Source organism: Furipterus horrens, unplaced genomic scaffold, assembly GCF_987537825.1.
Source record: "Furipterus horrens unplaced genomic scaffold, mFurHor1.1.pri manual_scaffold_11, whole genome shotgun sequence".
NCBI lineage: Eukaryota > Metazoa > Chordata > Mammalia > Chiroptera > Furipteridae > Furipterus > Furipterus horrens.
Window position 1 is genome coordinate 44,334,656 of NW_028327181.1, and position 60,948 is coordinate 44,395,603.

The window sequence follows — 60,948 nt, forward strand, 5'->3', positions numbered from 1 at the left end:
TTGTTTCTTTTCTAAACCCTAGCCTCAAAGAGTCAGCAAACTCATGCCATACCTAAGATACCATCAAGCTAACTAATACTGTTTGATCCTCCTTGGAGATTCCCAGAGACTCTGCCTCATTGGACCCACCCAAGCTGCCTTTCCAAATGAATGGGTGGTCCTGGCTCATGCTTCACAACTTCTTAAATCCTCTCAAACAAGCAACAGTGGCCTCAGTGAGCCCCAGGCCTGGCACTAGCAGCAGCCAGTTTAGATTCACACCTTGGCTTCACCTGAGAATCTCTAAGCCCAGCACAAGTAGCAGCCATCTCAGATTGCTTTACAGCTCAGGCAGGGTGGCCCTGGGCAAAACACAGGTGGGGTCTGACCATAGCCTGCACCACCCTGGAAACTCCAGAACCAATGCACCCAGTGGACACAGATGGACCACATTGGAGCACCACCATGCTGCCCCCACATGGCTGATTCTTCAAGGAGGGTGGAGTTGGGTGGTCAGTGGTCACAGCCAATCCTTGCAGCTGACTGGCCTGGGTTAATCCCTCCCATTTATCTGCCAACAGCAACCAAGGCTCAACTACAAGATGAGGGTGTACTCAAACCTCACGGAGGGTGTACTCAACCCTCACGAAGGGTGTACCTCGAGTACTCAGCTTGGGTGATAGGGGCGGCAGAGGAAGTGGTGCTACTGGACCCTCTAGGACACCTACTATATTAGGCCACACTACCAAGACACAGAGTCAAAGCAGCTCTACTGCTTTATACACAGAAACAAACATAGAAATGCTGCCCAACGAAATATGCCCCAACGAAGGAAGAGATCAAAACTCCAGAGGAAGAGCTAAATGAAATGAAGATAAGCAATTAATCGGATGGAGAGTTCAAAACACTGGTTATAAGGACGCTGAAGGAACTTAGTGAGGACCTCAGCAGCATAAAAAAGATCCAGTCATAAACAAAGGATTCACTAATTGAAATAAAAAAACAATTTATAGGGAAAAAAACAGTAGAGTGCGTGAAGCTGAGAGTCAATGATTTGAAACATAAGAAAGCAAAAAACAATCAGTAAGAACAACAAGAAAAAAGAATCCACAAAAATGAGGATAGTATAAGCAGGCTCTGGGACAACTTCAAGAGGCCCAACATTTGCATCATAGGGGTGCCAGAAGGAGAAGAGAAAAAGCAAGAAGTGGGAAATCTATCTGAAAAAATAATGAAAAAAACTTCCCTAATTTGGTAAAGGAAATAGACATTCAAGTCCAGGAAGCACAGAGAACCAAATAAGATGGATGCAAAGAGGCCCACTCCAAGACACATCATAATTAATTACAATGCCAAAGGTTAAAGACAAAGAGAAAAGAAGTTAGTTAGTTACAAGGGAGTTCCCATAACACTGTTAGTTGATTTCTCAAAAGAAACTTTGCAGGCTAAAAGGGACTGGCAAGAAATATTCAAAGTTATGAAAAGCAGAGACCTACAGCCAAGATTGCTCTACCCAGCAAAGCTATCATTTAGAAGAGAAGAGCAGGTACAGAGCTTCCCAGACAAGAAAAAACTAAAGGAGTTCATCATTAACAAACCATTATTATATGAAATGTTAAAGGCACTTATTTAAGAAAAAGAAGATAAAAACTATGAATAATAAAATGGCAATAAATGCATATCTATCAACAATTGAATCTAAAAAAACAAACTAAGCAAACAAGAAGAACAGAGATAGAATCATAGATATGGAGAGTGTTTTGATGGTTGCCAGATGGGAGGGGAGTTTGGGGGATGGGTGAAGAGGTGAGGGGATTAAGAAGTACAAATAGGTGGTTACGGAATATCCATGGGGATATAAAGTACAGCATAGGAAATAGCCAAATAACCGATTTATGACCCAGGGCCAGGAACAACGGGGTGGGGATCACCTGAGGGAGTTGGGGGTACAGGGTAGAGGGGGGAAAAAGGGGAAAAGTCAGGACAACTATAATAGTATAATCAATAAAATATAATTAAAACATTAAAAATGAAACTGCCTTTTGACCCAGTCATCTCATTTCTTGGAATATATCCAAAAAAACCACAAAACACTGATTCGAAAGAACATATGCACCCCTATGTTCATTGCAGCATTATTTACAGTGGCCAAGATATGGAAGAAACCTAAGTGCGCATCAATAGATGAGTGGATAAAAAAGTAGTGATATATATATATCACTACTTTATATATATATATATAAATTCCATATATATATATATAAATTCCATATATATATATAAATTCCATATATATATATATATATATGGAATTTTACTCAGCCATAAAAAAGAATGAAATCTTACTATTTGCGACAGTATGAATGAACGTAGAGGCTATTATGTTCAGAGAAATAAGTCAAAGGCAAATATCATATGATTTCATTGATATGTGGAATCTAAAGAAAAATATAAATGGACAAACAAAACAGAAACAGACTCATAGAGACAGAAAGCAGACTGATGGTTGCCGGAGGGAGGGGCTTGGGGGACCAGGTGAAAAAGGTGAACAGGTTGAGAAGTACAGGCTGAGAGGCACAAGACAGACATGGGGATGTAAGTGCAGCACAAGGAATGTAGTCAGTGATGCTGTGATTATTGTGTGTGTTGCCAGGTGGGGATTCGAAACATCAGGGGGAACGCTTTTAAATTTTGTATTTATTGGGGTAACATTGGTTTGCAAAACCACACAGGTTTCAAGCAGAGGCAGATTTAATGGCGGGTGCACCGGGTGCCCACCCTGGGCCCCGACTTCTGAAGAGCCCCACAAAACCCCACCTTACACTTTTTTCTAATGACACCAAGTTTGGTTTCATCACTACACTGCATAAAATATGGTTAACATGTATCTTTATTTTCCCTGTCTCTCTCTCTTTTTTTTTTTTTTTTTGCAAGGTTATACATGGTTTATTATTATTACTTTAACACAGAGAGCTTGGTGGTGAGTATTTGGCCACTTATTGTTTTTGTGAATAAGAGTTCAAGTTCAGGCTCTCTTTCCAATAAAACGTAAATTCATGCTTATATGTGAATATGTAATTGTTATCAAAATTAAACTTAGCCACTAAAAGAAGATTCGCTATCTGAACTTTCTTCTGTATTTTTTTCACCTTCTCTGTCAGGCATTGGAGCATCTGGCCTCTCAAGAAGATTTGGGTCTAGTCCTTCTGATATCATTTTGTTTCTTATTGCCATCACTGGAACACCCACTTGAACCATTTTGAGATATCTGGCATATCTTGGATCCTTGGCTACAGTTAAGATATTTTCTGCTGTTACTTCACTTTCCTGTGGTCCAGAGTCTTGTAAACTGTTCTGCTGTGATTGCTCTGAAGTGGTTTCAGGATGGGATTCATTTGTGATACTAGAGACACTTACGGGAGATACTTCAAATGTGACATCATCTAGGCCTGGGATAGATGACAACTTTGCGTCTAAAATATTGAGAGTTGTTTCAATCTGTTGTATACGAAGAGAAAGGCCTGCCAGTTTCTCCTCACAAACTGTAGAAAAGCGGGTGAGGAACTGTACAGTGTGCACCACAAACTGGTTTAGAAATGCCATCGTTCTTTTCTGTTGAATAGCTGGCACCTTGGTCAGGTCTATGCCTGACCCCATGAGATGAAGCCCGTCCTCATCCATCTCCTCAGCAGGCAGGGGACCCAGGGATCACCCACAAACCCACCCGCCAATGTTGCCCATCCAACTCTGTTCTCTCTTTTTTTTAAGAGGCCCAATATTTTCTTCTGTGCCCAGGGCCTCAACTGACCTTAATCCGCCTCTGTCAAGTGTACAACTCAATAAGACGTCATCTGCACACAGCAAAGTCTCTTTCTGTCTCATTTCCTCTGCTTTGCCCCCCTCCTCCTACGCCACCCCCCCTTTCCCTCTGGCTGTCCTCACACTGTTCTCTGTGTCTATGTGGCATGTATCCATATCTATTTCTATATCTTTATCTATATCTGTATTTATCTATATCTTTGTTGGCTAATTCCTTCACTTTCTTTCATTCAGCCCTGCCTGCCCCCTCTCCTCTGACAGCCTGTTCCATGTGTCCACGCCTCTGTTTCTATTTTACGTGCCAGTTTATTTTGTTCATTAGATTCCACATGTAAGTGAGATCATGTGGTATCTATCTTTCTCTGGTTTATTTCACTTAGCATAATACATCTCCAGGTTCAACCATGCTGTCACAAAAGGTACAATTTCCTTATTTGGGGGGCGGGTGCATAGTATTCCATTGCGTAAATGTACCATGGTTTGTTTGTTTTTTTAATCCACTCATCTACTGATGGGCACTTGGGTTGTTTCCAGATCTTGGCTATTGGAAATAACACTGCAATGAACATAGGGGTACATGTATTCTTTCAAATCAGTGTTTCAGGATCCCAGAAGTATCCCAAGGCAGTTCCATTTTTAATTTTTTGAGGTAACTCTACATTGTTTTCCACAGTGGCTGCACCAAGCTGCATTCCCACCAACATTGCACGACGGTTCCCTTTTTTCTACATCCACACCAGCACTTGTTTGTTTGTTTTTAAAGATTTTATTTTTTTATATTTTTAGAGAAAATGTAAGGGGGAAAAAAGGGAGGGAGAGAAACACTGATGTGTGAGAGAAACATCAGTTGGTAACACAGGCATGTGCCATGACCAGGAGTCTAACTGGCGACTCTTTGATTGGCAGCCCCAGCGCTTAATTCACTGAGCCACACCAGCCAGGCTGTTTGTTGATTCTTTAATAAATATTGTATTCATCCATTTTTAGAGAGAAGGGAAGGGAGGGAGAAAAAGAGGGAGAGAAACATCAATGTGAGAGAGAAACATTGATCGGCTGCCTCCTGTTGGTACCCCACTGGGGAACCGAACCTACAGCCCAGGCATGTGCCCTGACCGGGATTCGAACCAGTGACCTTTCACTCTGAAGGTTGATGCTCAATCAACTGAGCCACATCAGTCAGGGTTGTTTGTTGATTTATTGATGAAAGCCATAGTGGCAGGTGTGGGGTGACATCTCTTTGTGCTTTTAATTTGCATCTCTCTGATGATTAGTGACACTGAGCATCCTTTCATGTATCAATGGGCCCTCTGTATGTCCTCCTTGGAGAATAGTCTATTCAGGTCCTTTGCCCATTTTTAATTGAGTTGTTTGTTTTCCTGGTGTCTAGTTGTATACATCCTTTATATTTTTTGGAAAATCAACCCCTTATTAAATATATCATTGGCAAATGTGTTCTCCCATACAGTGGCTTCCATTTTCATTTTGGTGATGGTTTCTTTAGTTGTGCAGGAGCTTTTTAGTTTGATGTGGTCCTGTTTGCTTATTTTTTCCTTTGCTTCCCTTGCCCAAGGAGATATATCACAAAAAATATTGCTACAAGAGATGTCTGAGATTTTACTGCTTATGGTTTTTTTCCTAGGATTTTTATAGTTTCACAACTTACATTTAAGTCTTTTCTTAAATCTATTTTGAGTTTACTCTTGTGTATAATGTAAATTGGTGGTCTAGTTTCTTTTTCTTTTTTTTTTTTGCATATACCTGTTCAATTTTCTCAACACTATTTATTGAAGAGACTGTCTTTACTCCATTGTATGCTCTTGCCCCCTTAGTCAAATATTAATTGACCATAGAGACCTGGGTTTATTTCTGGGCTCTCTATTCTGTTCTGTTGATCTATATGTCTGTCTTTGCGCCAGTATCATGCTGTTTCGATTATAATAGTCTTATAGTATTGTTTGATATCAGGTGTTGTGATACCTCCAACTTTGTTTATCTTTCTCAAGGTTGTTGAGACTATTTGGGGTCTCTTTTGGTTGCATATAAATTCTTGGAATGTTTGTTGTAGATCTGTAAAATATGTCATTGGTATTTTAATAGGAATTGTGTTGAATTCATAGATTACTTTGGGTAGTATGGATAGTTTAATGATGTTAATTCTTCCAGTGCATGAAGACAGATTATGCTCCCATTTATTTGTATCTTCCTCTATTTCTTTCTTCAATGTCCTATAATTTTTCAAGTATATGTTTTTTACCCCCTGGGTTAAATTTATTCCTAGGTACCTTATTTTTGTTGTTGTAATAGTAAGTGGAATTGTTTTCTTAATTTCTCTTCCTGATAGTTCATTATTGGTGTATAAAAATACAACCAATCCTGCTACTTTGCTGAATTCATTTACTAGATCTAGTAAGTTTCTGGCGGAGTCTTTAGGGTTTTCTATGTACAATATCATGTCACCTGCAAATCATGACAGTTTTACTTCCTCCTTTACAATTTGGATGCCTTTTATATCTTCTTGTCTGATCACTGTGGTTAGGACTTCCAGTGATGTGTTGGATGAGAGAAGTGAAAGCGGACATCCCTGCCTTATTCCTGGTCTTAAGGGAAACACTTTCAGTTTTTTCCCATTGAGTGTATGATGTCGGCTATAGGTTTGTCATATATGGCCTTTATTATGTTGAGCTATGCTCCCTCTATTCCCACTTTGCTGAGAATTTTTATCATAAATGGTGCTGGATTTTATCAAATGCTTTTTTTGCATCTATTGATACGATCATGTAACTTTTATCCTTCATTTTTTTAATGTGATGTATGTTTATTAATTTGAGAATATTGTACCAACCTTGCATCCCTAGAATAAATCCCACTTGATCATGGTGTATGATGTTTTTAATGTATTGCTGGATCTGGTTTGCTAATATTTTGTTAAGGATTTTAGCATCTATGTTCATCAGGGACATTGGCCTACCGTTTTCTTTCTTTGTTGTGTCTTTATCTGGTTTTGGAGTCAGAATAATGCTGGCCTCATAAAGAGACCTTGGAAGTCTTCCCTCACTTTGAATTTTTGGAATAGTTTAAGAAGGAGAGATGTCAATTCTTCCTGCATGATTGGTAAAATTCACCTGTGAAGCCATCTGCTCCAGAACTTTTGTTTGCTGGGAGTTTCTTGATTACTGCTTCAATTTTCTTAATTGTAATTGGTCTATTTGGGTATTCTGATTCTTCCTAATTTAGTTTTGGAAGACTGTATGTTTCTAGGAATTTATCCATTCTTCCCAGCTTGTCCAATTTGTTGGCAGGTAGTTGTTCATAGTAATTTCTTACAATCCTTTGTATTTCTTTGGTGTCAGTCATTACTTCTCTCTCCTCTTTCATTTCTGATTGTATTTATTTGGTCCGCTCTCTTTTTTCCTGATGGGTCTGGTTAAAGGTTCATCAATCTTGTTTATCTTTTCACAGAACCTGCTCTTGGTTTCATTGTTTTTCAGTCTCCATGTCATTTATTCCCACTCTGGTCTTTAATATTTCCTTCTTTCTACTTACTCTGGGCTTTGTTTGTTGGTCTTTTTCTAGTTCTTTTAGGTGTAGGATTAGGTGGTTTATTTGAGATTTTTCTTGCTTCTTGAGGTTGGCCTGTAATGCTAAGAACTTCCCTCTCAGGACTGCTTTCACTGTGTTCCAGAGATTTGGGGTCGTCGTGTGTTACTTTTCATTTGTTTCCAGGTAGTTTTTGATTTCTTCCTTGGTCTCATCGTTAACCTGTTCTTTGTTTAATAACATGCTATTTAGCTTCCATGTGTTTGAATGTTTTCCAGTTTTTTTTCAGTTGTAGTTGACTTCTAGTTTCATAGCCTTGTGATCTGAAAAGATGCCTGATATAATTTCAATCTTGAATTTGTTAAGACATTTTGTGAAGGGGGAACACTCTGTAAAGTATGCGATTGTCTAGTCACTATGCTGTATACCTGAAGTTAATACAAAATAACATTGAATGTAAACTGTCACTAAAAAATAAAAATTTTTTAAATTAAAAAAAATAATTAAAAAATGCAGTTGATCAGGCCATACCCAGAAATTTTAAAAAATCTTTTCAAGTGATTCTAATGTGCAGTCTGCTTTACTGAGGTGGACTCGTCCATATCTACTGTGCAGATCTCCGACTTCCTGCACTAGTATAATACATAAAGCCTACATTTTCCAGTATGTTCTGTCACTTGGATCTTGACTCTCTCCCCACGCACACTGCATTTTTTCTTGGAGGCTTGCCTTCCACAAAGCAATACACACACGCTATAGTCACCCTTCCACTTCCTGCCCCGGACTCCCTTGGTGAGCGTGTCCTTGAATGAAGATAGAAGAAATACAGGCTGGAGGCGCTGCTCACACAACTTAGGTGACCTCACACGGGGAGCTGGCGCCCAGATTCGGGTTGTTACAAGCTCTGGGTCTCTGAGTAATGAGGTCTCCCCCTCCTCCTTTTCTAGACTGTTTTAAAATGTGGGTTTTGTTATTATTCAGGTATGGCAAAGCCAACAGAGCAGGGACAACTGCTATTGAAAAGACAGCTTCTTGCTCAAAGTTCCCAAGAGGAAGGGGCACTCCCTGCCATTGGGGGCCACATGCAGAAACCCCAGGTCAGTAAGAGGGGAGTGTGGGCCTGAGTGTGCTTCCAGCAAAGGGACCAGTGAGGAGGGTAGGCAGGTTTGAGATGGACCAGCTTGACTACTTGCAGCTGCTCTGGGGCACAGGGCTGCTGCAGTTGTCAGGTAGCTGGCTCTGGGGCGGCCTGGGCAGGGGGATGATGGCCTGACTCAGAGCTCAGAGAGGAGGTGTTGGGACGTGAGTGCCCTGATGGCTGGTTGGCGTAGGATCGGTGCAGCGCTGTCTGGATCTCTAGGAATTGGCTAGTCCTGGGAGGGGCAGTCCCTTCAGGGCCAGCAAGGCCTTCAAGATGTCAAAGTGTAAAAAATACAGAATAAAAAGATAAGATTAACACCGACTACCTCTCTCTTAAAAAAAATAATTTCCTAGAGACTTATTGGGTTGGTCAAAAGTCCATTTAGTTTTATTATGTAAAATAAAAGACACATTTTTCATTTTCGCCAATAACCTATTGGCTTGGATATTTTGAGTGTGTTGTCTATGTACCACATGGTATAACATTGATTGCTCTCAGTTAATGTCTCAATTTGATCTCCATCATCTTCAACTGGCCTACCTGACCCTGGAGCATCATCACCCAGTGAGAAATCTCCAGCACGAAGCTTCACAAACCAGTTTTGACAAGTTCAATCAGTCACAGCACCTTCTCCATACGCAGCACAAATCTTTTTTTTTTTCCATCTCAGTTGTGTTTCTACCTTTCTTGAAATAACAAAGGACAATATGCCGAAAATGTCACATATTTTCTTCCATCTTCAATGTTAAAATGGCTACGCAAAAACTCACAGTTTTGATGTTTTCTCTGAGGTGCACGCTGATATGATAGCTGCCACAATACAATCTAACAAAATTATTCAGAATGAACTTGAAGCCAACTAAGTGCTACTAGAGCCATTGCTCAGAAAATCAAATGAACTTATTGGCCAACCCAACAGAAACAAACTAAGTATACACTGTTTATGACCAGTTGGTAGCAGTGGTCAGGCAATGAAACTCCAGCAAATGATTATGGCATCTTGGGGAGATTATTCTGGTAATTGGGTTGCAGAGAAGGTAAAGAGATTTCAGCATGGAAATTTCAAGTTCAGCAGAAGAGGGTCACATGGACATTGCCCTATGTCCACCCATGACCACAGTGCATGGTAACTGTGAGGGTTAATTGAGGTGACTTGCTCAGTGCACAGGCCATTCCTAGGAGCATGGGAGGACAGACTGGGTGGTGAGAGTGCGCACCATACAGAAAGCAGGCCACAGCCCCCTGCCCTCAGGAAGGCCATTTTGGATTCTAAGGCTAGAGTCACTTTTGTCTAATCTCACAGCACATTTTCTCATGTTGAAATCCAGAAATCAGCAGGCCTGGGGGTGCAAAGCTCAGGGAAGCCAAAGGGAAACTCACTGGCTTTGTGCTGGTGATGTGTAACCAAGTATACAGAGAGAAAAGAATTAACAAATAACCAGGTTAACAGAGATTCAGACTCTAGCAGCACCTGGCAGGACCCTGGGTAATCAGTTACCTGAGGGCTGGGCCCAAGCACCAGGCCCTCCCAGCAGTGGAGCTGACCTAGTGCTGCAGGGCCTGCAGCTGAAGACAGCATGCTTTGGGGCTGGCTCTGAGCTGGTGGGGAGCCAGAGGCAGCCTTGTGGTTGCTGGACCACTGAATTTGCCTAGGCCAGTGGCTTCTGGCCCGGTTCCTGCTTTTTTATCTCATGGTTACTGAGCCCTACCCAGCACATCAAATGCTTCATGGCGCAGTGAGGCTGCCAGGCATGGGGAACCAGCTACCCAGGAAGGCTCCCTCTTTTTGGCTGGAAACCTCCAAGGTGTGTTGGGAGCTTTGCAATGACTCTCTGTTCCCCCTTTCCCCTCACCCCACCTCCTACTGCTGCAGATGGAGATGGAATCCATGTTCTTGGTGGTCACGAACAAAGAATTGGACTGACCACACAGATATCGTAAAGCAAAACAAGTGGGAAATTTATTAAGGAGAGTACACTTCCCAAGACATGGGAGTGGGCCATCCCTGGCCAGGGAATGGCCCTCTTCTCCTGAACAACTACAGACTATAGGATTTCTTTTTAAGCTTTTATTCATTTATTTTTAGAGAGAAGAGAAGGAAGGGAGAAAAAGATGGAGAGAAATATTGATTTGTTATCTCTCGCACATCCTCAACTGGAGACCTGGCCCACATCCCAGGCATGTGCCCTGACTGGGAAACTTTGGGTTCACAGGCCAGCACTCAGTCCACTGAGCTACACCGGCTGGGGGCATACAGTTTTATGGCTTTTGTTTTCACTGTTTCTAACTACTTTTCTACATATTTATTAAGAATACACAGTGAACATCACAGAAAAACCTAGTTTTCATGAAACCGCTATCTCTGCTTCTGTATACTCCAGTCATTCCATTGTTAACTTTAACACACAGAGAATCATTAGAATGCTATGACAGCAATAGCTATGCTCTAAATGAAGGAGTCATTAGAGAAAATGTATATGTTTTGTACAATGTTAACTTTACTGTTTCTTTTTTGTTTTTTCTATTAACGTTGTCCCACTTTTTCTCCCATTGACCTCCCCCCCACCCCCCACCCCCTCTTCCACAGTCAGTCCCCACTCCGTTGTCCATGTCCATGGGTCATTCATACTAGTTCCTTGGCTAGACCCTTCCCCTTCTTTCCCCCCTTCTCTCCCTCCCCGCTCCCCCCTGTCATTGTTAGTCTGTTCCTTGTTCACATGCCTCTGGTTCTATTTTGCTAATTTGTTTGTGTTGTTCATTAGTCTCCTGTATTAGGTGAGATCATATGGTAGTTGTCTTTCTCTGCCTGTCTTATTTCGCTAAGCATAATTCTCTTAAGTTCTATTCATGTTGTTGCAAATGTAGGAGTTCCTTCGTTCTTTCTGCTGCATAGTATTCTGTTGTGTAAATGTACCACAGTTTTTTGATCCACTCATCTACTGATGGGCAGTTAGGCTGTTTCCAGCACTTGGCTATTGTAAACAGTGCTGCTGTGAACATAGGGGTGCATAAGTTCTTTTAAATTGGGGTTTCAGGATTCTTCAGGTATAATCCTAGCAATGGAATTGCTGGATCAAAAAACAGTTCCATTTTTAGTTTTTTCAGGAAATTCCCTACTCTTCTCCACAGTGGCTGCACCAGTCTCCATTCCCACCAACTGTGCACTAGGGTTCCCTTTTCTCTACATCCTCGCCGGCACTTGTTATTTGTTGATTTGTTGATGATGGCCATTATGACTGGTGTAAGGTGGTATCTCATTGTGGTTTTTATTTGCATCTCTCTGATGGCTAGTGATGTTGAGCATTCTTTCATATGCCTATGGACCCTCTGTGTATCCTCCTTGGAGAGGTATTTGTTCAGGTTCTTTGCCCATTTCTTAATTGGATTGTCTGTCTTCTTGGTGTTGAGTTGTATAAGTTCTTTATATATTTTGAAGATCAATCCCTTGTCTGAGGTATCATTGGCAAATATGTTTTCCCATATGGTTGGTTCCCTTTTCATCTTGCTGATGTTTCCTTGTGCTGAGCAGAAACTCATTAGTTTTATGTAGTCCCATTTGTTTATTCTTTCCTTTATTTCCCTTGCCCTAGGAGATATATCGGTGAAAATATTGCTATGTGGGACATCTGAAATGTTCCTGCCTATGTTTTCCTCTAGGACTTTTATGGTGTGACTGCTTATATTTAAGTCTTTGATCCATCTTGAGTTTATTCTGGTATATGCTGTAAGTCAGTGGTCTAGTTTCTTTCTTTCTTTCTTTCTTTCTTTTTTTTTTTTTTTGCACGTCCCTGTTCAGTTCTCCCAGCACCATTTGTTGAAGAGGTTATTTTCACTCCATTTTATGTTCCTTCTCCCTTTGTCAAATATTAGTTGTCCATATGATATAGGGTTTTTACTTAAGCTTCTACACATACAATTTCCCACAATCCTCCTTGATTGCCCACTCAGGGAGGAAACCACAATGCTAGTTAGGATCAGGTGTCACAAGGTGATTCTCGGAAATCAGGATGCTGACTGATGACAGCCACAGTGTCTCAGGGTTTCCTATTCTATCTCTTGCCTCAACTGAGAGACGTGGTTCTCAAAAATTCTTTTTTTGGGGGGTTGCTGTTGGGGATCAGCCTTCTGTATCTACTACATGCTGAAATGGGACAGTAGACCTGAAACTCTTGCCCTATATTACCTAGTGGTTGGAGAGGAACACCCGGGACCAGCGTGGGGGGTGTTGACATCGCATTCCTTAGGGATTTGTTGAAAACCTTAGAGTTTCATCCTCCTCACAGGCACTGTTTGGGTGTAGAAAGATACGAGGACCAGAGAGTAGAACTAAAATGATGACTTTCTGTAAGTAATTCATTTGGCCCAAGGTACTACTAGGAATATTCTTCACCCACTGTGTTATGGTTGGTGATGGCAAACCCAACAATTGCTAGAAGAACTGCCCCAGAGCAAATCCTGGGTAATTTGGAAAAGGGAGTTATTGACCCAAGAAAGAGTAGTAAGAGTGCAGATTGTTAGCAAGGAGAGATTTCATATTGACTTATATTTAAGGTTTTTTTCTCCTTGATCAGGAATTTGAGGTCTTCTAAGGGTTCACAGGCATAGCTGGAGTCCAGATTCTTCTGCTGGTCTAGGGGAGGATCTGCTGGTTTTACTCTAGAAATATGGACCCAACTATCTGCCCCTAGCAGCTTCACAGCCGGGGGGTGGGGTGGTGGTGGTACTTAGGTCAACCTGGTAGTGTCCCTTCCATTTAGAGTTAAGTTGATCAGTAGGCAATCCGTCTTTCCAAGTTTTGAAAAGTACCCAATCCCTTGGAGATACAGTGGCCTGTAATTCTCCTTTGGGAGCAGCTAAGACCTTATTTCCATATTCCTATAGTACTTTTTGTACCCATCCTCAGTTTATTATATACTTAACTGCTTGGTGGGTCTCTGTATCAAATATCAGATCTAGTTAAGAAAGGCCTACCATATAGCATCTCAAATGGACTGAGTCTAGTATTGACATGAAGGGAGCCCCTGATTCTCATGAGTGTTATAGGTAGTAATTTACCCCAACTTTCAGAAGTTTTTTGACAGAGCTTTGCCAATGCCCTTTACAAGGTCTGATCTGCCTGCTCTACCTTCCCAGAGTCCAGCTGAGTTCTCCAAGTGGAGTAAAGGTAACCTTTTATGCCCAGGGCCTCAGAGATTGATTGAATAATCTTAGATGTAAAGGATGCCTTGTTATCACTTATAGGGAGCGTGGGAGACGAAATAGGGTATTATCTCCTTTAGGAGGGTTTTTGCTACTTCTGTGGCTTTCTCCGTCCTTGTCAGAAAAGCCTCAGTCCAACCAGTAAAGGTATCGATCAGGACTGGTAAAGATTTATATCTTCTACAGGGAGGCATTTTGGCAAAGTCAATCTGCCAATCTTCTCTGAGTAGGCTGTAACGGCGGGAGAAGGGGTGGTGTTTCTCCCGGGGCTGCTGTTGTCACAAAGGCTGCAGGCCTGGCCAATATTCCTTATAGTGGTTGTCAGTTCTTTGCCTGCAAATAATTTGTTAATCATTGTTGTGGAATCCCTTCCTTTGTGGAAGGTGTTATGCAAAGCCTTTAAAATTTCCCACTGGGAGGGCTGGGGAAGGAAGAGTTTCTGGCCCATGGATATCCAAGGTCCTTCTGGATGCCTTCTTGCCCCAGATACCTCCCCAGATGTACAGTTGGGCTTCATATCTGAGCCATTCACTGAGGGGAACACGGCCAGTCGTTCGGCAGCCCCCAGTGCTCCCTTCTTTGCCTCTTGGTCTGCGCTTCTACTTCCCTGGCGGATAGGGGACATATCCTCCTGGTGACCTTTGCAATGCATGACTGCCACTTGCTCAGGGAGTGTAACTGCTTCTAACAGATCTAGGATTTCTGGTCCATGTTTAATGGGGAAATTCCTGACAGTGATTTCTCTCCATATGGCAGCGTGAGCGTGCAGAACAAGGAAGGCATTTTTGGAGTCTCCATAGATATGAACCCTTTTTCCTTGTCCTAGGATGAGAGCTCAGGTCAGGGCCATAATTTCAGCCTTTGGGCCGAGGTCAAGGGTGGAAGGGGCCGTGTCTCCATGGCGCCATATAAACGCACTGCTGCATATCGCTGCCCGTTCTGTACGAAGCTGCTCCCATCAGTGAACCACTCCTCTCTGGGTTTTCTCGGGGCTGGTCTAGCGCGTCAGTCCTGCTGGGATAGGTGAGATTAATGATCTCTGAACAAGGACGGGTCAAGCCTGGAGGTGATTCTGTAGGCATTAAGGAGCTAGATCTAAGGTATTACATGTGTTACAGTTACTTCAGGATTGTCCAGGAGATGGGCCTGATATCTGGTCAATCTATTTCCTGTTAGCCAGAGGAGCCCTTTCATTTCCAATACTCCTTGTGCCTGATTGGAGTTAAGACCTCTGACTTCCACCCGAGAGTTAACTTAGCAGCTTCCTTGGTCGACATGGCTGTGGCTGCAACTGCTCTTAGACACGGAAGCCGCCCAGTGCTACACTGTCTAGCTTTTGAGAGAGACACGCAACCGGTCAAGGTTCATTTTCTGGTCGCTGGACTAAGACCCCTAAGGCTATTCCCTGCTTCTCTGCTGTGTATAAAGAGAAAGGTTTGCTTAAGTTAGGTGTGCCTAAGGCCGGGGCCTCGACTGGGGCCTGCTTGATATTATTAAAGGCCTGGTCATGTTCTTTTCCCCACATAATATGTTTGGTGTCTGGTCCTTTAGTAGCTTCACATAAAGGTTTTGCAATTAGTTCAAAGCTTGGGATTCAAATTTTGTAAAATCCAGCCATTCCTAAGAAAGGAAAGAGTTATTGTTTGGTAGTGGATGGTGTTAGCTCAGTGATTGCTTTTATTCTTTTTTGGTGGCAGCTGTCTAAATCTTGTGGTTAGGATACATACTAAATAGTTTACTTTCTGTCTGGTAATTTGGGCCTTTTTCTCAGAGATTCAATATCCCCAGTCCCCAAGGAACTTCAGTTTGGAAAGTGTTACAGTCTGAGGCTTCCTTCGAGGGGCTGCAGACTAGAATATCATCACATATTGTAAGTCAGCTCCCGCTTAGAACTGATTCCCTTAGACCTTTCTCTAATGCTCTTCAGAACAGATGAGGGCTCTCTCTAAAGCCTTGTGGTAGGACTGTCCAGGTTTATTGCGGATGGGTCATTGTTTTGGGATCGGTCCACTCAAATGCAAACAGGTGTTGGGAATCTGGGTGGACAGGGATGCAAAAGAAGGCACCTTCGAAGTCTAAGACTGTATACCACTGGGGGTAGCCTGGTACTTGGGTGAGGACGGCGTAGGGGGTTGGCCGCAACAGGATGGAGGGGGTACAACGGTCTTGTCAACTCGTCTTAAGTCCTGCACCAATCTGTGCTCCCCTGTTGGTTTAAGAACAGGGAGGGTTGGAGTTTTGCAGGGGGATTGACAGGGTACTAGCAGCCCGTGTGTTACAACTTTCTGCAGGATGGGCTGCAGAGCCTCCAGGGCCCCCCGTTTGCTAGGATACTGTTTCCTATGGGGATGGGCTGTCCCAGGCTTTAAGGGAATTTGAACTGGTTGGGCAGTCGGCTTTTCCAGGAACTCCAGAGTCCCAAACTAGGGGACCTGCTTTCATAAAACTTGTTCTAGGATGGCATTTTCTAATTTCCTTTTATTGACTAACATAATTTTAAATATCTGAACTGGGACCTCCTGAAACCTCAAAATGGCCCATAATCTGGCCAAGAGGTCTGGCCCTACCAACGGTAAAGGACATTGAGGAATCATTAGGAAAGAATGTTGAAAAATTGGCTTTCAAATTGACAGGTGACAGGAGTGTGTAAAAACAAGTCTGAGATTTTCCTTCAACCCCCATAATATTAATTGAATTAGAGGAGGGAGGTCCAGTGCAAGAGTCAAGGACAGAGTAAGAGGCCCCAGTATCAAGGAGAAAAGTCATTTTCTTACCTGCCACATCTGGGTTACTGCGGGTTCCTCTGTAGAGATTGAAACGCTGGTGTAGGCTGGAGTCAACCTGTTCCCCAGGTACCCTCTGTCCTCAGGTGCCACCATGGCCACAGATGATGACCCCTTTCCGCTCCTGGAAATGGGGGCAGTCTACCTTCGAGGGCCAGGGATCAGGGTTTGCACCTTTGCACATGGGACATGGCCCTGGGGGTGACCTAGGGCAATCCCTTGCCCAGTGTCTAGGGCGTTTGCCCTTAAAGCCTGTTCGATCTTTTTGCCCTTGGCACTTCCGTGGCTGTCCTGGGTTACTTTGAGGTGGCTGGCTGCTCACGGATAGCGCCGTAGTTTGGCTGGCTGTCCCTCCCTCCCTTTCTCACGCTGGCTCTGCTCTTTCTTTTCCTCCAAGTCACAATTGTTAAAGACTGAGAAGGCAGTATCAATCAGCTGGGCCATGGAGTTCGTGGGTCCATTTGTAATTTCTGAAGCTTTCTACAAATATCAGGAGCTGACTGGCTGATAAAGTATCATCTTATTAATAGTTGGCCCTCCAGAGAGGATATTTCTGGAATGCCTCCACCCATCGGTTACAGAGGAGAGCAGGGTTCTCCTCCTTTCCCTGTGTTACTTCTCTGATTTTATCATAGTTCACTGGCTTTTTGATACAATTTTTTATTCCAGCCAATAAGTAGTATATCATAGTGTTTTTATTTCTGTTCTCTCCTGCTGTATTGTAGTTCTATTTGGGGTTCTGATCTGGGACTGTTTGAGCTGCCAGTACTACATTATTGGGGTTTTGAGCATGTAATTTGTCTGTAGGTATGTGGGCCTCTTCCCAAATTTGTTGCTTCTCTTCTGGAGAGCAACACGTGGTCAGGAGTACATAAAGCTCTCTCCAGGGCATATCAATGCAAAGGTTAAGGTCTGAAGTTACTAGTGAAGCATGAGGGGTCCTCGGAGAGGTTTCCTAGTCTTTCTTCGCACTGCTGCAGGCCAGTTATTGAAAAGGCTACATGTACTCAAATAGGGCCTTCTGTTCCCACTGCTTCCTTCTGGGGCAGGGTATGAGTATGCCCTACCGGACTGGGTTTCTGGTAGTAGGATGGAGGAGAGGTTAATTCCTCTGAGGGGGGAGCAGAGACTTCAGGACTCTGGAGCCTACTTGGTTCCCCCTGAGAGACAGGTGGGGTCATCTAGATGTCAATGTTGACCCTTAGAGGGGCTGCCTCCCGTAGCCCAGAACGAAGGGCTGGATTGTGATACAGTGTCATGAAGGCTTGAAGGTAGGGAACCTCTGACCATTTGCCTAACCTTTTACAAAACAGGTCTAACTGTAGCATGGCGTAATTGTTGCTCCCATTTTCAGGCCAAACTTCCCCATCTCCTAGTTCATACTGAGGCACAGCAAAAGGAAATTAGCTTCTCTTTCTTGAGATTTTTCAGGGTCAAAATTTCCCCAGTTTCTAAGAATGCACCCCAATGGGAACCTGAGAGATCTGAAGGTGTACGACCCATGTTGTCCGCGGTGTAACCGGGGAAAAGAAAGAGAGTGGAACTCCCTGGCTCCCTGGAGGTGTCCCCCTTTGTTTGCCTAGAGAGCTTAGTGGGTACAGGGTGTCCCCTGTTATCCCACTGTTCTAAGCTACCAGTCATCTCTGGCAAAGTAAGAGAGCTTGAGTGTACTGGCTGGCAGAAAACAAACTGGAGTTGCCACGGACTAATTGTAGCTTTCCTGATATTTAATTCAGAGGCTTTGGCTAAACTGGACTTAGCCTGGCTCATGAAGAACCCGGGTAAGCTGGACACCGCTGGACACCTGCAAGGGGTTATAGGGAGGGGACCGTACCAGTCATTTGAAACAATTCCTGAGACCAAAAGGAAAACTGCTGTTCAAGTACCAGAGGGGAAACTGATTAACCTGCACTAGTTTCCTCTGCTCCTCATTATTGATTAACTCGACCTAGTTTCCTCTGCTTCTTGTTTATGAGCTCTAACTCATAGGGGGCAGGAGCGTTCTAGTTTATCAATTTTACAAACCTAACCTGGGTTGGGAAGGCCTCCAAAAGGAGTTAAAAGGACTCACCAACATTGACCTCATACGTTTGGGTTGCAGAAGAGACGGACAGGAAAGAGGAGCAAATCGAGAGACCAAAGTTCAATGGGTGAAGCAAGTCTTGGGAGGAATGTGGTCGGCTTGCGAATGAAACTGATAGTACGTAGCAAAGAAGGGAGGTGTACACGGCAACCCTTTCTGAGTGGAAGGCCATGGGGAAGGGCCGCTGCTGTCTTACAGTGCGCCTCCGTGCATGGGTGCTGTGCCTGGTGGGGAACTAACCTCTAACCCCAGTCCATGACCACATAATCCTCACACAGGAGTCTTTTAAGCCGTGCACGCACAAAAGTGGCAAACTTTCTTCAAGGAGCCGGGGTGTCCCAAGGCATAAAGGAGACAGAGGGAAAGGAAGTCTCCTCCAACCACTGGGAAGGGTGAAAAGTGTTCTTACCCATCTGGTGTTTCCCCAGAAGCCCTCCTGGCTGGCTCACCAAATTGCTGCAGATGGAGATGGGGTCCAGGCTCGTGATGGCTGTGAGCAAAGAATTGAACGGACCACACAAACAGATAACCAAAGCAAGTGAGAGAAAGTTACTGGCATCATAATTGATAAATCCTCTGAGAAACAGGAGAAAGCCTAAAACAAGGAACACCCACCAGAGCCAATACTGACCATCAAAATATCCAGGGAAATAAGTGAAAAACCTGACAATCAGGACCCACTTAATTAAAGAGAGACCAAATCCTGAAATGGCCCTATACCTTCCTGTAGCTGAGGTGGTCAGGCAAAGGGACAGAAAAAACCCAATCCAGTTAAAGAGGAATGCCATAATCGTTGTATTTACAGTTTTAACATAGCAAACCAAGGAGAATAACCACTTGGCAGAAAGCACATCATTACAGTATGTTAGAGATGGGGACTCCAATCATACAGAAAGTGTCAAGAATTACATTTTACCAATTAAAGAGTATGTGCAGAAATGCAGACATAATGAAAGTTACACTAAAATATTTAATTCCAGAGTAAACACATATTTTACATATTCCAAAGTCAAAATCATCCTGACTCACGAAATCCTCATTTCTTCCAGGAAACAGAGGGGTAGTAGCTTCAGTCTAGGTTCTCCTGGCTTCATCATACCAAGATAAGAGAGCAGGCCAGGGAATGGTTCTCTTCTCTTGAACAGTCATAGGCTTATAGGGTTTTTACTTAACCTTCTACACATGCGATTGCCCACACTCCTCCTTGATTGCCCTCCCAGGGAGGAAACCACAATGCTAATTATGATCAGGTGTCACAGGGCGATTCTGGAAATCAGGATGCTGACGAATGACAGCCACAGTGTGTCAGAGTTTCCTATTCTGTCTTCTGCCTCACCACTCTTCCCAGGACTTTGAAGCTTTGGGTCCTTCTTTCCTGTGAGGGTCCTGAGCTCCCTTGCCAGCAGGGCAGGAGACTTTTTCTGGACAGGAGACAAGAGAACGGAAGTGGGATGAAAGTGGGGAACGTGAGGTGTCTGTGCTGGACCACAGAAGCTGCAGAATCTCTGCCACATCTCCCTCCAGGAAGGGAACTGACTCCTCTTTGTGAAGTCTGGGCCAGCCTGCATTCAGCTCTGGCCCACGGAACAAGGCAGAAGTGATCTCTGCCCCTTTCTAGGTGGGGTCCTGCCATGGACGCAGCTTCAGCCTGCGCTCCTGCAATGGCTCCCCTCAAACCTCCCCACGCTAGGAGAGGCCCGCACTGCCCAGAGACACAAGTGCACATGGGACAGTCTCAGCGGAGCCTGGCCGACAGGAGGCCAGACTTCTGATGCCCTCGCCGCCCGCCCCACCAAGTGGGAGCAGTGAGCTCCATGTGACAGACACCCCCAAGGCTCAGGCTCCCGGATAGAAGGAAGACTTTTCAGTCACTCTTTCAGAAGAGGAAGCCAACCCAGCTGAGAACCGGCCAAAGGTGAGAAGGACAAGGAAGGGCACTGGAGGGGCGATACCATGAATGCCAGCAATGACCTCCTACCTGAAGCGCTGCAGCTTTTCACCTGTAGCCCTTCTTTTTTGTGTCATATACCAGGAATAATCTCAGTGGTGATAAAATGTCTTCTCTTTTTTCTTCATCGGTTGTAGATTTACTATTTAGTGCACAGGTGGTAGGATGCTCCAGTGGGAGGTTTGGCAGAATGAAGGAGAGACATCACCCGGGTCACCCAGATGCCCCTACCAGGGGAACACTTTGGAATTCTGTGTAAATAAAGCAGCTGTATGTGACTGCGGGAAGGGCATCATGCGAGCCACTGCGGAGAGGGCTGGAAAGAGCACCTTCTGTTTGCCTTTGTCCTGACTCGCTCCCTCCACATAGCTTGGGGGCTATGCCGGAGCATCTGGCTACCCCTCACTGCAGGGTGTATGGGGAGACTGGAGCCCAGCCCTCCCCTGGCCAGCTGTCCTGCCCACAATTCCTGCAGGCCCCTCACTCATTGCCCCTGGCTCAGCTAGTACTTCAAAGCCTGATCCAGGGTCAAGTGAAGAGGAGGGGAGGGGGTAGCAGTTATGGCTTCCCATAGCTTTGCCCTGTCCTGCTTGTCCTTGGGGGGTTGCAGTCCAACCCTACATAGAAGAGATGAGAGGGGAGACCAGGTGGGCCAGACAGGAACCTGGTGGGAGGCCCAATGACAGCTGCACTGAGCAAAATAGACAGCTGATTGCCCATGAGGGTCACCTAGCTCTCAGGGTGCTTCCCAAAGGGGTGGTGGGCAGAGGGAGGGCTGGGGGGGGGCTCCTCCCAGGGATCCTAGGTCCTGGTCCCAGCCCAGCCCACTCTCAGGCTCCTGTCCCCTCCCACCTCACCCTTCCCAAGGCAGGGTTCTTGAGGCAGCCCCCCGACAGAACATGGCATCTGCTGCCAGTTCTCTGAGTCTCCATTTCTACGTCTGTGAAATGGGGCCCATCTGGGCATGATTGTGCCAAGGTGTATGACTCCCAGTGTCCCAGCTGCCCCCCAGGCCCAGCACCTTCTGTGCTGCCCCCACCCCTCCCCTCCTGGGGCTGTACTGCTGACCCTTGGGGAGAGCAGGTACAAGGCACCCACCAGCATCATCCTGGGTGACTCCCACGTGTCCAGGGCTCTGTCCTGGTCTTCCCTGAGGCTGGGGCCAGCGGGCTGCCCAGGGAGCCAGGTGGATCCTACAGGTCAGTCTCCGAGGCAGACCCTGCACCCCACCTCTGCATGTAACTCATTAGCCAGGCTGCAGGGCAACTCACCTGCCTGCCGGGCCAGGGCTGCCCGCGGGAGTGCTCCGGCGTGCAGGTGCCCGCCAGCGGCAGATGGGAATGGACAGTCTCCGGGACACGCTTCCCCTGGACCAAGGGGGCCGAGGCCCTGCCCTCTGCAGGCTGGTCCCCGTTGGCTTCAGGGCTGAGGCGTGGAAGCTCTTTGTCCTGTCTGGACCCCTGGTAAGGAGGCAGAGGTGAGGGGCTGTGAGGGCGGGTGCCAACTGCTGTCCAGGCGCCACTGGAGGTGTGCGGGGGTGGCTCACAGTCTTTCCCCAGAAACCTCCCCTGTTGACTGTGTTCAGGCTGCCCCTGGGGCTGCTGCCCAGAGCAGGTGACAGCAGGACAACTGTCCCTGGACAGTGCGGGGGTTGGGGGAGTAGCCGTGGTGTGTGGTCATGCTCAGCAGGGATATGTGTGTCCTCTGGAAGCCCACAGGAAGACTGGGTTGAAAGATCTCATGATCACAAGTGAATTCCATTGAGTCAGGAGCCTATGGATCCCCACAAAGGGGCATTTTCAGGAGAAGAAGGGGCACTCTTGCCCTTTTCATTGCCAAAGAAAAATATTTTTAGATACATTTTTTTCTGACCACAAAGGCTAATAGATATGTGCTCCCTGTAAAAGATTCAGACAAAACAGAAAGTTTTAAGAAGAAAGAAATTCATCTCTAATCACCACCTGGACAGAGCCATTGCTCAGATTCTGATGGGTTTTATCCCTCCTCTTTTTTGTCTATGTGGCTTGGCCACATGATTCCAGTAACGACATCAGTAGCAGGACTGAACGCCTGCGCTGAGCTCTCTGTCCCTGGCAGTGTGCAGGTGTCCCCCCTGCATTCCTGCACGTTTGGACAGGGAGCAGTCGCCTGGGTCAGCATGGCCGCTGCCGGCGCAGGAGGAGCAGCATTCGGGGCTCCTGGTCTCCCAGCCCCAGCTGCTGTGTCAGCCTCAGCCTCAGCCTCAGCCACACTCTTGAGCAACTTGCCTGGTGCCTTTGAGTGTTTTTTGCAGAGCCCTGGTGTGAGTGCGGGGCCGGGCTGTGACGCGGGGCCACAGGCTGAGGCTGGGCTGCGCCCTCCAGGTCCTGTTCCAGATGCTGTCCTTCATGATCTATGTCGTGAGCTCCGTGTTCTGTGGGCACCTAGGCAAAGTGGAGCTGGCGTCAGTGACCCTGTCAGTGGCTGTGAGTACAGGCAGGACTGTGCAGGGACCCCCGCTCTCGGGCTTCTCCCCTGGGCTGACAGGAGGGCTGACAGCTGCATTCCCAGCTGGGACCTGAGGCTCTCTCAAGATGAGACACAGGGTGTGCGGGCAGGACCCCACCAGAAGGGGGTGTCTGGCTCAGCTGCCCCTCAGAGCTGCTGCTGGGTGGCCTTGCCCTCAATGCACGGTCCCCTCCTTGGGCTCCACCTGACGACCCTGTGTTTCCTCCTGTGTGGCTTCAGTTTGTCAATGTCTGCGGAATTTCTGTAGGATTCGGCTTTTCCTCAGCATGTGACACCTTGATGTCCCAGGTAGGTGAGCGTCCTGGAGCTGGACACGGCCAGGGCGGATCCCCCAACTGCTGCAGGAATTGTGGGGGTGGGGACCCTTCAAAGGCCCCTCAGTGCTCCCCAGAGCTGGGACCCTTTCAAACACACCCTGCGGGCAGCTGTCTTCTCCTCCCACCCAGCCCCTGAGGGCCAAGTGCAGTCGGGACCCTCCCCTTTGAAAGGGTCTGGACCCCCAGGCAAGAGGGTCCGGGAGGGGGTGGAGACAGTTCCCTGCCCTGGTCTGTCAAATTCTGAGGTGGGCAGCTGGGACCCTCTGCCTTCGGGGACCCAGAGTTCTTGGATTACAGTGGGCCTGGGGACCTGGGTTGACCCTGGCTGCCACTTCCCCTCAGGGTGACTTGGCCAATGCTCTGGAGCCTCACTTGCCTCCACTGTGATGTGGGGAAATTACGCTTACCATACATACTAGGTGCCTTTGGAGAACCGGCGCAATGGTGGACAGAGGCCGGTACTCAGTAAATAGCTGCTGTCCGGTGAGCCGGCTGAGGCCCTGCAGAGGCTGCCAAACGCCCGCCCCAGAGGGCTCGCACGGAGAGTGCCCGCTACCCCAGGGGCCTTCCCGGGGCCCTGGCGCCGCCAGCCTGTGGCCACGCTGCCCGAGCTCCCCCCCCCCCTGCCCCGGGGTGGGGGGCAGAGGAGGGGCTGAGCAGGGGCTGCTGTTTTGCAGAGCTTCGGCAGCCCCAACAAGAAGCACATGGGGGTCATCCTGCAGAGGGGCACGCTCATCCTGCTTCTCTGCTGCTTCCCCTGCTGGGCGCTCTTCCTCAACACCCAGCAGCTCCTGCTGCTCCTGGGGCAGGACCCTGACGTGTCCAGGTACCGCTGGACCCCTGCTGGGAGGCCAGAGAAGAAACCCCGCGCGCTCTGGGTCACAAGCAGTCGCAAGCTCAGCGGCTCGGGAGGGTGCCCGGTTAGGCGGAGGTTCCTCCGCGCGGGATGGTGCTCCAGCTGCGCTGGGCAGTGGGCGGCCGGGCGGCCAGGGTTAATTCAAGAGCAGAGAAAGATGAGGATTGGCATGTCATTTGCGTTTGTGTCCCAGCACTAGTTGGAACTTCACAGATGCTTTCGAAGAAATAAAATGTGCACTACCCCATATTCCAAAAAGGAGAAAGAGGACTGAACCAATTTCTGATGAATTACAGTTTATTACTCACTTTAGAAAAGTCCCTCCGAGGAATGCCTCGTTCATTGTATATTATGTGCACTTCATTCGGTTACTTCTTCCACCCCCTACAAACCGCGTACCACTCCAAATTTAAGTTCCGGAATCGCGAGGCCCCTGCGGCTGGGTCCTCGGCTTCCTCCTCCTGGCACCTTCCGCACTACTTCCCGAAGGTCCCCGTGTCTGCGCGGAGATAGGCGGGGCTGGGAACGCCTCCCCTCCACCCGGGGTCCCCAGGACGCCCCGCCGGGCAGGGCCAAGCGGTCAGCTTCTGCTCCTCCTGCAGGCTAACCCAGGAATACGTGCTGATCGCCATGCCCGCACTCCCGGTAAGTGCGCGGGCTGCCGAGCCCGGCAGAGGGGGCCCCTGCGCGCTCCCAGATGCTGGCTCCCGGCCTTTGCCCCCTGCCCGCTGGGGAGGCCCCTTGGGCCCGCAGTGACGCGCCACGGTGCAGCGAGGGTGGCTGAAGGCGTAGGAGAGAAGTTCCCCTTCCAGCCGGTGCAGACTGAACTTTTAAAAAGGAACAGAACGTACTTTCCTGATTAGAAAACCATTTATCGAAGAAATTGTAGAAAGCCTAGGGAAGAAAAATTTCAAATCACCTATAATCCTACCACCCAGAGAAAGCATAGGTTCTCTATGCAGGATTATTTCTATTCACGAGTCTGAGGATTCAAGCACACACCCCTACACAGAGTTTGAAATGAGGCCACTGTGTGTATATTGCATTATAATCAGCTTTTTTCCTTTCGAATATGTCATTAGTCTCTTGATATGATTAAATAGCCTCTCGCAACACCCATTTCAAAGGCTATATAGTATCCAGTAGTGCCACAATTTATTAACCAATCTCTATATGTTAGGTATTCAGATTGTTTCTAGTAGTTGCTATTATAAATAAGATTCGATAAGCATTCTTATAGAACAGCTTGGTGAACATCTGTAATGATTTCCTTCAGATGCATTATTGGAATGAGAGTTCTTCTGTCAGGGCTTTTGATACCAATTTGCAGCAGTTTTACTTCCACTAACAACTCCCTCATCTGCAGAGTATTAACTTTTTTCCAATTAGAAGTTGTTTTAACATGTATTTTATTGCCAATGAAGTTGAAAATTTTTCATGTATTTATTGATCAATTGTTTTTCTTCTGTGAATGGTTTATATCCTTTGCTTATTTTACTGTTAATCTTTTTCTAATTATAATAACTTGTTACATGATAACCTAACCCTTTGTCATATATATTGCAAACACTTTTCAGTTTGTCACTTGCCTTTTAATTTTTTTATATATTTGACTTAAAGAATTTTTAATGTATATGTAACATCTATAAATCTTATTCTTTATAATATCTGTCTTTGGTGAGCTTAAAAACATTTAACCCATATCAAGATTAGCTAACGTTTGCTATATTCTCTCTGAATCCTTTTCTGGTTTCCATTTTTATATCTAAGACTTTAATCTCTTTAATGAACTTTTTCTAAGACTGATTATTGACTATCCCCTTCTTTCTTTTCTCCATGAGTTTTTGGAGTACTAAATAAGCTGTGTGTCCATTTGGGGCAGTTCCTGAGATTTCTGGCCTGACCCAGTGGTCTGTATATCTACTCTGGAATCCGCTGCTCTACTATTAGATTTGTTGAAGCTTAGTGGCACATTACTGACTCCCTGGCAGTCCTGAATCAGACATGGCCTTGCCAGCTGGAAATGTCTTCTATCTCTGGAACAGCAGCACCCCTTCATCCTCCATGGCACCAGGGGGCAAAGTTCTGGAGGAGAGAGCTGGGAAGGGAATGGGTCATGTGACTTCAGAGTGCTACAGCATGCCCAGGTCTGACAGGGTGTGCCCCAGCTGCATCCACACTGAAAGGCCTGTGCCCTGACCTCTTTGGGGCCTGGCCAGTTCCATAGAAGCCGCATCCAAGTCTTCCCTGGGAGCCGCGTTTGGGCTCTTCGTACTGAGATGCTGGTACCCTGTACAACAGGGCCATTGTGCCAAGGCAGGGAAAACACCCTAAAAAGTTATCACTGTGGCAACTCCTTTATCAAATAAAGCAAGTCCCTCCCACAAAATACACAATGCTTACCTAACATTTGGAATGCTTAAATATGCCAAGAACTGTTTTGTGAGCACTTTGCATGTCTATATGTGTATGTATATGTATATATAAATATGAAGTATACACACATTACTATACTCATTACGAATGAGGAAACCGGCGAGAGAGGTTATGTAATTTTCCTGGAATCACAGCTCCTAAGGGCAGAGCTGGTGTTTAAGCTCAGGCAGTACATTGTAGCTCCATGCTCTGAATCACTGTGCCACCTGAAATCTAAGTAGAGGGCTAAGGGAAGGGTGGGGCAGGTAGGTAGAGGCCCAGACCAGGCTTTGCCCGAGGACAGAAGGAGCGGGTACAGTGTCCCTGAAACATACACACACATGCACAGACATGCATGCCCCTGTGCTCCACAGACAGGGAAGGCCCTGCCCCCTCCACTCCCTGCAGATTCTTGTCTCTAGCAACCAGAGCCAGGCCCTGGGGTGGTCACAGCCCATGGATTCGGGCTCTGGTATGTCCTGTGCACAGGCTCCTGGCAGCCTTCCTAAGCTGATGGAAGGCCTGGGTTGGCAGCCAGAAACCCTGCCAGGCACTCTGCCTCCTGCGCAGGCCCCCGAAGTGCGGCTCTCCAGAGCCGGTGCTCCCTGCCTGCCTCCCTCCCCGCGGGCCCATCGGGGGCCCTGAGGGGCCTCTATCCCACAGGTAGGGCCAAGGCACACATCCAGGTAAAGCCTGCCCATGGGTCTCAGATATACTTTGATGAAGTGATTGCCCCCAAACTCAGATATCTAAGAAATACCTGTTAATGTTCATCTGGTTGTTTTTTGGTAGTTGTTATTTGTGTGTGTATATATTTTATTTTATTTTATTTTATACAGATGATTTTTCTTTGCAACCTGCTGGCAAAATATTTACAAAATCAGGTACAGGTCCCTGGCTGGAGGAGTGGCTGGTACACTGCCCTATTCCAGTGGGGAGGGGCGCCTGGGGCTTTCTCCCTCTCTGCCACCTGTGACCCTGCCGTGCCAGGGGACTGGTCTCTGGTACAGAGGCCCATGAGGAGCTGCATGTCCCCCAGATGGGCCCGCATCCCCTTGGTCCTGCCCACACCACAGTGAGGCCAGTCTTCACTTATTTCAGGGAATCGTCTGGCCCCAAGTCCTCAGCAGCATCGTGGGCAACTGCATCAACGTCCTGGCCAACTACGTCCTGGTTTCTGTGCTGAGCCTGGGCATCAGGTGAGGCTGGTGGGCTCCGGGGGCCTGGCAGGGGAGCACCACCCACTAAGTGCCCCACCCCTCATGACGAAGACAGCAGAGGCTACTCACACCATCCAGAAGTGGGGTGTCCTGAGGAATTTGATGGGGACTCCCTGCCAAAGAGAAAGGAGAGGAGCCCCTCCCCAACCGTGCCCCTGCCTTCTAGGAGAGGCTGACAGTAGTTCCTGGCTGGAGAGGGTAGGAATCATGCCCGCAGCCCTGGTGGCTCCTGGGCGAGGCCATCCCGGGCACGGGGTGCTGAGCGAGCTGGGCCTGTGCCCCTCTGTCCCATGCTGGCTCCACAGGGAGCACCCTCCCCATGGACAGAGTTGGCCCAGCGCCAGCCCTGCCCTCTCGGCTTCCCTAGGGGCTCTGCTTACGCCAGCACCATCGCGCATTTTGTGCAGACCTCCTTCCTGTTCCTCTACATCGTGCTGAAAAAGCTGCATGTGGCCACGTGGGCAGGTGGGGAGGCCGCTCTGCTTTGGGGGGATGAGCAGGCAAGCATCAGGTGGGCCACAGCAGGGGCACAGGGTGCTCTTGGGGCAGGTACAAGGCTCAGCGGGAGCCCGGTTGCAGGAGCCCCATCCCTGGCCTGCCTCTATTTGCCTGCAGGGCCCCCTTCCCTTTGTTCCACCCTGCAGAACTCCCACCCCCAAGTCCTGGGGCCCCCTCATGCCACATGTCACAGTGCAGAGCCCTGCTGGGGACAGGCCCAGGGAACTTTCCACTGGCTTCTTGGTGTCAGGATGGCAATTAGACTCACAGTAAGAACACAGGTAAAATCTGAGGTGTCAGCTGTGGGCTGAGTGTCCGACGTTCCTGACCTCAGTTAACCTTCACAACCGCTTATTGCTCCATCTTACTTACATGGAGGAAATTGAGACCGAGAGAGGTTAAGCAATTTGCCCACAATACCCAAGTCGGTACATGGTGGCAGCTGGACTGCATGCCTGTGTTCTCCGAGGCTTCAGGCCCCGAGCGTCCTGCCTCCAGAAGCCTAACTCTGTGGCTGTGGGCCCTGCTTCCAGGCACTGCGGGAGCAGCTCTGGGGCCCCCAGGCCTCGTTCAGGGCACAGGAGTCCTGCATGGCGGTACCGTCCCATTTGTGCAGACCCCCTGCCTTGCTCATCCTCTGCACCCCGAGCTCGTGCCACCCTCCCAACAAGCCTCCCAGGGAGGCAGGGCAGAGATGAGAACTCAAGTGTTCTGATGAGGGAACAGCCCAGAGGGGGCAGGGTCCTTTCCCAGGGTCCGGTGGTGTCCCAGCCCTGGGGCAGCCCTGCCGCTCCTGAGGCCCTGTCCCTGGCTGCTCGGTTGCGCTGGCCAGGGGAGCTGGTGCTGTCCCCACGCCCTCCGCCGCTGCCCCACCCCCCACTGGCCCAGCTGGTGTGCCCTCTGTGAAGTGCCAAGTGCCTGCACCTTCTGAGCTGAGCCCGGAGTGGGCAGAGCCGGAGGCCATCAGGGGCTCCCAGCAGAGGGCGGGCACACAGCGGGGCTGCTCAGCTCTCCAGGCTTCTGCTCCTAGGCTGGTCTGTCCAGTGCCTGCAGGACTGGGGCCCCTTCTTCCGCCTGGCTGTCCCCAGCATGCTCATGCTGTGCATCGAGTGGTGGGCCTACGAGATCGGGAGCTTCCTCATGGGTATGTGGACAAGCAGGCCAAGGGACCAAGTAGGTGGCTCCCCCAGGTCAGAAGCCCCCTCCTGGGACCCCACCCCGGCCAGGCTAGCTCAGTTGCTCCCTTGCCTCCCCATCCATCTCTGAGCCCCAGGCAGAGGCGGTTGAGTCAACCAAGGAGGGGAGGTGTAATGAGCGGGTGTGGGAGCATGCGGGGGCAGGGCAGGTGTGGGCACTCCGCACCCCGTCCACTCAGCCTGAGAGTCAGAGGCCGTGCCGGAGTCGCCCCGGAGACCTTCTCATCCAAACCCTGCCCCCCAACCCCCACTCCTTTAAAGATAGGAAAACCAAACCCCAAGAACAAGAGAGACTGTCCAGAGTCCCACAGTGGCAGAGCAGAGGCCCGAACTGGGGTTCCTGGTCCTAGCCCAGCTGTCTTTCCACACCATGGTTGTGTGAAAGACAAACCATACCAGGAAACAGCCCGCAGGGAATTCCATAACTGGGCAGGACTTTCCCGGAAGGCTGAGGCCAACCAGGACCATTTTTGTTCGGGATCTGCCCGTAGAAGTCTCTTACCCTCGGCCTCCCGGTGGAGGGAGGAGGGCGTTCTGTCAGCCCCGGTCCCTCAGCTGGCCCCGGGCCGGGACTCCCGCTGCTCTCTCCCACAGGCCTGCTCAGCGTGCTGGACCTCTCGGCACAGGCCATCATCTACGAGGTGGCCACAGTCATCTACATGGTGAGGCTCTGGGTGGGTGTGCTGCACCTGCATGTGGCCCACACCCACCCGGCCCTGGGGGCCTGGGAGGAGGGGCTGTCACTCCTCAGGGACCCTCCCCGATGTCCCAGCCCTGCAGGCCCAGGCAACCCAAAGCCTCTCCCCCGTGGGTAACACTGAATTCACAGGATGCCAGAATTTCTTTTGAGTTAATTAACACCATTTAATGGAGAGATTTCACATCATAATCTGGATTTTGCATTTTCTTGGAAAATGGAACAGTCTACCTAGTGGTGGGCCCTTGTCCCTGCACCCCCTCTGGAGAGAGCTGGGAGACAGAGTACCCTGGTGGGGGGCCTCGCTCTCCTCCAGCACAGTCCCCGGAGCCTCCTTGCCCCACAGCAGCATGGGCTGTCCTGTGTCACTCACATACAAACCTGCTATGCTTCTGGGGTGCACAGTCTGTGACCCCAGGTTTAAGCACAGGATTCGCAAAAACTGATTTTTATAGTTGGTTTTCATTGATTTCTTTTTTTTATAGGAAGCTTTCCTGGCATACGTAGGGCTGTATTTGCCCTTTAAAAGTTCATTTACTCATGAGTTTTTGGGAGCACAGTGATTTTGACTGCAAGGCCAGTCTGTCTGTGACATTTGATGGAGTGGATGGGGGACTGGCTGGCTCACGTGGGGTATCCCCACCCCATCTCCCATCCTCAGATGTCACTGCCTATTTCCGGCAACCACAAATGCCCTCTGGTCTCATGCTGCCCTCCTGGGGCCCACCCTACAGTCCTGCTCTCCGCCTCGGGCCTGGGTCAGAGGCTGTAGGGCAGCGCCACCACCAGCCCCTGCCTCTTCCAGCTCAGCAGCCCCCCACCCCCACCCCGGTCCCAGGAACAGAGGGTGGCTCCACCCATAGCACCTCTTTATCTTGATCCCAGATTCCAATGGGGCTCAGCCTCTCAGTCTGTGTCCGAGTAGGGACGTCCCTGGGAGCTTCAGACACTGTGCAAGCTAAGCGATCGGCCATCTCCGGCATGCTCTGCACAGGTGAGTGGAGTCCTCTCTCGGGGGAGACAGGGCTTGGAAAGCTGGAAAGTCAAGGGCCTGGGCCAGGGGAGGGCCTGGCATGTTGCAGGCAGGTCTAGCCCTGGGAGTGGACAGGTTTACCTTCTGAACCTGCTGCACCTGCCCTCTGGCCCGGAGCAGCCCCTGCTGGTACGCTGATGGTGCCTCAGCCCCGACCCCCTGAGCAGCAAACATCTCTCTTGCTGGCTCTGCCCCTTGTCCACCCCTTTGCAGCTGGGGCTCTTGGCCCTTCCAGGAACAGCTCGCCCCCACTCCCCTTAGTGTGACCGTACGAAGGCTCTTCCTCCCCAAGCTCTGCCCACCCGCTGCCCAGGGCCCCCTGCAAACTTGCCCTGCCAGCACCCCTAGGAGCTTGGGACCTGCGCATCCCACCCTCAGAAGGAACCTTCTCGTGTCCCCCACCAAGGCTCTGCCTCCCCAGGCCGGCAGGTGCAGATCAGCCCCTCCATGGAGAGCAGCGGTTCTTGGGCTTCAAGTGCCCTGCAGTCCCCTGCAGGCCGGAGCAGAAACACACAGACCTCCTGGCCTCACCAGGCGCAGGTTCTGTCTCCATAGGTTGGAGATGGGGGTTGAGATTCTGCATTTCTAACCTGTTACCAAGGAGTCCTGATGCTGCTGGTCCAGGAAACCCCACGTTGAGAACCACGGGAGGAAAGGCATTTTAATGTTTTTAAAAATCCTCACCCAAGGGTATATTTTTCATTGCTTTTAGAGAGCAGGGAAGCGGGAGGGGAGAGAGAGCTAAACATCGATGTGAGAGAGAAACACTGATTGGTTGCCTTCTCGACCGAACCCCGACCAGGGTAGTCATCTGCGCCCTGACCCGGGATTGAACCCACGATCTTTTGGTCTATGGGACGACACCCCAACCAACCGAGCCACACCAGCCAGGACAGGAAAGGCATTGTATATGCAGTCCTTTCTACAGGATGGCAAAAGAATGTCATAGTCACATGAATTGCTCGGATGCGGGGACGTTGGGCTTGTGGGTGTGCAGGGCGGGGCTGACTTGCGCTGACCTGAGCGGGGACCCCCACTGCCCCCTCCCCTGGGGGTTGTGTTTAGCCAAACACTTTCTTTTCTCTTTCAGTTGGCACCTCGCTGGTTATCACCACCCTGTTGAGCATCCTGAGAAATAAATTGGGCTATATTTTTACCAATGATGAGTAGGTAATCGGTTTTCTTCACTGACTTCTGGGAGATGGCAGAGTGGCTTGCCACCAGGCCTCAGAGATGTCACATGTCTGGCTGAGCCCTGGCATTGTCCTCGCAGAGAGGAAGCCAGTGCTGTGCTTGCACCCCAGGCCACGGTCCCCACCATGACGAGGTCCAGAGACAGGTGCTGACGGAAGGGCAGTCAACCCCGAGGGCTTCCTGGAGTGGAGGCAGACCCACAGACATGCAGAAGCTTGGGGCTAGGGGTGCTGGGCTTGCATGGGGCAACGCCCTCTACTCCCAACACCTGGGGAGGGGGTGTGACAGAGGGCATAGAACTGGGTCTCTGAGAGTACAGTCATGGCTCAGCGCTCCAGATGAATGCTCTTTCCTGTTTCATCCTCAGAGAAGCGATCGCCCTGGTGAGCAAGGTCTTGCCCATTTACATCGTCTTTCAGCTCTTCGAGGGCACCTGTGTGAGTACCACCCCTGCGCCTGCCCTTCCCGGGGCCTCGCGGGGCTGTGGGCACAGCGCGTCTGTCCATGGAGAGGGCTAATGGCGGTAAAGGCACAAAGCGTTCGCTCCTATCCGCTCTGTGTGTATCCACAGTAGTAGTTCCCCTTGCCTTCAGCAATTCCAACAAGCCAAGCAATGAATGCAGATTAGCAGAGCGCTGAAAAGTGGCACCAGTGTGAACTCACAAATCCTTTCTCGTCCTTGTTCCTTGTGAGCGGGGATGCAGGCACTGACTGGCGCCCCTGCCCGGCCAGGAGCACCACAGCAACCCTCCCCTGCAGCCAGTGCAGAGGGACATTTCTGAGGGGCAGTGAGTCAACCCAGAATACAGAGCAACTTGGATTTTCTGCCCCTTTGACACGAAAGGACAGGTCCCATTTAGTGCAAATTTGAATTACATGAATATTTAAAAGCATGGCATAAAAAAGAAAATGCTGAAGTCTCATTTTATAAGCAGGGTTTGAAATCCCGTGCCTTTGCCTTTGCACCTCGAGTTGGGTGAGTTCTTAGGAAAGCATCGCTTCCACAGCGCGCAGCAGCCCTGCAGAGGACGTGTGTGCTGCGTGAGCAACCCGAGCACGTGCGCTCAGCAAATAACCCACCGAGAGACACTGTTTGTGGCAGGTTTTCCCACAGGACTCTGGGCATACTGGCCAGCTCTCCACATATCCTAGAATTTACCTTCGAATCCAGCCAGGCCGTCCGTAAGCATACCTGGAACTCACGCTCATAGCCTCAGCAGAACTGCTTCTGCTGGGCTGCGCTTTGTCATCACGCCCATAGTTTTCATGAGGGACATAAAACAAATGATCTTACGGAACCTAGTATTGCTTTTGTCAGGATATTGTTAAGAACACTATTCATATTTTTTCTCCTGTTGTGGGGTTCCGGGGGCCTGAGGGTCCAGGACCCACTATGGGCTCTTGGCTTCGTGCAGGAAAGAGTTCAAACTATAGCCAGCAGTTTAAAGTGGAAGTGAGTTTGTCACTGAAGCAGTGAGACAGAGAGTGGCCACTCCACAGACAGAGCTGCCCCACCCCTGCCTTTAGCAGAATTTGCTTCATTTATAAAGGTTCATTTAATTGTGTGTGTGGGCGGGGGGCTGTAGAGTGAGAAATACGCAGGATATTCCTGGGAAAGGGGTGGAGATTTCTCACAGGGGTTCTGTAGGCCAATTTGTGTCCTTCTATGTAGACTTTCCATTTCTGATCATGCCAGCTGCCAGGTGTGTTGATTAGTATGCTAATATATTACGACGAGCGTATGATGAGGCTGCGGTGACCATTAGGTGAAATTAGTTGCCATGTTGGATCAACCAGGTCTCTGCCGGTTTTAAGCCATAAATTTGACGAAGAGGACTGATCTTCCTTCTTGACAGTTCCTGTAGCTTTTATCGAGTGCAGCTGTTTTGCCACATGCCTATCTCAGCTGCACCATTTTACATTCCCACCAGCTGTACACGAGGTTGTTACTTTCTCTGCTTCTTTGCCAACTCTTGGCATTGTTTGTCTTTAAAGAAGTTAATAGATTTTATTTTTAAGAGCAGTTTTAGGTTCATAGAAAAATATTGCAAAAAATAAAAAAAATAGAGTTCCCATTGTTAAATAACAAAATTCGGCCCTGGCTAGTGTGGCTCAGTGGATTGAATGCCAGCCTATGAAGTGTCACTGGTTCAATTCCCAGTCAGGGCACATGCCTGGGTGTGGGCCAGGTCCCCAGTTGGGGGCGTGCGAGAGGCAACTGATGGATGTTTCTCTCACACGTCAATGTTTCTCTCCCTCTCTTTCTCCCTTCCCTGATCTCTAAAAATAAATAATTTTTAAAAGTTCAACTGAGTAAATTTGAAATCTCATTGGCTTTATTAAGTGATTCATGAAGGCAGCGTCCCACCCAGCTACGAGAAGGGTGCTCTGAGGGGCTGGATGGAATGGAAGGTTTTGTAGGAAGAGGGTGAGGCAAGAACTAGTATAAAAAAAATTAAGGATTATTTCTGGGCCCCAGGCATCTTTTCTTTGGGGGGAAGCGAGGGGCAGGGTTGTTATTATGTAGGCGACCACTTCTTTCTATGGGGGACGAAGAGGCCCATGTGACAGATGACCTTCCTCTTGCTCGATCAGAAAGTTCCAGACTGGTGGATTAAGATTATGTTTCTGGGAGAGGCTGAGACTGCCATTAGATCGGGTATTAAATCTAGGCTTGCTCGCGTGGGCTTTTAGCACAAGGGATGCCATTTCAGGCCTGTAGTTTTCTTTTTAGGACCATAAACCGCCTCCCTCCCCTCATTTTCTCTACTATGGATAGCTTGTATTATTAGTGTGGCATGTTTCTTAAGCTGATGAAAGTATATTGATACATTATTATTAACTGAAGCCCACAGTTCACATTAGGGTTCAGCTCTCGGTGTTGTACATTCTATTGGTTTTGACAACTATATAATGAAATGTATCCACCATTTCAGTACTGGAATCATTTCATTACATACAAATCCTCTATGTACTACATACTCATTTCTCCCCTTCTCCCCGTGTGCCCCCTCCGTGAGGCCCTGGGAGCCACCGATCTTTTTACTATCTCCATAGTTTTGCCATCTCAAGTTGTCTCATAGCTGAAATTATACTGAATGTAGCCTTTTCAGGTTGGCTACATTCACTTAGTGTATGCATTTCAAGTTCCTCCATGCCTGTTCTCAGCTACTTTGTGTGGCACTGGGCAAGTGGCTTGACGCTTGGCCATGTCCTGGAAGACGGGGGACAAGAGCAGCCTGCTCCTGTGAGAATCCTGTGGGCCGCGCGATGGCACCTGCTCAGGAAAGGGCCTGTTGCGTGAGACAGCCGTCCATCTGTCCGCCTCACCCTTGCTCTCCCCTCTGCCTCCCTCCCAGTGCGTCTCCGGTGGAGTCCTGAGGGGAACCGGCCGGCAAACCTTTGGAGCCCTGGCTAATGCGATCGCCTACTACATCATCGGCCTCCCACTCGGCATCGTTCTGACCTTTGTGGTGGGAATGGGGATCATGGGTATGTGGTGTGAGGGAAAGTCAGGGGAGCCCGGGTGGGCACTGGACACTCTCCCCATTGTCACTTGTCTCTGCAGGCCTCTGGCTGGGCATGCTAGCCTGTGTCCTGCTGGCAGCTGCTGCCTTTGTTGTCTATACTGCCCGGATGGACTGGAAGCTAGCTGCAGAGGAGGTAAGTCAGCAGCCCCTGGCCTTGAGACACTCCCTGGCCAAGCAGGGGCCGTGCCTCCTCCCCAGAAATGCCCAGAGCACGTTGGGCATCAGCAGCAGTGATGGGTGTGGTCCCAGCCCCACATCTACTCCCATCTCTGGAATTGGCCCCCAGACAGGGCCAGTGCAGGCAGCACACTCTCCAGCAGCAAACACACACCCAAACCGCCCTTAGCCAGCCACAGCTGCCGAACGCCAGACTAAAGCAGAGAGCTCAGCCAGATGGCCCGCACCCATGTGCGCCCGCCCGCCGGAGAGTGTGCAGTGCTCTGGGAGAGGTAATAAATTACTTCGTCTGCCCCCCTCGGACACAGAAGAGGCCGGGCTCAACCCGGAGGCAGCACACAGAAGGGTGTGTTTTCTCAAAGACCCCTATTCCTGCAGGGTACAGTTTTGCCCTCATGCGGGGAGCAAGTCATCTTGGCATGTAACGTAATGGTAGATACAGATTTATAACAGCACCACTTTAAAGCCCCCCCCCACGAGTATATGAGCACGTTCTGCTGTAGCTTGCAATGTCTTAAAGGCAGGCCACGGGTGAGGCCTATTGCATCACAGCCTCCAGTCAGGGAGCTTCTGGGGTGTCATCTGAAACCACCCCTGGTAGGCGGAAGGCAGGGAGAGACCAGGGAAAGAAGGAGGCCACTTCAGATGGGTAGGTGGCAGGTTTAACCAGCAAGGGACTTACATATGAGGCTTGTCTGAGGTGGCAGCTAGACAAGATTCTGCACCCACCCGCCAGAATCTTAGAAGTTTATACAGAGGCCCTAACCGGGGTCAGTCAGGGGCGGCGCACATCCTCTCACCAGCAGGTGGCCCTGCTCTCGGGGCTGCGTCCCTGGGCAACTTGGCGCGCAGGGAAGGCAAGCAGGGCGCGCACTCCCAGCGTGGCGGCGGGGCGGGGCGGGGCGCGGGGGACGGGGGCAGTGCGAGCCTCCAGTCTCAGGTTCAGCGCCTGGGGCGAACTGGCAGGCACACCTTCTTGATGCCCTTCCCCGCGAGGCCCGCGGAGGACGGGCGGGCCGGCAGGCTGACCCAGGCGGCTCTCTCCTTCAGGCCCAGAAGCGCGTGGGGCTGCCGCAGCGGGGCGCGGCGGGCGCGGCCCCCCAGCCCGGGCCTGACGCAGCGGTTGCAGCTTCAGGTAATGCTGCCGGGGGCTCCTACGTACATGCGGGGGGCAAGCTGCGCCTGGCTGCCCCGTGCGTCTTGAGTGATTGGGAACCAAGCAAGCCCCATCCTCGCAACATGGAAATGACGGAAAGCCCTAGGGAGAGGGCGCTAATATCCTTCACCCCCTCTGCCCTGGGAGGCAGCGAGCCGTAGCCCCGCTGCGCAGATGAGGAAGCGAGGCTGAGCGTAGGTCTCTTCCTCACGGGCCTCGACGGGCAAAGGCGAGAGATCAGATCGGAGCGTGGGCCAGGCCGGCGGTAGTGTGTTATCGCCACCTAACTCCAGCTCAGGGCAGAAGGCCACCTCCTGCCTCAGCGGCTGGTCTGGGCAGGTCGGCCTGGCTGTACTAACTGGAGCCGGAGGCACCTCCCCTGTCTGCCCATCTGACCCATCAGACAGAGACCTCTGCTCTATATCCAGTATCTCTGATGAAACAAGGGCCCCAGCTCAAAGCACAGGTGCTGGGGCCTCAGGACTTGCACCGAGTGTCGGGCTGACCAGCTCGCAGCCCACAGCCCTTACTATCCCAGGGCCCTCGGCTCATCCGGGCACCTCGGCCAGTGCAAGACTCTGGGCACGGCACGCCGACTGAACACTTAGTGTGCATTCTGAAGTCATACGTGAGTTATATTTGATGTGTCACATGTCCTGATAGGCTGGGACAGGAACACGCCTCATCTGATCTCTTAGCAGTAACTATTTGTACATCAAATTCAGTTTCAGATGCTTTCCCACTGAATCCCCTCCTCTGATCCTGCTGCAGAATAGGTCAAGGCACGCGTTTTTGTCAGGTGCAGAGCTCAACTAACCAGTTCTAGAGCAGAACAAATGCAGGCAGGCAGGCAGTCACCCTCGGCCTCCTGACTCCAAGGCTCTCCCCTGCCTCCAGGTTGCTGCATTTGCTCCGCTTTGTCTCTGCAGTGGCTACGGGCAGCAACCCTGGCATAGCCCTGACCCTGTACTCACGGCCCGAGTGCCCTGTGGACCTCTTCAGGGCTCCAGAAGCAGCCCACACCCTTCCCGCTCCTTCCAGCAGACTGTCGGGGAGACAGCTGGCCCTCCGCCGAGGGGCTGTTCTGGGGGTGGCGATGGCCACACTGAGCGTGGGGCTCACCCTCAAGGTCCTGACCCCCAGGCACTAGCAAAGCAGCTTGGAGATGGAGAGGAAGCCAGGAGTGGCTGCCCCTGGGCACCCGCACAGGCCCACCCTCCCAAAACACCAGTGGGACCCAGTGCACATGGACACTTTGGACCTGTCCCCAGAAAAGGACCTCCGGACGGTGCCTCCTGTGACGGAGGGATCTGAGTTGCGCAGACTGACAGTTGTGGTTAAATGGCTTTCTCTTCTCTGCCCTGGATTTCTCTTAGAAGACATCAGCTGAGTGAAGAGGGAGGATCCAGGGATCGCCACTAGCAGAGGGTAATGTGAACAGCTTCAAATAGGACAGTCTAAATCAAAGCAAAGACCACAGCATTAAAGAGTATGTACTTCCTGGCCACAGTCTTCTGCCCACGTCTGTTCCCAAAGCCTTTATGAAGCTCTGGAAAAAGGGGCTAGTAGGCCAAGAGCCCCATCTGTTGCTGGCCCCCCGTGACTCCTGGGAGACGCCCCCAGGGCAGGGAGGCTGTCCAGGGACCCTTCCTCACCTGTCCTCTGGCCCCATCATTCCATTGGCCTTTTCCCTTATCACAGACCCTGAGAAACACTTGTTCTTACAGTAACATCATACAAACAAGGGCAGCAAAACCCAGGTCATCCTGCCACGGAGCCTCAGGATGAATTCAGTGTTGATCCGAATTCTATAATTCTTTTTTCTGAGGCCTGGTGAACACTTCCGGGCTCTTTGCTGTGTCAGGCTGCACACCACCATTGAGAGTGGAGGGCAGTCTGGCCTCTGCTGCCTTAGTGCCTTGGCATCCATCAGTAGCTATAAACACACTGGCAAACAAAACAGCCTTACGGATCAAGGCCAGTAGGAAAAAGGATGCAGAGTATAACTCCACCCTGAAGCATCAACATGCTATGAATTCAGCTTCATGGTGTTTTCAGTGCCCACATGGACACCCCACGCCTTCTGCTCAGCCCATCCCCACGTCTGTGACACACGGCACCAGCGGCCTTGACAGACCCCAGCATGCAGGACTGGCGGCAGGACCCCCTCCATGTTAAATCTCGTGGGGTTAGTGTCCTCTGAATGCGCTTGTTTTAGATCAGCAAGTGGGGGTGGCAGAAGATCCTGACTCCAGTTCTAGGCCGTTTTCCCTAACTTGCTAAGCAACTGGGACGCCAGCTGACTGTCCCTGTGTGCCAGGAGGCAGCATCGGACCCCACAGGTTAGGGCTCGGTCCCACAGGACTGGCCCCTCGCCCTTTTCCCTCCCCACCTCCCCACTGCAAATCCAGGCTGTCACCTGCACCTCTGACCAACCTGCTGTAGACCAGAGGTTCCGAGGACCCCTCCTTGGGTTCAGTTAATTTGCTGGAGTGGCCTCCAGAACTCAGATGACCAGGTTACTATAAAAAAACATAATGAAGGGCCAGCTGGAAGCGATGCACAGTGAAGGGTACAAGGCAAGGGGCATGGACTCCCAGGTGCCCACCAGCCCTGCCCTCCACACCCTGTCCTTGCGGCCCAGGAAGGCTTTATTACACAGGCACAAGCGAATCATTGGTCACTGGTGATTTAACTCAGCCTCCTCTAAAGTCCTACCATTGATGTTAACATGTCTATCATCTCATCACTTAGGAGAGTCCAAGGACTTCAGGGACTCCATGGCAGGAATAGGGACAAAGGCCACATGTATTTTACTATAAATTACTGTAGCACAGAGGATGTAGTTGGAAAAATCCTATTTACTACACAGGTATTTGGAAAAACAAAGGAAGCCAGGGCAGCCCGCCTCGGCTCGCCTGCCCTGGGGCTGCTCCTGCGCCAGCTCTTCCTGTCTCACCGCCCAGCCTTAATCAACCCGCCAAACAAAACACCACGTGGCAACAAGAAAAAATGACGAGGAAAGCTTGAAAAAAACTTAGCTAAGAATTTAAAATGAGCAAGCATGACTTGAAGTGACAAAAAACCACCTTTGATAAAGACGAAATATGTACTTATAGTTGGGAGAAAATTTGTGATCAAAGAATTATCTCCAAAAGATCATATCTGAGGTTCCACACTAAGAATGTTGCAATCATGCCCATTTTATCAAATATGTGTTTATTCTGAAGCAGAATATAGTAGTAGACAAGTCAATAATTTAAACTAGAAATTATAATAAGGTACAATACGCTAAATGAAAACGCCATATTGAAATTTTGTCTAGGACTTTTTAATAACTGATTATGCTGATAGTTAGAGACAGTTTAAGCAGCTTTATCCTAGTCTAGTGATTCTTGACACCTCATCCGCTGATAAAAGACATCGCATATTCAGACAGCCTTAATGGAACAAATTCATTCAACAAAGCTGATTATGTATACATTCTATAAAGTAAATTACATTCTCTTGGAGTGGGCGGAGTCTGTTTTCAAAAGGGGAAGGATGGAGCTCCCACTGCCAGTCACACAGCCCCATTCCATTGGCCGCAGTAGCTCGGGTCTTGGCCTCAGTCCGGAGACCTTCCTCTGCCCTCCGTCCCCTTCAACATGGCCGGCGCTGGGGCTTACAGAGCCCTTCCACAGCCTCCTCCAAAGGAGCAGCAGCAGCCCTGAGGCTCTCAAGCTCCAAAATTCTGAATATCCAGAGCCTCTTGTCCATGACAGACAGGAAATGGTTTCCCCATGTTAAGTTCTGTAGGCTGAATTTATTCCAAAAGGGGCCACTCCAAAGTTTAAAAAGTGATATTTACTTACATTGTGCTATAGAAATAAAAAACTTCAAAGATTTGCCCTTGGAGATCCCCTAATTGGCAACTTCAGGGTCCTGACAGGGGATGAGTATTGTTTTAAGTACAGTACTGTTGTCACTACATGTGGAAATGCCAGTTAGCCTTGGTCGGGTGCAGAGTTCTACAGCCGCTGCACCATGAGAGTGAGAGGGCACCTGAATGGGGCTGGCACCTGTCCTCCAGGACGTCCCAGGGCTTACAAGACGTGCTGGGTGTCACTGGTTACAATGAGCCTTTGTGGACAGGGACAGGGGACTGCCACAAACCAAACACAGGGCAGGGTGGTGAGCGGATGAGAAAGGAGGAAACCACTGGTCAGGCGGCATGTCTGATGGAAGGGCCAACTCCTGGGGGTCAGGTCCTCAAGTCCCAAGGGACGAAGGACAGAGTGTTCCCCCCCACCCCACCCTGTTCTAGAGCCTGGGAAGATCGAGCCTCACCTCCGGGACTGCAGAGGGCTGGTGGTAACCCTGGGCAGTGCTGAGCTTTCCAGTTTCCAGAGTGATGGAGGCAGCAGTGGGGACAGGGCGGAGGGAGACGGTCACTGAGCAGGCTCTGAGACTCCTTTACATCTCCCAGGGAGCGCGGTTTAGCCTAGGACCCTCTCCTTCCCAACCCAAAGCTCTAAGACCTGGGTCATACAATCTAGAACGGGCTCCAAGTCTCCTCACTTAGGGGGTCTGGGCTCTGGTTGGAATGGCAGGTGTTATTAAGGGTGCTTGGCAATGACTGTCAGGGTTGCTTACAGTGCTGCATATTTCCCTACTGTTTTTGGTAAGACATTGAAATTATTGGTTCATTAACTACTCAACAGAGGAGTCCTTCAGCAGAGGCCCCCAGGAGGTTGAACAGGATCACTCCTCAGTAGTATGCAGCCTGCAGAGAGGAGAAAGAGACGTGTCACTCTGCTGGTTTCAAACCCCCAAACTGGCTTGGGACTGGGACCCAGGCACAGACCCTCCGTTTGGACAGAGAATGAAAGATTATGCCCCCCAGTCCCCCACAAACAACAGTAACAAGACAGGTGGTGACAAAGGTGGCACTCTGTCCAGTATCAGAGGGACGTTAGGACAGAGACAGGAGTTGGAAACGCTCACTTACTGCCCTCGCATGGGAGCAGGAAGCCGGAGGCTATGTGAAATCTGAAAGCCGGCAAGCAGTGCCGATGCTCCTAAAATTCCAAAGCGACCCCGGACTGACTCCAGCCCACCGAGGCCAGCAAGTGCTGCCACCACACAGTCGCGTGTTCCGATGACGTGTTTCACTGTCAAAGGCCTAACGACATACGTCAGCTTTAACCTCTTATTTCTCAACCTTTCAAAACCCCTACCCTCTACAATGCTTTCTGTAGCTTATATTAAGTTTTTCCTGGAACTTTATTTTGTATACTTGTACGTATGTATTAATGTGTAGAGAAAACTTCCCTCCACTCTGCGATTCTGACACGCTCCCTTCTGAGCTCCCACTGTAAAGTGTTTCCGGTCCATTCTAATTCTAGCAGAGTGAATAAAATTGCATCCACACAGAAACAAAATAACCTGTACAGAAAAGCTATTTCAGAAAAATATTTGCAATTACAATAGATTCCTCAAGTGAAATATTTAAAATAAAAGGTGATTTTTAAAAAACTGGATAAAAGGAGATCCAAGATGACGGAGGAGTAAGTGGAAGCTACACTAACCTCCCAGGACCAGTCTGGATTTACAACTTAATTTTGGAGAAATCATCTGGAATAACCAACTGAACACTAGTTGGAGAGAAGTCTTATAACCACGGAGAGACAGAAAAGGCTGCTACATTGCAACATGACCGAATAATATAGAAAAAAACAAAACAAAACTGGATAAAAGCTCAGAGAGAAGAGCAGAGAAGCAGCAAAGAGGAAAAGAAAACCAGATCTTTCCCTAGTCTCACTGAATTCCCACCCACCTGGACAACTAACACACCAGCTCACGGCAACGGGAACGAGGCGGAGCACACGGTGACCGGAGACACTGGAGCCCACGCCCTCGTTCCACCGACAGGCAGGCCGAGGCCCACGGACAGGCTCAGAAAAGGCTTTGTCCAGAGTCATCGTTAAGTTGATCTCAAAGCCACGTTTTCTCGTTACCAGCTAAACATGTTTATACATGGCCGCTTCTCTAGACCCTAGTGGAGAGAAGTTTGTCTGCCAAACCCTTTGGGGACCTTCGGGCAGCGGCTGCCGGTCCGGGCCAGTCTGTCAGGCAGGGTGCCCTGCACCGCAGGAGCCTTCAGGGCTACGGCAAGCCTGGGAGCAGTCAGCGGGGCCGCCAAAGGTGCCATGAGGCTAAAGAAGGCCACCGCAGCAAGAAGACTCGTACCAGGCTGGGGCCAGTGTCTTGGGAGAAGAGCAGGGCAGGCAGGTGATGGCTAGAGACCCAGACCCGCCTCAGACCCCAGGAAGAGGAAGAAAAACGACAGAAGGCTCCGAAATTGCACACACCATGGATTCCAAAGGCGCATTTTTAAAAACCAAAACAATTACTCAAAACAAAAAGTGACTTGAGATTTTTAGAAGATTCTCAGATTGTGAAACACAGAGCTCAGTGTCTGAATGGTGCCTGCTGGTCGAGGCTGGTCCCTGGCACTCCTCCCGAAGAGCCAAGGGGATGGGGGCGGGCGGTGTGCCCAGGACTGTCCCTTTGTAAAAATGACGGATGCGAGACCCCGCGAAGCCATCACCTCCACGTTTCTTTAAATTTCAGAAACCCACCCTCACCCTTTTAAAATTGTGGAGAAGTTAAGTTTTAATAAATACACTGGGCCCAAGTCCAAAATGTCTGAAGACAAGTTAAACATTCTTCCTTCAGCTGTAGAAAAGCAAACACCTAAAAGAACACACAGCCCACGTGGCCCACTTTACAAGGAGAAAGAGGAGCTCCTGCCTCACTCATAGCAGACAGAGCTGGGCGCTGAACCCCACTGGTCACTATTCACCGCTCACTGGGCTGCAGAAAAGTCAACAAAGCCTCCCCTCCAGCACAGCCTGGTATTTCTGGGAAAACTCAGACGATTTCCAACATAAGTGGTATCTCCAATTGGCACCAAAGCTCTGATGCTATAACCCCCTTTCAAATTCAGTTTAAACAAAACACAGATGTAAACACAGCTGTTTCCATTACAGGCCTGAATCGAGCCTCTTCCCAGCCTACGCCTCACAGGTGCTGTCACCATGTTCACTGTCACCACCAATGGCCAGCCAGAAGCTCAGACAACAGGCCGCTTCCCCAGTCCCTCCTAGCTCTCGCGATCTCGGACGTCCTCCCCGAGCTTGGGGCGCACGGCTGCCTTGGGAAGCCAGCTGCCAGGAGGGCCCCTCAGGAAGCCCACATCTAGAAAACTAGTCACCAAGACAAACTTCACGTGGCAAGTGTGGAGGACAAGCCCACAGACTTCCCCACCACTCCGTCCACCACAGGACTCTCCCCGCCTCCAGGGCCCGCTGCTTTCGCGCACATTCAAGAAGAGAAGCGGGACGGAGGCAGGAGAGCAGAAGGGCCCCGCCGACTGCTCCGGCCATGATGCAGGCTCCGCGGCCGCGCTCGGCTCTGTGCCGCCGCGGCACACCCAAGGGGGCTGGCTGTGCCCCAGTGAGACCTGCTTACAGAAGCAGGCGGCTGGCCACAGGCTGTCGTCCCCCCCCCCCCCCCCCCCGGAGTTCATTCAAAACTCAGGCGCTCCCGTGACAGAAGCAGCGCGGCTGGCAGCCACTCGGGCGGGATCAGCAGGACTCACCCTGACGAGCACAGCGGCCACGACGCCCAGGAGAGCGAGGAGCAGGAGGCTGAGTTTCCCTTTGTTGAACTGTTTCAAGAGGAAGAATTTTGCCCAGTTCACTTTTGACTGGCTGTTGGGAGGATATCTAAGTTTGTTGGCACTTTCTCTCTTTAAACTTTTTAGCAAGCAGGGACGATGATGAGAGAGAGTATCAAAACTGTGTTTTCCGTGATAAGCTCCCATCCCACTCGAACCTGGAACAGAAACAGACAAAACAGGCTCCGCTGCAGCAACACTGCGACTGCTCTGTTTAGACACTGGGAGAAAACACCCCGGCCCTCCCCGCTGCCTCGCACCCCCCACTTCTCTGCTGGGCCAGCACGGGTGGCTCTTTGCAGGGACTCCTTCCCAGCGCTCCCAGCAGGGTGAACACCATCAAACAGGGGGCTTTACAGAGCAAGGCCAGGATGTGCAGCCCCCCAGGGCAGGGCCCTCTGTGCATCGCACAGAATCAGTATCCTCATCGCCCCAAGTCCAAGAGGGAAAGGGAGCTTGGCAGGGTCAGGGCTGCCCAGGGTGTAAAATTCACGGCAGGACGTGAGCACGACCGGCCGGACTTACACGCTGCACGTGCCCTTTCCCCACGTCCCACGCGCTTCCCTCACCCACAGTCCTACATGGCGACCTGCTTCCTCTGAGCTCCGGGGAAGGAACGCAGACCAAGGACAGGGTCCCACCGCTGGGTGATGGCGAGTATCAATCTCTGCCCTTCAGAGGCACAGCTTTCCCTTCTCTGACCTGTTCTGCGTGCCGGGCCGACCAGGGGCCGGGCTGCTGCCTACCAGTGAGATGACCACGGCAGTGGTAGGGAAATTTGCAATATATATCAAAAGGTAGGCATTTTGAGAAGAATTTTAAGGGCATACGCCAGAGGCTATCTTTAGAATCAAAATCTAAATTTTTTCCTTTGGGCTCTAGTTCTTCCTTTTCCAAGTTTTCTCAATCAGCCTGACTTCCTTTTGCACTTGAGGGACACAGGTTTGTTTTATTGCACAGAAGTGGTTGCAGGTGCCCAATGCTGCCTCGTCGGCCGCCGCTATGGGTGGGAGCCAGGTCCCGCGGGCGCTGAGGAAGACGCCACACAGAGGCTAATGTGACCCTTTAAGAACGGGGCAGACCAGACCCCACGAACCAGCCTTTCTTTCTTTTGCCACCTCTCTCGATACCCAGTCACATCCAACCACCAGGAAACCATGTCGCTTGACCCGCCCCCCCAAATCTCTGCCTCCTTTCCACTGCTCCACTGCCACCAGCCTAGTCCTAGCCACCACCAGCGTCAGCCTCGACCATGCAGTGTCCCCTGACCCAGTCTCTTCCCACCTGCTCTCACGTGCCAGTCACTGCCCTGGGCGCTGACAACGCAGTCAGGTCACAGGAAGGGACCCGTGGCAGTGTGGGAGGCAGGCCAGGGCTTCTCAGGACAAGCTCGCCTTAAACTGGAAGACGTGGTTAACAGGCAGACCAGGCCCTCTCTCTCCACAGAGTAGCTTAGTTACGCTATTGTGGAGGGAAAGAACAAAGCCGGGGCTTCTAGGACAGTGGCTTTTATTGTCTGCTTTTGGCTGTGAGATTTTTACACAGCTGTCAATCTGTAACGTCTCTAATAGGTAATAGGGAAGCCCACCACCTGGATTCCAACGCAAACAAGAAAAAAGTGAGGTCAGTCACCCGGGTGTAAGAGTTGGGTAGGGCACAGCCCGCTGCTTGCTCTGGGCCCACAGCACTTTGCCGAGAACGAGCCTTTCTGCCCGGCCTCTCCGGAACACGGGGTGGTTCTCCTCAAACCGTGAACCGGCTCAAGCAGCGACCGCAGCCCAGGCAGAGGGCTGGGGAGCGCGGGGGCGGGGGGCACGGAGCACCGCTCAGCGCTGCCCCAAGTGGACACACGGGGCCCTGAGGAGTCCTTGGCCTGCTGTCTGCCCTCACATTCTGAACCTCACATGCACTGCTGCTCTTCAGCCAACAACAGAGGGGCGTTAGCAATTAATTTGAGACCTGACTGGTAGCCCCCCAAATCCCCTAAATCTGGGAGGACAACAGACAAGCAAAGCAATGACAGGAACAAAATAATGACAGGCCATGGTAAGTGCTACAAAGGACGGAAGGGAGGTGACAGGGCAGAGGTGGACGCGCAGCAGAGGGCCCGGCAGGGCAGCAGGGAGGGGCCCCCGCTAGGCGGCTGGGAAAGGGGCGCGGAGCAAACCGACGTGTTGTGGTGAGCAGGAGAACGAACACTCACCCACTCCTCCGAAGGGCAGAGAGCTGAGCGTGAAGTGCATGATCACGTCGTTGGCGGTGACGCCGCCACTGGACGTGCAGTCGATCATCCGGCGGACGAGCTGCGCGGCAGAACACAGGGTGGGGTCAGTGGCGCCGTAGCGGGTGGTGTGCTGCCACGCGGGGTCGGCCTGCCAGGCTGGCGAGGCGCGGCCAGTGCGGGGACACCGTGCCAAACAAGTCACCATCTCAAGTGTCCACAGGCCTCACCAAGGACAAACCTCTCTGCCCGCCCTCCCTACAACACCGGGGCCTCCTACTCATCTCCAATCAGGAAACATTCAGGGAGAGGCAGGCCCCCGGCGAAAGGATGGAAGCGGAGGTGCTCGCTATTCAACTTCTCAGATGCACGTCTAGCTGGACTACCCAAAATGGAAGCAAAAAGCATTTTTAAAAATAAAGAGTTCAGATTATACTCTGGTTTTAAGAACTGTTAATCATTTTTCTGTCTCTGCTTTAAATTATAGCATATGAGTTATTTTTATGAAATGCACCAAATACTGAAGGTTTAGTACATGTTTCTGAAGGACTAAATGGCTGTCGTAAGCCCCAAACAGGGGAAAGGAAGTTTGCTGAGTGGTACAAGCCACCTCCCCTGGGTGCCAACAAGCCCTGGAGGGTTCTTCCTAGAAAATGGCAGGGGACTGGTTACCACAGGCACCCAGCGCTGCGGGGCACGCCACCCAGTGCACCCTGGCCAGGGTACTTGAGGCGTTAAGGTCCCATGCACCCATCACCTACGATCATCTGAAATGCCAGACCCCTGGTGGGCAATAACACCTTCTCTACCGAGCCCGCCTCACTCCACGCACCGCCGGCTCCCGAAGCTGCCCAAGGCCACCTGCACACCTCTGTCAGAGGTGCCGGACACGTTCAGTTTGTTAGCCCCTCAAACCTTGACCTCCCCACCTTCCCCTTTTAGTTCTCACTCTTCTTCAGAGGGCTCCTGAGCCTACGTGCCCACCTTGAGGCCACTGTCCCCGAACAGTGGCCAGTCACCTTGTGATGCAAAAAATCAGCCACACAGAGAAGTGGCCGGGTGTCCACACCGGTGTCACATGGCATCAAAAGTTCACCTGCAGGTATGGCTCTACCACCCTAACAGCAAGTAACGTCACCACAGAAACTGAAGGCCTCACAGAGAGTTCTGTCCCACACAGCCGCCCCTGAGGGGCTGCGAACACCACCTGGGTCAGGGGGAAGGGCTCCTACATAGAAATGTCCAACAGGTGTCAGAAAATCTCCTGATGCTGGTACATGGAAGTCTTCTAATTACATGGGAGGTACTTGAGTCAAAAAACTTGTGGCACTCATGTGTGGAGACACAGGTCTCCTCCCAAGGAGCAGAGGAAAGGAAAGGAGACAGCCACAGCACCAAGGCCTTGTCACCCAAGACAGTGGCCTGGGCGCAGAGCCCCAGCTGGCGGATTCTGGTACCACGCCCAGGAAACCGCCATCTGCTTCACCACGGAGGGGGAGCGCCACTTACACTGGGGCTTATGAGCATGCTGCTCTGTCACGTTACCTTGTTGTTATGAGAAAACACATAGAAGGCCAAAGGCTTTTCCCGGTCATTTATGAATTTTATGGCTTCGTCCGCATTCTTCACAGGCACTATTGGAAGAATTGGTCCAAAAATTTCTTCTTGCATCACCTTGGTTTCAGGATCAACGTCGGTAAGTATTGTTGGGGCTGAAAAGGAAATTAGCAAAATGAAAATGCTACAGAAGACAGAAATGCAAAATGCTCACCTTATATTTTTTCGTCAGGCCACCTGTCCATCCGTTGTCTATTCTTACCCAAGTGTTATCCACTGGGAAAAAGTCCTGAGCATGTGGACCAATGTGCAAATTAACAACTGCAGGCATGTGAATCAGGGGATCCTCATGCAGACCAAGAGCAAGCTATATCCCTGGATAAATCTTATACATATTTAACCCTGTTCATAATCATATTCATATCCATATTCGTAACAGGAGGTTATGTTCACATCTTTCTGGGAGCATAGACAGACCCTCTGTGGATCAAATAAAAAATCTTTATTTTCAATCCTCACCCAAGGATATGTTCGCTGATTTTTTTAGCGGAGGCGGAAGGGGGAAGGGAGGGAGGAGAGGAAGTGAGAGATTTCCCATGAGCACCCTGACCAGGGATTGAACCTGTGGTCTAGGTACATTCTCTGACAGGAGATCAAATCTGCGACCTTTTTTAGTGCACGGGATGATGCTCCAAGCAACTGAGCCACCCAGCCAGGGCAACACTTCTTAATTCAAGTGCTTTCTTGCTTAGAATTTCATTGACCTTTATTTCCATTCTGTTATAGATAAAGAAAGCATGTTTAAATGGTCAAGGGTCCCTAACCCTTAGCTCAGTGTTCCACCCACTATGGGGGACGGGCGCAGGAAAGAGGAGGGCAGCACGGACACTGAGGACGCTCTGCAGAGCGTCCCGGCACTCACGACGTTGGTCACCGGGCAGCACAGTCACAAAGGCCCCGTGAACACACTGGAGGGCCAACCAGATGGAAGGCCCCTGACCATGACAAGGCTGCTCTTCTCCTTCTCCCCTCATTTCCTACTAGGTTCTGGCAACGAGGTGGCAGCTGCTGACAGCACACTGCACTGGTGTGAGCGCTGCTGCCGGTCAGAGGACTGGCTCGTGTAAGTGACCCCGGCTCCGGGTCGGGGGAAGTGCCCAACAAGTCTCAGCAAATCACAGAGACCTCTCCACCTGCCGCTGATCCGCCTAGAAGTGGGCAAAGCCAACAGGCTGAGGCGGGGTTTTATGAGGGTATGACTGAGCCTCTGAACTCACACTGGGGCTGCTCGTTAGCTGAGAATACATTTCTTTTTTTTTTTTTATTGTTTAAATCCTCTAAGTTTTTTTTTTTAATGGAGTTTCTTTTGTAATGCGCAGCATCCTATCTCACAGAAGATAAATAAAGCTAGTTGGGGCAGCTTTTTTGCCAAATGTGTAATTCTGTTATCTTAAGTTTCTTCAGAAAAATGTGCTTAAAATTCAAACGAGTACGTTTCTGGCAAAGAATAAAAAGCACAAGAAGACAGTGAACAAATAATGTCAAGCACGATAGATCAAAAGGCTATTCCTGCCGCAGTGCGGGCAGCACAGCAGAGCAGTCCCTCCTTTGTGCCGCATCCCCGCCCCGGGCCTGGAAGGATTACAGATTCCTATTCTGTGGCTCGGGGTACTAGGAAGAAAAATAATTAGATAAAATATGTGTAAATATACAAAAAAACTATTGCAACACAGGTGGCATTATTAAACACATGTATATACATGATCATCTTTCAACAGTTCATAGAAGTATAACAGAAAGCAGTATTTAATAGTTTACTAAACGTATGTAAACATCTGTTTCTTTAGTGTCAGTAAATAGTGTCAATAAAAACTGTCAAATGGCCACCTCCCCGTCAGAAGAGGTGCATGTCCATTACCTATGTAGCGGGTGGCTTCATCGGTGTCCCCACCGAAAGCTATCTTCTGTCCTTCCAGCAAACTTAGTATCCTCTTAAAATGGCGGAGATTGATGATCCTTTCATAATCAGGAGATTCTTTTATATTTTCTCCATAAAATTCCTATTAAAGCAATAGTGTTGAATTGTCACAAAAGATCCAGATTTCAAATTATTAAGCATCAGTCTACTCAGCCCCCAAATCAATCTGGTTTTATAGCCTCACATCCCGCTCCCCCTGCTGCAAGTACTTCAACAGTACGCACTGTTCCCGGCGCACAAGGCTGTGCCTTACGAGTTTCTGACTTTATGATGGCATGACAGCGATCCACATTCAGCAGAAACCATACCTCGAAGTTCGACCTTTCCCGGGCTAGTGATGTGTGGCACCACATGCTCTCATGCTGGGCAGCAGCGGCAAGGAGATTCACCCAAACGCAAGCTAATGTGAGTGCTCTGAGCACATTTAAGGTCGGCTAAGCTAAGCCTTGATGTTCGGTAGGTCAGGCGTACAAAACGAATTTCAGGGCCACATGCGCTCACCTAGCAGCCGCGGCTGCCCTCCTGCAAAGGGGTGTAGCTGCAGCAGAGACCTGCGGCCTGCAAAGCTTGAACTATTCACCAGCTAGCTCTGTACAGAAACAGTGTGCTGAGCTTTGCGCTGTCTCACTGTTTTGTATCTTCTGTGGACTGGTACTTCCACCAGTCACAGATGACAGGGAGACCACTCAGAAGATCAAAATACAGTTCTGGTCAATTAACAAGGTAAAATAACCTCAAAGGCTATATAATAAATATTTATTACGTAAAACAAACAGAAACTGGATGAACTGCCGCATCACTTTGAAGCCTTGTGGCAGCTCTCACCTGAGTCTCACGTCAAGAGGAGCCCCGTCCCCCCGCCACAAACAGCCCCAGGCCTGGGTGGTGCACCTCCTCCCAGCAGCCTGCTGACACCCACGCTCTGACCCAGCTCCAGCGCCACCAACCAGGGTTTCAGTGCTGGCTGCGCCTCAGAGTCACCAGCAGACCCAGACCACCTGAATCCCAGCCTGGAGGGTGATGACTGGGAAAACTTCTCTCACCTAGTGACCTTGGTGCAGGGCCACTGCGTTAGGCGTATGAACACCTGCAAGAAAGACTGCGGGGCTCTGGCTCCAGTGATACCGAGTTTATCACCATGCCCGACTAAGCATGTCTTCTCCGGTTCTCAAGAATCTACAGCCTCACAAAAATCATTCAGCCCTCTCTGCCACCCCACATCGCCCGAGTTTGGCCAGTTCCCCTCTTGTGTTCTCCTTGTCTGGCTCCGTCTTCAGTCCTGTCACTTCTGTCCAAGACCCTGGCACCTCGGACCCCAAGTTAGCCTGCTGGGAGCACTGCCCTCCCTGCTGTTCCTGGTAGACTGTTTCTAGCTCTGATCACAAACATTATTCTTTGGTGTTCTTGATCTTTTTAGTGCTCAGTTAGCACCTGTCAACTGGACAACTGTTCCAATAATTTCTCCCACACAGGGGGCTTAATGACCCCCCTCCCACTGCGAACTCAGTCACACTGGTTCATCCCAGTCCTTTCCTCAAGCCAAGTTATATGCTGCTTCAAGGCCTCGCTCAGGACACTTCCGCAACAGCCTTCCTTGATTCCCTCACTAGAAATCTTTACTTTAAACACACTGGAAAACGGATAATCATGCCAAGAATATACCATAAATAGACATTTGATCAACTCACTCCTCCAAACTATTGGCTTTCCTAAACACTCTACATACACAAGAACTGATAACCTTAATTAGCAGTGACCAATATGCCAAAGCACCTCTGATTATATGTCAAAGCATTGGCAACATCCTCAAAACCACAAAACAGTTACTTTGTTTTAAAGCAGTGACTTCCATCCGCTGTGCCGCACCAATCTGTAAAACATGCAATACTGACTGTTTAGTCAGGGGCACTGACCTCTTTCCCCGAGAGCGTCAGATATACGAAAGACAACAGCCAGCGCAACAACAGCCGTCCGGTGTGAACGGGTCAAAACCTTACCCCTTTTTCTGTCAAATCATTAAAAAATATATTTTTTTCATGCACCGTCGAATTTTAATTATTAGTTTATTGTGCTGTGAGATGAAAAAGGTTGAAAACCACTGTTTTAAAATGTGCCACAACCAGCGGTCTCGCGAATGAGTCAATGAGGCGGCCTAAGCGGGTTCAGTCCCAGCCTGGTCCCGCCCTCAGCAGGCGCTCGCAGGGGGGCACCGGGCGCCTCGGAGCAGCCAGAAAGTGACTGTAGTCACATACACTATCGGAAGTTCCCTGGCAAAGGGAGGGTGGAAGGCTGCTGCCTGCAAACAGCTGATCGGAATCCCTTAATGGAAACAACGGAATCAGAGGTCTTGTGCACAAACCTTCACATTGTCCTTAATCTTCTGCACAATTTGGTTCTGGAGAGCTGGTTCGCAGAGAACGTAGTCAGGAGCAATGCAGGTCTGACCGCAGTTCATGTACTTCCCCCAGGCTAAGCGTCTGAGGGGCAAAAACCCAGAGGCCGTAGAATTAGGTCTACAATTCATGTTACATACTGTTGTGTTATTTGAACGTCACCAACTAGCATGTAGTTATAGATTTACTTGGCAATCTTCATAAAAAATGAAAATGTTTTAGGAACTCATCTCTACATCAGCTGGCTGGAACTCAGAATGCATTTTCCAACTGATGTGAAGGACTCAAAAAGAGCAGGGAAAGCCTCATGCCAGCTCATGGGGACAGGACTTTATAGCAGCGAAGCCACTGCTTGCTACAAGGAGAGAAATCACCTCCCCACCCCCTTTGCCTCCTCCCACTCCAGCCAGGGGACTTCAGGAACGACAGGAATTCCATGCAGACTCCACCTCCCTGGCTGTGGCTGTAGGCCCCGCTGGCAAGGCGTTCAGGTTTGCAGAGCAGGAGCCCCTCCCTCCCCACCTCGGCAAGCTGCGCCCCATATTGTGACAGGTAGCCAACCTGGACCCCAGCCCAACCCTCCACAGCGCGTCCTTGCCGCCCATCTCAGAAGGGGAGAGGAAGCCAAAGCGCCCTGAGCACACAGGCAGCCCTGGGTCTGGTACTTCCTGATAGCTGACCCTGATTTAGCAGAGAGAACCTGACACCTTTGTTTTGTAGTTCCCAGATGCAAGATGCTCGTCTAAATTAAAGGATAAATAATACTGGTTTTATCAACAAAGGGACTCGGTTAAGATATCAATGTACACCCTTGCTATTGAGAACTTAAAAGATTTTTATTAGGCACATAGTGCTTAGGATTACCTACTTCCTGGATCATCTAGCAGCAGAGTGGTACAATTTCTTACAGATCTATAATCTCAAGAACAGAAAGACCCTTCCCCATAACTAAGGAAAGTCCTGTGCCATGACCTACTGCTCATCTCCTCAGGCAGTGGCACGAAGGGACAGTGTGTGGGAAGGTCCTGCTACCCCAGAGGACATCATCAACCACCGAGGCTGAGCGATGTTTCCCTAGCTCGGCGCCAGGGGGCATCAGGTCGCAGTGCAAAGAGAAGGCATCACCTTGCTGGGAAGTCACCACGGAGATGGGAAACCCCCGGTGACCAGACAGCCAGGCTCACCTGCAGGCGACGTCCAGGTCACAGTCTTTGTCAATGTAACATGGACTCTTGCCTCCCAGTTCAAGAGTCACAGGGGTCAGGTGCTTGGCGGCAGCTTGCATGACAATTTTTCCAACTGCAGTGTTTCCAGTGTAGAAAATGTGGTCAAATCGCTGCATCAGAAGCTCTGTGGTTTCGTCAACACCACCATTAATGACAACATACATGTCCTTAAAGAAAGAAATCCGTAAACACAATGCCGAATTAGCCCAATTGTCTGACGTGAGCAATTTCTTCAACATAAACATGTACCATTCAGTAAAACCATGAAACACTGGAGACCAGCCCCTGTGAGGACAGAAGAGGGAGCGGACGGGGGACAAGGGTAGAACAGTCTGCTGGCACCTGAGAACCATCAGCCTACGTGTAACTGACTGAAGGGTCCAGGATTTTCCAATGAACTCTGCGATGCAGACTCCAAAGAAGAGAGAGCAGAGGGCTGGATCTGACAGCAGAAACGGTTAAGACGAGCGCTGTGTGAGCTGAGGGTTCGGGTGAGAAAAACGAGGCTGCTGTGAATGACCACAGGGCAGGCCCCACCCTGATGTCTGAACCTGAATATTCTCTCTGCACAACACAGCACAGGGCTTAGCCCATGGCAGCACAAACGCCCAGGTGCTGAGTGAGTGATATGCAAAGCACAGCCTGCGAGAACACTCGCTTCTGAAGTCAGGGCTGGGCTAAATCTGCGCTCTGTGATTTACTAGCTTACATGACCCTTGGTAAGCAGTGAACATTCGGAGCCTCAGTTTCTTCATCTATTCCTGGGCGAGAAGTCACATAGCTTTGGATTGAGCCCTCACATGATGGTGCTATTATTAACACTATTGTGAAAGAGGAGACATCTTGAAAAACAACATGGAAAGCAATGACAGAAAACAGAGGGCAAGGAAGACAGAGGTAGGCTCAAAAGATCCCGAGCTGCAGCCATAAAGTAAAAGCTGGCTTGTGGACCTCATGTTCCCCTTGGTCCCCTGCTAATTAGGGGGGCTAATGAGTCCTCATTCACTTCAGAGTTCAACTGCCCAAAAAATGCTTCAAGTTTTCACTTGCATACAGCTTAGTCTGCAGAGCGTATGTGACTGACCCCACGACAAGCTAAGCGAGGCAGGGTGGGCGTCATTATACCCAGCTGGACAGTCAGCGAGTGAAGACTTGACCCCCGGGGAGGACCTTCAACCTCTATCTTCTGGTTCCAAATCCTACTCGCTCTATGACATCTGTTTTTAACATTGTGCTGAACTAGACAACCACAGCTATTAGAACAAAATTGTTCCGTGGGCTGCTGTAGCAGTGCCTAAGACAACAAAAAACAATACTATTCCAAGGGCCAAAGTCGGCCTCCAAGTTATTATACACTAATGGGTACAACTACAAGTATGATCTTTTAAAGGTGCCTTTCAATGGAAGTGAAATGAGGACTCCTTCCTGAAGCAATTCCACGTGGAACCAAACTGAACAGTCCCAATGCCATGGCGGTGGCCTCCTCACGCCCTCCCCTGGCGGCACAAGACTCTCTGATTTGAGCAGAAACATGAACCATCCTATGGCTGAGAAAGTCGTCTCCTTTGTTCAGCTTCATACTCTCAAATGTCAGCACTTTAACCAGGGTGACAGTTCCCAGTCTGGCTTATGGGGCCTTTTTCCTCCCATAGTTTCATACCACAAACAGGCCCATTTTTAAAAGCAGGAGTGTTCTTAAATAGTCGACTGAGACGAGAGAGGTTACCAGAACCCAGCACAGTACTAGTTCCTCATTAAAAAATTCACTAAATGAATAAATCTAAAATCATGTTAGATCAAACACAGGTTAACCCAGAATGCCAGATGGCAGAAGACGATCTATAAGCAGCAGGGGTGCCTATGAAGCAATGGGCCCACACGAATTTCATCATCACAATAGCTGAGCTACTCCTCAGTTCATCTTGGAGCTTAACTTGTTTTATTAAGCCAATTGCTGGAGGCTTAAGGAAACTGCAATTGGACACCCGGCCTTACACGTAGTAGTAGGAGAGGTCAAATGTGCGTTCCCCACAATAAACAGATGTGCTGAAGATGGTCACGACATTCTTACCTGGTCTAAATACTGGGGAAGGAGCTCGGCCAAGATGTTGGCTGTATGTTCACTTAGTTCAGAAGGCTTGATAATCACAGCATTTCCTGAACAAAGCAAAAAGCAGGACATTATTATCTAACACTCGACTAAACTTTTTAACAGCTCCCAGCTACACAGGGAGTGCAGGCTAAGTACTCCACTCATTTCTGCTGCTCTTAATTCTGCTCTTCCTAGTAATGAGCACCAGAGCTCGCCTCACTTTCTCTTTCTCAAATGCTAACTTCTCAGTTCCTGTTATCTCCAGGAAACTGACAGCAGGCTCCATCGGCCACCTCCACTCCTCTATCTTTCCATCACTTTTCTCCCACCCCCACTCTTGGATTGTCCTCTTGGCCTGCAGTTATTGGGCAAAAAGGCCTTCTCAACACAAAGCTACTGATCTGAATTCTGCAGAAGTGAGGCATTAATCTCTTGGCACTTACTGGTCAAGACAGAATCAAATGGTCCATCCAAGGCCAGAGCTGGCAACTGACACTACATTAGAATGTGGAAGCCTGACCCGAAATTCCTGAGGCTGTACTTATGCCTTTACACCCTCATAGGTTCATTTCCTGGGTGTTATAAAATAGTTACTCTGGCCCTGACCGGTGTGGCTCAGGTGACTGGGCATCATCCTGCGAAGTGAAAGGTCGCAGGTTTGATTCCAGGTCAGGGCACACGCCTGGGTTGCAGGTTCGGTCTCTGGTTGGGGCACATTCGAGAGGCAGCCAATCGATGTTCCTTTCCCTCTCTTTTTCCCTCCCTTCTCCAATCTCTAAAAATAAGTAAATCTTAAAAAAAAAAAAGTTACTCTGCAAATCTTCTCCAGAGTCTATTTTGAAAAATACATAAGATTTATGAATTCTTAATACATACACTCCTGGTGTAAACCACAGCATACCAACAGAGCAAATGTATTTAATTAGCCACCATCCTTAATTTATAATTGATGACAGAATAAGACCCTCTAAAAGGGTATAAAGACATAAGCTGACATCAGACCTGCAGCAATGGCTCCTATCAGTGGCTGAATGGTGAGAACAAAGGGGTAGTTCCAAGCTCCTATAATCAGCACAACTCCCAGGGGCTCTGGTTGAATGTAGGCCTCATCCAGCATGGTCAGCAGGTTCTTCTGGACTGGTTTAGCAGTTACCCATTCAGGAAGCTTCTCTAGCACTAGATCAAGTTCCCCAAGAATGGTAATGACTTCCTGACTGTATGCATTAAGTTCACTCTGTTACGAAAAAATCACAGTAAACATTGCATGAGTATAACACATTCAGCCCTGCACATCGAAAGCCTTGGGCCAGGCTCGCATGCAGTGAACACTGACACTATCAGACAAGCTGGTGCGCCATTCAGATTTCTGCTGCGCCCCCCAGGCCCTCAATAAAGACTTGCTAGCTCCCTCTCTAATATTTCAAGCCCTCTAAATTCTTTAGTGATCCAAGCCATTGAAAAGCAGGCTTAAACATTACCTTGCAGGATGATTTCCCTGATTAATAATGGTTTGCTTTGCTCACACTTTATAAACCATGGCAACTATGCTTTTGACCTGCATCTTAATATTTCACCCTTAATACAATGATTTATAACTATACTCATATTTCATATGTGTCTGTTTTGTTTCCCAACCAAATTTAAAACTCTCTGGGGTGAGGAACTTGCTGCATTTCTTTAGTAATTCTATATATGCACATATTCACACAAACGTTTGATGCTTGAAAAATAAATGATTCATACTTTTAAAAACTTAATTATCCCATGTTATTTGATACCACAGCCCCTCTCCACCTAAAGTACACGAAAGGAAATTTTGTAGTTATTGTTGCTGCTGCTACTACTGATGTTTCTACCCTTCAAAATAATCTCTGATTGGAGGAAGTGAGGAAGGGAGAGGGACATTCACAAAGCCAGAGCAAAGTCTTGTTACCCCTGGAATAGATAGAAATTAAAACATAATGATAATATTATTAGAAAATATAGGGGAATATCTTTACGCCCTAAACACTACCCAAACTCTTGCCATTCAAAGCTCGGTTCCAAAACAGGCAGCATGGTAACACCTGGAGCTTATTTGAAACTTAAGACTCTCAGACCCCCTCCCAGACCTTGTGAACCATAACTGGCATTTTAACAAGATCCCATGTGGTTCCCCAGTGCACTGGAGTTTGAGGAGCACTGACCTAAGACCAAGTCATGGAGGAAAATTCAAATCCAACGACAACCCAAACCCTCTTTCTACAAAAGTAAACAAACTTGAAAAACAAGAAACAGACCTGGAAAAAATACCTGCAATATATTATGATGACAAAGTATCGAAATCCAGGACACACAAAAAATTCCTACGGGGAAAGGACCATAAATGCAACAGAAAAACAGGCAGAAAACCTGAGGCAATTCACAAACAGAAGCCAGGAAGCATATGCACGTCGGAGTCTGCTGACGGGCACCGACAGGGCTGTCGTTAAGCTCGGCGGGAGGGTCGGGAAAGCCGGGGGAACTCTGCTCTATCTGAGCTGCTGGAAATAATACTCCGACGGTACTTGCGTCATTAAAAAGAAAAGCGAACGCTCAGACGCAGCGCCCTCGCTCCCCAGTCGGGCGAACCTTGCACAAGTCGGACGCGATGGCCGCCAGCAGGTCCTTCTCGCGCTCCTGCACCAGCCTGCGCAGGGCCTCGAGCTGCTGCAGCCGGAACCGCAGGGGTCGCGACCGGCCGGTCCGGAAGGCTTCGCGAACCCGCTGGACGTGGCGCTCCATGGCCTCTCCTGTGTTAAGGAGAGAGGGGGAGTCGGGGGCGCTGCGACAGCGAGGGCGTGACGGAGGCCGCCTCCCTCCGCTCCTCTGGGCTCCCCTCGGGCCCGTGGGCCCCCTGGGCTGACCCGCCGCCGCCCCTCACTCACCCAACGTGAGTCCTCCGCACCCACCGAGCTCAACTACCGGAGAGCGGCCCGCAGGCCGGGCTCGCCCCCGAGCCGCGCACCTATTGGTCGGAGCGGCGGCGTGACCCCGCAGCGTCGCCGGCCCCGCCCACTCCCTGGGGCGGCCCCGTCGGGGTGTTGGGGGTGCGGCCTACTGACCAGAAGAGTCCCTGGGTGGTTCCGGGCCGGCAGTGAGGGGTCCCCGAGAAGTGGGCGGGGGCGCCGAGGAGAGCCAGGTGCCGAGCAGGAGCGACCACCAGCGGGACGGACGCGGCCCCCGCCCAGAGATGCTCTCCTCCCACCTCCGTCTGGTGGCTGCCGAGGGGCCGAATGCGGGAGGCTGGAGGCCTGGCGTGGCCGCCGCTTCGGTGGGGAGTGGGTGCCGTCCGCGCCGCCGCAGTGCAGCGTCAGGACCGCGCGGGCGGGTGGGCGGAGGTGAAGCGCCCCGCCCTCCTCGTCTCCAGCAGCCCTCCGGCGGCTCGCTGCCTCGACTTCTGGCAGCCTGCGCGGGGTTCCAATGCCCCCTGCGAGGCCAGCGCCCGGGGCAGGAAGCCCGGGTTGTCCCCGGCCGTCCTTTCCCGCGCGAGCGGCCGTCGCCGCGGCTGCCTGCCCTTCGTCTCCTGCCCTTGGTGGTAGAACTCCGGAGAGGGCGCCCGCTCCTCTGAGCTTCTCCTCGCGGCTGCCCGGCTGCCGAGTCCAGCGGGTTCATAGCCAGTCCTCGTGTCACCCCAGCCTGCGGCAGTGGGCGCGGCCCCCCACTGGTGTCTTCCCGAGAAACGGCCTTGTCTTGTTTCCCGCCATCCTGCGCTCCCCGACTCAGGCCCGCTGGGCTTTCTCCCCGCCCATACCTGTAAGGGCTCCGGAGCCCCAGGGCTCTGTCCTTGGCCCCCTTCTCCGTCCACGGTCACTCCTCATCCAGCCCCGAGGAGGGTGGTTGGAGAAGGCTTCAAATACCACCTGTGGCCTCACCCTTTCGTCTGAGCTCCAAGGGGTGTGCGTGTCCAACTACGTCTTCGTCTACATTCGAACCTCCGATAGGCATCGTCAAGTTCACCTCAGGTAGAACTTTGGATGCATCCTCATCACCAAGCAAATAAAATGCACTCCCAGTCTCAATAAACGGTCCCACCCTTTATGCTACTCATACAGGCCAGGGGCCTGGAAATCGTCCTTGACTCTTCTCTTTGGTCCTGTCTCCAAAAAAAGAGATGGAATCCGACCACTTCTCCCCGGTCCAAGTCATCATCATCTTCAGCGGCGCTAGGGATAAGCGCTAGCATCCCGCCGGCTTCCCGCTTCTCCGGACGCTGGAGGTTATCCTCGCACCCAGGTCTACGTTCGCGCTTCTCAACTCCGTCGTGCAGCGCCCAGGTCCTCCTGCCGCCTGGCTCCCCGCGAAGCAGGAGGCATGAGCAGGCAGTGAAACGGCAGGGCGAGAAAAGGAACTTCGCTTCTGGATTCAATCGCGTAGCAGTCGCCGACCATTTCCACAGTGGATGCGGAGGTGGGATGATCCTGACTCGAACAGTCCCTCCGTTGGTCGGGGGT

General features: G+C 50.1%; 2 protein-coding genes, 1 long non-coding RNA gene and 1 pseudogene across 7 annotated transcripts; 1 reads left to right on the forward strand and 3 right to left on the reverse strand.

The window, feature by feature from the left end:
* Positions 1–2,992: 2,992 nt before the first annotated feature.
* On the reverse strand, positions 2,993–3,689 carry LOC149997442 (WASH complex subunit 3 pseudogene; annotated as a pseudogene).
* A 12,021-nt stretch (positions 3,690–15,710) lies between these two features.
* On the reverse strand, positions 15,711–21,725 carry LOC149997443 (uncharacterized). Of its 2 annotated transcripts, XR_016513998.1 has the most exons (6): positions 21,588–21,725; positions 20,520–20,740; positions 19,878–19,962; positions 18,951–19,031; positions 16,450–16,582; positions 15,711–15,881 (listed from the first exon to the last, which is right to left on the reverse strand). It is a non-coding gene; the product is annotated as an uncharacterized LOC149997443 (long non-coding RNA). The 2 variants fall into 2 exon arrangements; XR_016513997.1 differs by lacking the exons at positions 15,711–15,881; positions 16,450–16,582; positions 18,951–19,031 and having other exon boundaries at positions 19,492–19,962.
* SLC47A2 (solute carrier family 47 member 2) lies at positions 21,657–38,791 on the forward strand. Of its 4 annotated transcripts, none has more exons than XM_090291187.1 (18): positions 21,666–21,952; positions 22,853–22,954; positions 23,217–23,285; positions 23,992–24,140; positions 24,773–24,815; positions 27,425–27,469; positions 27,687–27,784; positions 28,173–28,270; positions 29,334–29,447; positions 30,094–30,161; positions 31,082–31,190; positions 32,320–32,395; positions 32,503–32,568; positions 32,791–32,860; positions 35,783–35,915; positions 35,992–36,086; positions 37,181–37,265; positions 38,184–38,303. In XM_090291187.1, the coding sequence occupies exons 1-18, from the start codon at positions 21,824–21,826 to the stop codon at positions 38,240–38,242; spliced, it is 1,608 nt and encodes a 535-aa protein (XP_090147313.1). In that variant the 5' UTR covers positions 21,666–21,823; the 3' UTR covers positions 38,243–38,303. The 4 variants fall into 4 exon arrangements, with proteins under 4 accessions (XP_090147314.1, XP_090147313.1, XP_090147311.1 ...); XM_090291185.1 differs by having other exon boundaries at positions 21,676–21,952; positions 38,216–38,791; XM_090291186.1 differs by lacking the exon at positions 32,503–32,568 and having other exon boundaries at positions 21,760–21,952; positions 38,216–38,791.
* Positions 38,792–40,902: 2,111 nt separating this feature from the next.
* ALDH3A2 (aldehyde dehydrogenase 3 family member A2) lies at positions 40,903–59,442 on the reverse strand. The gene is made up of 11 exons (XM_090291189.1): positions 59,383–59,442; positions 59,087–59,247; positions 57,479–57,710; positions 56,456–56,541; positions 54,343–54,551; positions 53,125–53,242; positions 50,706–50,847; positions 48,776–48,942; positions 47,213–47,312; positions 44,932–45,167; positions 40,903–42,051 (listed from the first exon to the last, which is right to left on the reverse strand). Exons 2-11 carry the CDS (start codon positions 59,237–59,239, stop codon positions 42,037–42,039), a joined length of 1,458 nt encoding a protein of 485 aa, XP_090147315.1. The 5' UTR covers positions 59,240–59,247; positions 59,383–59,442; the 3' UTR covers positions 40,903–42,036.
* Positions 59,443–60,948: the final 1,506 nt, after the last annotated feature.

Excerpts from the sequence above, each read along its gene's own strand:
- SLC47A2 (XM_090291185.1), top strand. The coding sequence starts at position 21,824 with ATGGGAATGGACAGTCTCCGGGACACGCTTCCCCTGGACCAAGGGGGC. Across the intron at positions 24,141-24,772 it reads CAGGACCCTGACGTGTCCAG|GCTAACCCAGGAATACGTGC; the intron begins GTACCGCTGGAC and ends CTCCTCCTGCAG. Across the intron at positions 31,191-32,319 it reads CTCCGGCATGCTCTGCACAG|TTGGCACCTCGCTGGTTATC; the intron begins GTGAGTGGAGTC and ends TTTCTCTTTCAG.
- ALDH3A2 (XM_090291189.1), bottom strand. The coding sequence starts at position 59,239 with ATGGAGCGCCACGTCCAGCGGGTTCGCGAAGCCTTCCGGACCGGCCGG. Across the intron at positions 50,848-53,124 it reads AGATTAAGGACAATGTGAAG|GAATTTTATGGAGAAAATAT; the intron begins GTTTGTGCACAA and ends TTGCTTTAATAG. Across the intron at positions 45,168-47,212 it reads TCTGCCCTTCGGAGGAGTGG|GTTCGAGTGGGATGGGAGCT; the intron begins GTGAGTGTTCGT and ends TTTCTGTTCCAG.